At 45.2% G+C, this 70,663-nt stretch overlaps 4 protein-coding genes across 4 annotated transcripts in view; all 4 read right to left on the bottom strand.

Annotated features, from left to right (window-relative positions):
* LOC121461480 (lymphocyte antigen 6E-like) overlaps positions 1–6,552 on the bottom strand; it is a 6,663-nt gene extending 111 nt beyond the window's left edge. Inside the window, exons 1-3 of the mRNA XM_041672566.1 lie at positions 6,501–6,552; positions 3,172–3,270; positions 1–101 (exon numbers count right to left, since the gene is read on the bottom strand). The exon at positions 1–101 is cut by the window's left edge and continues 111 nt beyond it. Coding sequence (XP_041528500.1) covers positions 1–101; positions 3,172–3,270; positions 6,501–6,552 — 252 coding nt within the window. The remainder of the gene's footprint in view (positions 102–3,171; positions 3,271–6,500) is intronic.
* An 11,393-nt stretch (positions 6,553–17,945) lies between these two features.
* LOC121461478 (glycosyl-phosphatidylinositol-anchored molecule-like protein) lies at positions 17,946–22,370 on the bottom strand. The gene is made up of 3 exons (XM_041672565.1): positions 22,226–22,370; positions 20,994–21,098; positions 17,946–18,235 (listed from the first exon to the last, which is right to left on the bottom strand). The coding sequence occupies exons 1-3, from the start codon at positions 22,368–22,370 to the stop codon at positions 17,946–17,948; spliced, it is 540 nt and encodes a 179-aa protein (XP_041528499.1).
* A 17,487-nt stretch (positions 22,371–39,857) lies between these two features.
* On the bottom strand, positions 39,858–42,801 carry Ly6k (lymphocyte antigen 6 family member K). Its single transcript, XM_041672564.1, has 3 exons — positions 42,578–42,801; positions 42,193–42,275; positions 39,858–40,183 (listed from the first exon to the last, which is right to left on the bottom strand). Exons 1-3 carry the CDS (start codon positions 42,799–42,801, stop codon positions 39,876–39,878), a joined length of 615 nt encoding a protein of 204 aa, XP_041528498.1. The 3' UTR covers positions 39,858–39,875.
* A 23,473-nt stretch (positions 42,802–66,274) lies between these two features.
* On the bottom strand, positions 66,275–70,459 carry LOC121461475 (glycosyl-phosphatidylinositol-anchored molecule-like protein). The gene is made up of 2 exons (XM_041672561.1): positions 70,336–70,459; positions 66,275–66,564 (listed from the first exon to the last, which is right to left on the bottom strand). The coding sequence occupies exons 1-2, from the start codon at positions 70,457–70,459 to the stop codon at positions 66,275–66,277; spliced, it is 414 nt and encodes a 137-aa protein (XP_041528495.1).
* Between the last annotated feature and the right edge of the window lie 204 nt (positions 70,460–70,663).

The raw sequence follows: 70,663 nt of genomic DNA, 5'->3' as shown, positions 1-70,663 counted from the left end.
CTCACAACAGAAGACAGACAAGGCACGGCCGTCGGAAGACACGGTGCTGTTGGGGCAGGTTGGTGCGCAGGACTTCATGACCAGGATGCCACCAGGGTTGGCTGTGGAAACAGGAGGAATGGTCATGGGTATTGTGGCCACAGACCCCACAGCTGTCACTACCCAGCCAGTTCTCAGGGGACAGGCAGCCTGGGGCCACGTGCTTTGAGGTAATTCCTGGGACTCTGAGTGTTTGAGGTGGCAGCTTGGGGGTGTCCCAGAGAATCTTGTGAATGGATGGCCTTTCTCAGTGACTGTGGGGAACGAGTCTTCTTTATGATGGACTGGATTTTGTGACATCTGAGGTCAGGGACTGATTTGAAGACTCCTCCCTCCCTCAGTCTCTGGGTTCCTCAGCTCCCTCTATTTTCCCTTTCCTGAGAGATGTCTGGTTTACAATCCTCTCCTCTCTTTTCTCCACTCCTTTCTTCTCATTTCCTTCAGGACTTCAGATACCAGAAGACAGGCTTGGGCCCCACTTATCTCTCACACCTCTTGGGACTGGGATAGACTAGACAAGGCTGAGTGACCATGGCTCCCTGGCCTGCACAGCATCCCCTAGGTTTCACAATCCTTGGGAGAATTAGAGGCAGGGCTTGCAATGGCCCCTGGGAGAGGAGAAGTTGACCTGAGTTGGGGGCGTCTCAGGAAGTACCACTGGGTAAGACTCGTTCTCTGTCTGCATGCCCATAAGGGGGATGGATTGCTTTGTGTTTACACACACATAGTGGGGACTGCAGGACTCTTGAGAACCCAAGGCCCTACGAAAAGTAAGTAGCTTCCCTCAGTTTGCTCTGTTCAGAGGTTCTGTGGGCAGGGGCCACTAGCCTGCAGTTAGCCCAGACACTGAGGTGGCATAATTATCTCAAGATGCTTGATTTTTTTTTTCTATGCTTCAGTTTCCCCTCCTAGACAACACAGACCAAAGGTGGGATTAGCCTTTGCCTCAGCCCTTCTTTAGGACAATGAGGCATTGGTGGATCATTTGAGAGCTGTGCTGGTGTGTGGAGAATATGGGTACACGTTAGTCGTTAGTTGGCAGTAGTCGGTGGTCAAGCTGGTACCACATCTGCCACATCTGAATAGTCTTTTCCTGGGAATGGAGGCTCAGAGTTGACTGTAGCTGCTCCTGCACAAAAGAGAACCCCAGCCCCTGGCAGGTGCTGCTAGTGGCTGCTACTTGTCCAGCCCAGGAAGTGTTGTGCAGACACAGCCTCCTGCTGGGGTAAAAGGGACACTAGACTTCATCAGTTGTTGTCCCTGATGAAGCAGAGAGAAGCAGTCTCAGTGACTGTGCATGAACACTATGTGGGAGATATGGACACGGTGCCACCCTCATCTGCCCAGCGCTTAGAGAGAAATGGTTCTGGCACTAGGAATCAGTCTGTTCTCTCTCCCCAGAAATGCAGCGGCTCGGGGAAGAGCCACAAGGGGCTGGCGCACAGGGCCAGCAGCAGGCACCCCTTTACCTCCTCACCTTGGGGCCGGGAAGATCCTTGGCCTGCCCGCGTCACTTCACTGGACAGGGGCAGGAACAGATGCCTCTTTACACTCACAGTGGACTCTCCTACCCAGAGCTCTTGTCCCCAACCCAGGTTGCTTTCTCCAGGGAACTTCCTGCTGCCTTCTGAAGGCTACCTTTCAACTATGCTTGACTGTGACTTTTGAGGTCTTGGAATACAGGGATGGTTCCACATGTCTCAAGTGTCCCTACATTCGGCATGTACATGGGGAGATGGATGGACAGACGACAGGCCAGATAGACACATGCTAATGCCAGCAAGGGCAAGAACAGGGCGGGATCCCAGGAGTGCCTAAGAGAAGCTCTTGTGCAGGGATGAGCTTCGGGGAGCTCCGATTCCTGGGTACCCCCAGGCACTCACTGCTTTCCGTCTTTGCTTCAGCAGGGCCCCTCTGCTTAGGTATTTATTGGCTTTGGTACTTGATGCATCACTCACCTGTTGCTGGGCAACGATCTCATCCTCACTGTTCTTTCTTGCCTTGTGCCCTAGGCAATGGCTGGACCTGCATTCCACTAGCTGTTTGCCTCTTGCAGCACCACTGTGGTTTAACCAAGGGCAGCTGCCTCTGGACAGGATGCCCCTCTGCAGAGGAGGCAGTGGAGGAGTATACGTGTTTCCTCCTAGAGCCCCTGAGTCAGTCAACACAAGAACCAGCCAGGGTACAAACAGGAGTATCACACAGGGTTTGTGCTGGGTGAGTGCATTACTGCCAGACAGGACACTGCCTCTTCCTTCATCAAAATAGGGACAGTTCCAAGTATGTACTAGAAGTGCCTGTGTCACCTGGGATTAGTGGGTAACTGTTCTGATGAGCAGACCAGGGCCACTGTGAAGCCACCTGGTTTCCTTCTCCTCCTCCTCCTCCCTGCATAGGATCTTGGAAGAAGCTGCCTAGTGACCATAGCAACTTCCCTTCACCAGGGCCAGTGGCCTCATGACCCAATTCCAATGGCAGCAGCCAAGAGAGTACCCCCAAGCCCTTCTAGACCTAGAGGTGACACTGTCCACCCAGGCCCTCAGCGTCTGAAAGGTTTGTCAGCCTGTCTGATATGTCCATGCATTCTTCTGGGACCACTTCAGATAAGTGACTCCCTGTCTCCAGCTATGCCAGCACCAAGCCTGAACCCCATCACAGCCACCATCACAGCCCAATACACAAGCTCTAGGTCCAAGCTCAGCCCCACTGCTCAGAGGAGAACCAGACAGATGTACAGTGGGATGTAAAAAAGAGGGCCTGGCCTGGGAAAGGAGAGTCAGCAGCAGGATAGAATTCTGGAGTCATGGCAGAGCACCCAGGGGCAGAGAATATAGCCAGCGGATTAGAGACAGGGATCTGGGTGAGCAGGAAAGGACCAGAGGGCCTGGAATAGCAGGGTGTGATGTCAGTATCTTCAACATGTCAGCCTCTCTCCAACCCTCCTCTCACCTCATCTTTAGCCTAGTTTAAACTGTGAACTAGAGAATGACAGTGTCCCTAGGGTCTGTGGGGGGGGGGGGGGGATACCAAGGGCTCCTGATGGAGAGGACGGAAAGAGGTCAAAGGGGGCCAGAAAGTGCTTGTGCAGTGCTGGTGGGGCGGGATGGGGCCTGCGTGGCCCAGGGTACTCACTGGCCCGAGTGATCACACAGAACTTGTCCGTCAAGGCGCACTCCACGAGAGACTCGCAGTTCTCGTGCCCACAGCACACATGGCAGTGCAGGGCCCGGGCTGGGGGGAAGCACAGGCCATCAGTCTGGGCTGGGGCTGGGGCTACGTGCCCAGATGCCTGTCTAGTGGCCCACACAAGGTCATCCTCTCAGATCCTTCCCTCCCTCCAGGAGTTCCCCCAGTACCCGCTCTGGGAGGGTCTGAGAAGCTAGGAACTTCATAGTAGTGATTCTGACACACTCCTCCCTCTGTCCCTGTGTGTGTCTGGATTAGAGTGACAGCCGGAGTAGCAGGCAGGTGTCGGGTATGGTGGCATGCTACCCTCAGGCTAGACTCAAAGGTCTTCTGCCTAAAGCTTCCCTGGCACTACTAACTCCAAACTTATCTGCTTCTCTGCTCTGTATTTATCACTCTGTTAAGGAGACAGGGGATATTAGTGAAGGGCCTTGGCAGCTAAACCGGAGAGAGATCAGATGGGGAGGTAGATGGGTGTATGTATGTATATAGAGGTATATGAGGGGGTGGGTGGATGGATGGATATATGCGAGGACAGATGGCTGTACCATTGGATGAGTAGGTAGATGGGTAGAAGGATGAGTGGGTTGAAGCATGGATGCTTAGATGGGCAAATGGATGGATGGAAGGGTTGTGGTTATATGGCTGGATAAAGAGAGGAGTGAGTGGTTCCATGTGTGAGTGGATGAGCAGAGAAATGGGTGGAGAGGTGGATGGGCAGATGGATGAGCAGTTGGTGGTGAAAGGGTGCATGGATGGATGGGTAGATGGGTTCATGGGAATATGGATTTAAATCGATATGTAGGTGGATTGATGGGTAGAGGTGCATGAACGGAGAAGCAAAGATGGATGGCGTAGGGGATGGAGCAGTAGGAAACAATATAAAGAGGGCAAATTTAGAATTTCTAATTCTCACTATCTCTTCTGCGATCCATGGTGTCCTCACCTATAACATGAGAATAATAGTGTTCTTAGCTTTCTCAGATGATAAAATCGCAGAATCCATAATGCACATGGCCCCTAACCCTTCCTTCCCAGGAGATGACTGCAGGGAGCTTCAAGGGCTAATGACAGCTGGCTTCCCCTCCAGGGCAGGCTGGCTCTAACGACTTTGTGTCTCTAAGCATCGGTAGATACTTAGATGCTGTTCCTCTGGAGGGAAGGAACGTCCTGGTCCTGCCTCATTCTGCCTAAGGCCTGCTGGTAGTCCGTCCACACCTCCAGGAGGCTGAAGGCAGAGGCTTCAGGAAAAGGCTTCCAGGCCTAGGGAGTGGGCAGGCTCTCAGATGCAGTGTTACTGGCCACAGCTTCCAAACACAAAACTGTCAGACCCTTGAGAGGACACAGGCTACCTAGCTATGACTGACTCAGTGAGCAGCAAGCCTCCTATAAGGGCAACTGGGTCAGAAGGCACAATAATTACTCTGTGGTCACTCCTGAGAGGCGCCATGGTTTGTAAGGTGGTAGGACAGAACCCCACATCCAAGCCCACATAGGTGGATTTTTAGATGTGGTTGGGGACAGTTGCTTTGGTCAAAGGTGTGTGACTGCAGAGACAAGGCCAGCTTGAAGGGTTGCAAGGACCCTTTAGCTACAAGACATGCTAGGGGTTCTGATGCAGAGGTGAGGCTACTGGAGGTGTCTTTGTGGTCAGACCTTGGGAGCACTGTCCTGCAAGAAGTGTCCTTAGGAGTTTCACTTAAGAGTATGAAATAGCAGATGTGTTCGGTAGAAGTGTCTTACAGTGGAGCGGCCTGAGGGGGTTTCCCTGTAAGGGTGTCGAACACCAGGTGTCCTTGGCAACGCACACCTGCTTAGAGGGAGTTAGATGATCGCAGCTCCCACATAAGAACCATCAGTGTTGAAGCTGTGGTGGCCCTGTGCTGAGGGTTGGGAGGTGTCTGCAACACTCCTTTCTGGGATGAGAGATACACGTTTCTCAGGTTAGGGACTCTGGAACCCTCAAGAAAAAAATGGCTTCCTCATTGGTAACGTCTCCGGGTTATCCTCTCCCACCCCAGACAGTACATCTGCATACTAGTCCCCAGTCCTGTTTGGCTGGGGACACTCTCCTAAGTTATTCTAGATAAGGACCTCATAGTACCTCCATTTCCTCATTGTGATCCCCAGAGACCCTGTGCTGAGGAGAGTTCCCAGGTTGTTCTCCTTAAGCCTTCAGAGCCCCAATAAGTTTCCAGCATGCTAGATCCTGCAAGAATTTGTACTAGACCATAGAAGGAGGAGGAGGAGGAGGAGGAGGAGGAGGAGAAGGAGGAGAGAGGAGGAGGAGGAGGAGAGAGGAGGAGGAGGAGGAGAGAGGAGGAGGAGGAGGAGGAGGAAAAGATCCTGCAAGAATACTATAAGGTCAACCTCCCAGGAAAGCTGAGCCTTGAGGACAAAAGTGACCCAGCCAGTCAGTGTCCCCACCTTCTGACTCAGTCCTCCCACCCTCTTCCTGCCTCCAGGGCTGTAGATCCTGATTGGTGTCTCTGATCTTGGGTCTCTCTACATCTTTGTCTCTGTGTATTCTAAGCGGTCCCCCCAACCTGACCCTGACCACCTTCCTGTTCTCAGGCCATCCTCCAGCTCTTGCCCACTGCCCTCCATCTGCCTTCCCACCTTCCTACGTGGGTACCTGATGTAGGTTAGTCTGCTGTGCAAGGCCCTTTTCCTTTTCTCTCCACCCCTTCCCCACGCTCAGGGGAAGCTGATGGGGTTAATTATCCTGGAGATGATAATTATTCCACTGATAATCACAGGCTGAAGTACATTCCTCCCACCCCCGGCTTCATTTCTGCCCCTAAACCAGGTCATCAGGGTCAGGGCAGAGTGTGTTGGAGGGGTTGACCCATGGCCATGCAATCTATCTTGCCCATGTCCTTCCTTCCTTTCTTAGCACCAAGAATCCCACATCCCTGAGCACCTCTTCTTGGAAAGAGGGAGGATAGTTGGCCATTCTCGCTAAATCCCAGGTTTCAGTACTCACAAGTGGTACCCAGGGTACCTCCCCTTCATGCATCTCTGGCTTCTCTCCATAATTTTTATGCCCCTCCCCGCCACACACAAAAAGCCAGAAAGGTACCACATAATATCTAAAGGTAAGAGGTTTCTGAGTCTGACTGGGCAGGGAGCCACCATAGAAGCCTCTTCCACATTCCCTGCAGCCTCCTCACCAGTCCAGTGCCCCAGCTCAGAAGGCTCCCCCACCCCATGCTCCTGAATGCTTCCCAGAGGCCGCCTGTCTCCCTTCAAACTGGGTGCAGCCGGTGTCTTACCCAGAGAAGCACACACAACAGCCAGCAGCAGCAGCACCAGGAAGGTCCTCATCTTGGTCACCAGCAACTGGCAGTCACCAGGGAGAGGGCGCCTTTATAAGTCCGGTGGGTGTCTGGGGGAACCCGGTAATTTGGCTGGAGGATGAGCTTGGGGTGGCAGGACTGGCCTGACTCATGGCCCCCAGGCTCCCGCAACCCCACCTTCAAGGTGCCCCTTGACCTGCCACTTTGGTCCTCTTCCGGCAATTACCAGGAGACCCCAGTCACACCAGGGAAAAGGGGGTCTGCAGTGGCAGCCATGCCTTGTAGTCTGAGAAGAATGTGGTTTCTCTGAGTATCCTAGCCCCTCCCTTCTGCCTTCTCCCTCACACCAGGCAGTCAGAGAGACGCCAAACCCAATATAATGGAAGAAACTGGGGTATCCTGGGCTGAATCCGGCCCCTTCACAATCTCAATGTGTGCACAGTTCCTGAGGACCAGCTCAAAAGGTTGATTCTAACTTGGAGGTCAGGGGTGAGGCTCTGCCACTTAGAGGCTGATCTAGGTCAGGGAACCCCATCAGGGCGAAGACTAGGTGTGCTGAGAGCCTGGTGCAGATCCCATCCCTGAATCTGGCTTCCACCTTGGGAGCTATGCAATGCCCAGGTTCCCAGAAGAGACAGGAAATGACTTGTACTTATATTATGGGGTCCTGCTGGAGTCTGAGAGATGGGAGCGCACATTTCCTACTAGTTCTCCTGTCCCATCCATCCTGTGGCTGCCCTGCCCAGGCCTCCCCTTGCCCAGACGTCTTGGTGCCCCTGACTTTATGTACCTGTCCAAGTGGATTCTAATTCCCTTAGCCCGTAGTATGTGCCATGCCTCTACCTTCAGACCCTCAACCAGGCCTAGCCTTGTGCCCAGAACACACACCCCATCAGGCAAATCACCTTTCAAAACATTATTCTTAGCCCCTCCCTGACCTGTGTCCAGGAGGCCCAAATAGCCCCTGAACCCTTTCTAGAGGTCTAGAAGCCCAAGGGCCTCTTTTCTGTCTTCCTTGAGTTTGGATAAAGATCCTGGGGGCCTCACTGGACTGTGAGTGAGAAAGGGTGGTGGTCAAGCAGAGGGAGGAGGCAAGGCTGCATACCCAGGAAAGGGAGACTGCTCCTGGGAGCAGGGAAGGGACTCTCTTCCCAGCACCAGGGTGATAGAGTCAGAATCTGACCTTATACCGTGTACTATGGGCATCTTTGCAGTCTTATCTGGATGGTTTCTCAGATTCTTTCAAACTTTCGTGGTTTAGGGCATGCTCGTTTCCACTCTCCTCAGCCTCTAAATGGCAAAAAGGAACTGACCTCTGTCAGGAGCCTACAAAGTGCCCTGTGAGGGCTGTGGAGGGGTGGGTCTCATCTCTGACCAGCTCACTGTCGCAAAGTCCTTGATGGGCCACACATCAAAGGTGGTGTTGACTGTGACCCTGGTGTCCCCCAGCCACGGTTCTGCCTACTGACACCATCAACTCACGTAGCCTTTGAGCTTGGGACTTCCCAGGTGTGGAAAGGACAGTGAGTGAACTTTCAGGGCCCAGTTGTACATAGCAGCCTCAGCCTTCTCTGGTCCGGAGCTGGGACCCAACCTCCTGGGATGCCATCAAGCTATCCGCCATGTCTTGGGGTCTCCTTGCTCTGCTAACCAGGCAATTAGGAGTGGTGTGATGGACCAAACCTGATGCTAGCCAGCAGGGCATGGACCCCAGTCCTCGCCCTAGAGAAAAAGAGGTAGGCCCAAGGCTGTACCCACAGGCTTAACAGTTCCTATGGGTGGACCTCAGATGGGCACCTCCGTGCAGGAGACAAATTACCTTCAGAAATATGTAAGTTGCCATGGATACCTCAAGTGATTTGATAGGACAACCCTGTTCTCTCTCCTCCCAACCTTGACAGACCTGCTTCTTAGCCTCTCTCCATCCCTGTACCCATGAGGCTATGGGGCTCTGTGTGAAAGAGGGGGGAAAAAGGAGCTTGAGCAGCAGAGGCCATCAGAAGTGGGCAAAACTGACACCCCTTCTCTAGACAGTGAGTCAGCTTCTCAGTACCAGGCTGGGAACCCTTAATGCAGAATGCAGGTACAGGGGCTTGGGATGGTGTCTATGTGCACATGTGTGGCGGGACCCACATTAACAGAAGTGATCATGGTCAGATGTCAGCTAAGCCAGGGGTCAGTGGCCCTTCCAGGAGAAGCTGCAAGGCATATGCCCTCCAGAGTGTGAATGGAATCTTGAAAGCAGAAAACTAGCCAGTGTGACCTAGAAAGCGGACCAGGATCCCATGGCTTCCAAGAGCTTCATGCTGGCAATTGAACGGGCTGGCTCTTAAATCAGGGTCGCCGATTTGGAGATCTGCGGGTACAGGGTGTCCTCTAAGAGGGAACTGATGAATGCTGACCCCAAAGGGCTTTTAAAGGGTAAAGGTTCTGTAGCCTCCATGGGGTGAGGTGGGAAGAGGAGAGCCATAGGGTAGGAGCTGCTGGGGTTGAGCTGGAGTAGCAGAGGCTGCGGCTGTCTGCGATGGCCTCTTGTTAAGCTAATGAGCCTCCTGAATCCCACTCCCATGCAGCTGGGTGGGTACTAGTTATAGCCTAGGCTCTCCTAGCTGGGCCGTAATTAGCACTTATCTTTCTAGCCTGGCATTAGCCTCCACTCCCAGATGCCAACAGGGGACAGGGCTTCCACTCCTGGGAAGTACAGGGCAGATGAAAGAACCCAGTCCCGAGGAGTTTAAGCCCCCTTCAGAAGAATTCTGGGTCCCTGTCAAGAGCCCAAGATCTTCCTGTGAATCAAGGAACTAGGTCTGTTTTTGTATCCTCTGGGGACCCTGGCTTCCTTCTACTCTTCCACATTGCTTTTCCTACCTGTGCTGAGGGCTTGGTAGAGTAGCCGGCTCACAGTGTCTGAACTCACTCCATGAGAACCAGGCTGGAGACCTGGCACAGCCACACAGAGCTTCATTCCACGTGCTAGCTTCAAAGGTTTAAAGCCCTTATGTAAGATAACATGGTGTTTGCATATGGCCCGTGTCTGTCCACTGATTTACAATAAATCATCCCCCAGTTGCTTAGAATGTCCCACCCAGTGTAAATGCTGTGAAAATTGTTTTACCTTGGTAAGAGAACAGCAACAATGAAGGAGGACTGGTTGTTCAGACAGATACCCCTCCCCCAACACACTTCCCACCCAAGACTTTTGGTCCAGGTGAGTTGGATGCCTCGGCACCGATAGTGAGGGCCGCACACACTTTATGAACCACAATGCAGGCTCTCATGTGCCCACAGGCCTTCTGCCTGCTACCTGCTGAGCCCCAAACACACCCCCAGACCTCTCTGTACCCTTTGGACCTGCTGGGGCCCTTCTCAGGTGTAGTTGGCAGGAGAAAGTGGGCACCTGAGCAGAGGGACCTCACCTAGCTAGTCAAAGATCTGGAAACCAGTCAGTACAAAATTCTTGCTCCTCCCGGAGGTATAAACTGAGCCTGAGGGAGTTGGGGCCTTCAGCTAGCAGGTAGGTCCAGGGATAGAGACTTGAGGAGGTGGGCTTAGTGGGGAGGTTCCTGTCTTAAGGTACACCAGGGGGACCCTTGTTCTCAGGAAAGTAGGACAGCATGGGAGGGCAAGGCCTATCCTGGGATCAGTCAGAGGGAGTTCAGGAGCTCTAGGCTTTTCCTCAGGGGAGAGACAGGGTCTCGGGAGATACCTACTGTCAGACACCTGAGCTCATATGTACCCGCACTGTGGGGTGTTAGGTCTGTCACCATTTTTCCCAAATCTTCTTTGTATTCTGAAAGATTAAGATCAATCATAATACTGATGGCAAACAGAGGGTGCGCAGGCTTAACAGCGAGACTGACCCCTGGGCAAACGGGCAGCAGGCCCTCCCGGTGCTCTTGACTCCCAATACTGCTCTGAGATGAGAGAAGTGAGATTTCTGGGAGGAATGGCTGATCTAGATGTCAGACAGGGCAGACTGTGATACGCACAAGGCACTTTGATTCGGACATCTGTTTTCAGATGTAATTCACCTGCCCATGTTTTACCCCTTCAGTCTCTTGGGTGGCCACAGCTTTCTCTTAACATCTGTGTCTGCTCTGGAAACACATCCTGTCCCATCAACAGCCCCCCACCTCAACCCCTGGAAGCAAACCCATGGCCTTCTTTGCATCCCTCAGAATATGCCTCTTCTGGATGTTGGAACATACAACACATGAATCTTGGCTCAGCCATGTTGCAACATGTGTTAACACACCAGTCCTTTGTGGAACAGAGTAATCTTCCCTCGGTGGACTGGGCCACACTGTGCACACCATGGGCTGGCTGGTGAACATAAAGTTATGCAGCACCATGAGGGGTTGGTAGTTAAGAAAATGGTTATTTAAAAAAGCTTGGTGTGGTGGCGTCTTCCAACACTCTCAGCACGGGAGACTCCTGTTTCTAATCCTAGGATATAGCTCAGTGGCAGATCATTTGCCTAGCATGTACAAGGCCCAAGAGCCAATTCCCCGTGCTGTACAAAATGACAAACAACAAACAGAGGGGGAGATAGACATCTATACATGAGAATCCCACATGAGTCACCTGGTTTCGTGGCCCTGGAAAGAGTAGAGCTCACGTGGCATCTCAGCGGCAGCTGCATTGAGTGGCTGCACACTAAAGAACACTCCGCTCTGCGGAAACACCGAAGGACAGCACTGGGGGCTGCTGGTACCTGGGGACCTAGATCAACCCCACTGTGAAGGACAGCACTGGGGGCTGCTGGTACCTGGGGACCTAGATCAACCCCACTGTGAAGGACAGCACTGGGGGCTGCTGGTATCTGGGGACCTAGATCAACCCCACTGTGAAGGACAGCACTGGGGGCTGCTGGTATCTGGGGACCTAGATCAACCCCACTGTGAAGGACAGCACTGGGGGCTCCTGGTACCTGGGGACCTAGGTCAACCCCACTGTGAAAAGCCTTGCAAATAAGGAGCCATCAGAACAAACACATTTCTTCTGCTCCTTCCTATCTCCTCAGCCCAACCATCCCTCCACACTGAGGGACATTCCACTGTTTGTCAGTTCTGGCAGTGGACCATATCCTAGGAAGCCAAGCAACATTTCCGGACAACTCTGTCCTGATGACTGTTAGGGGCCCTCAGTAGTATTCTGGAGCAGGAAAGGGACATTTAGCAAAAACCAAAGAAAACTGCATAAAAACATAGGCCAGTACTAATCCATTAACCTTGATGAAGAACCTAAGACATGGGGGAAGGGAAAGCTGAGGGTGGGAGAACGTGGGAACCATGTAGTTACACTGTCTTTGTGAATCGACAACCATTACCAAAGGGAAAGTTGACATTAAAATATCACAATGCATATGGAAGGCCAGGGACTCAAGGTGTGCTGTGTCCTCAAGTGAGCTATGGGGCAACCGCCACCCTTCCCTGTAGTCAAACAGGTCAGAATGGGAGCAGCTGCGGCCCTGGCCGCCAGAAGACGCCTGGGGAGTGGTTTTGTTTTGCAGGCAGTGACAGGATCTCTCCAGCAAGCTGAAGAAGGCAAAGAAATTGTTTGTTTTAGCAGATAAGATGCGGAGATAATGAAGCAAAGGCCACAATTCAGGTCACCACTCATAAATCCATAATGAATATCCTGACTTCCAGGGATGCTTGAACCTGGGACTTGGGCGCACTGGCCCTGACCTTGGTCACACCCTAAACTGCTAACCTGGTTACAACTGAGCTCTGACCTTGGTCAGACGCTGAGTTCTTTTCCTGGTCACATACTGGCCCTGCTCCTTGTCCCACAGAGCCCTGGCCTAGGTCACGGAGATTAAGAGATGTCATCTCAGATCTCAGAACAGAGCTCGGGAGAAACAAAAGTGTATAAAGTACCCCACAAAAGGCTAAAAAAAGCAGCCGTGATTTAGATTATGAGTTTGGTTGAAAGTTAGGCAGTCAAGGGTATCCTGGGCAACCCTGTTCCATCCCTTCCTCTCATTCATCGTATCTTGGTTGCCTTCTGTCTTTCTGTAAGGGTGCACGCCAGGTTCCCCCGGCCCATCTTGGGGGATCCTGCCTTGGTTCCAGGTTTACTCAATGCTACAGTTGCTGCACTGGCTCCTGCCTGCACAGACATGTTTGGCTGCCCACTTCCTCAGTATCACTGGCTCCTGGTGGGGAGCCAGGGGCGGGGAGGCAAGAACACAGCTAATTCGTTTCGGGTGCCTGGGGCAACTGGCTGTACCAGTCTTGCTCCTGACTGGGAAGTAGCTGGTATTTTTTTGCAGGAGACAGCTATGTAAACAAGGGCATTCTGCCTGCCCTCCCAGTTCCCAGTACTTTCGGGGGTGACCTGACAGTTGCCTGATACACAGGCTGTTCCTTCAGGGTAGTGAATTTGGTGAGTGAGGTTGTGTCTTAGGGGACATTTGCCTGAGTTCCTTTCTCAGGTCATGGTATCCATCATGGTTCTTTCCCCACTGCCAGATAAAAATGTTGGCACCTTCTGGACAGGGCGCCAGGTTTTCCTGCTTAGGGCAAGACTGAGGGGCAGGTGGTGCCACCAGAGTACAGGCTCCCTCTAGCACCCCCTGCTGGCCGAGCAGAAGCACGGCTTGTAGAGATGTTGCCTGAAACAAGCCCAAAGGAAGGGCTGAAGAGCTTGGCCACCAGAACCCTAACTGGGCAACTACGACTCCTTCAAGCTTCTGGAGTGAAGTGGACAAACGTCCCAGTTACTGCCCCTTTGGTTCCGCCAAGGGCTGTGTTCACTGACTTTCCATCACTGTGGCAAAACCTCCGAAACGAACCACTCAAGAGAGCAAAGGGTTGTTTTGGCTTACCGTTTCAGTTATTGGTCACTTGGCCAGAGAGCAGCACAGGGGATAGGCCTGTGGCAAGGTAAAATCATGGCAGAAAGGTATGGTGGATGAAGACCACCCACCTCTTGGAGACAAGGAAAATAGGGGGACATATGAGAAAAGGGTGTGGGGACCCCTCGAAAGCATACCCTCAGTGACCTCCTAACAGCTCATTCAACTGTGAACATATCAAATTTAATCAGAAGGGTCCATCAGGGTCCAGGTTCAATACCCAACACCACATGGTGGCTAACAACGACCTGTAACTTCAGTTCCAAATGACATGACAACCTTCTGACCTCCACTGTCACTGTGCACACATGGTGTATAACACACAAATGTGCAAAGCACCCACACACATAAACAAAACAGAACAAATAAGAATATTCAAATAAATTTAGAGAAAGTTGCAGCGATGTGGTGCGGCTGGGATGCTGCAGCTCCGGAGGCTGCCTGCCTCACCTCCGGCTGTTTCATGCTCCAGGATGGACCATCCTTGTCTGTCGGTGTGAGAGCGAACATGCTCTGATGAACAGACAGGAGACCTGGGATCTATTAGCTTAGCCGGCCACTAGCTTCCACCAACCCAAGGGTCCAAAATGTCATCAGATGACATCCTGGTCCACAGTGTGCTGCCTCTCCACTGCATCCACCAATGTATTTTAACCTTGCCTTCATTTATGACTATCTTTAAAAATGTTCATGAAAATGTTTCCACACTGAAACATGGCATTTGTGGTAATCTAAATCTGTGTTTCCAGACCGTGTTCACTTAACATGGCCCCCGAATAAACTATCTCTTATTCCCTTTAAGACGTGAGCCACAATTTATGTGTGTGTGTATGAATAATAGCAATGTTTGAAAAATGTCATGATTATGAGTTATTACAATGCATATTCTGGGGCCTGTGAGGAGTCCCTTCTTTTTGTGTGGACACAGCTTTATTTTTTTCCTGTAAAATCCAGACTGGTAACATAAAAATGTGAAGCTAGAGTTTGCTGCTGCTGAGGCCACAAGTTCATGCCCAGAGGAGTTCTTCCCCTCTCACAGGGATGACAGGAAGCCTACAGAGACACAGTCTGTGGTCCCTCACTAACAGACTTCAGGTGCCAGTATTTATCACCTGTGGAAGTGAGTTTACATGAAAGCAGATATCAATGGCTGCACCTTGAAGAGGTGAACCTTGAAAACCTTATACCACTTCAAAGAAATTACATGTACATACATATATAAAACACAAAAGTTATATAGCTCTATTAAAATGTATACATACAGAGACTCTACACACACACACACACACACACACACACACACACACACACATTTGTTAAGTTACCAAAGACTAAGCTTCATGCAAGTCCAATCTTAGGTAATGTCCAGAACACAAACATCCATACAGACAGGAAGTACGTTAGTACAGGCTGATTACTGGCTAAAACAGCTTGGATGGTAGAAGACAGGGGTCGTGAATGGCCCTGAAGTTTATTTTGAGGAAAAGGCATTTGAAAATTGACTGTGTTGATGATGAACAAATCCATGTACACAATATACAAAACAGATGAATTTTACATATTAAATGTATGAGTTGATTTATTATATTATTTTTATATTTGATTATATTATTTATTATATTGATTTGTAGTTTATACCCCATCAAACATAGATTATAGTCACACAAAACAGGCGTAGAGCCCTCATCTGTGTTAAGACATGGATGGCACCACTCAAAATGAAAAACCCCAACTTAGAGGACCACTGACACTCCGTATGAAAGGCAAAAGTGCTTGTGCATGTCCGCGCAGGTGCAGTGCTAAGTATGTGAGGCACCTTGGTTGAAATACCCTTGCAGGGGTAACTTGCAAATGTTTACCTCGGTAGACTTCTCGAAGGTGGGTAGCAGTCTGGGGAAGGCCTTGTGAGCAAAGACTGAGGGACCTTGAAATGGAATTTTCCTCTGCACACTGCGACCTAGACACTCTGTGCTTCTTGCTTGTGGGTCAAAGAGTTTGGACTCACAACTGCCTTGTGAGACCAGACCTATATCCAAGCCTGATGCCCTGGCCTACAAACTTAGAATGAGCCAGACCTATCAGAGCCAATACTGCTTTCTTTCTTTCTTTCTTTCTTTCTTTCTTTCTTTCCTTCTTCCTTTCTTCCTTCTTTTTTCTTTGATTTCGAGACAAGGTGTTTTTGTGTAGCTCTGTCTGTCCTGGAACTCGCTTTGTAGACCAGGCTGGCCTCTTACTCACAGAGATCCACCTGCCTCTGTCTCCTAAGTAGTGGGATTCAAGGTGTGCACCACCACCACCTTCAGAGGCAATTCTTTCAGGCAAATCTCTCAATCTATCTCACTGCTTCTCTGCCACACTCTATAGCTGTGCTGGTGTACATACACATGCACAGTTCCTGAGCATTTCAGACGTGAAGAGAGCCCACACCCAAATAGGGCCACATGCATGCACACATATACATAAAATAGAATTGTAATAAAATTTGAAAATGAGCAGAGACTATCACCTCCGTGAAAGCAGGTGGGGTTGGCTACAAGCTGCAACATTATACAGTAATTCTCAGCCATCTTTTGAAGAGTGATATATCAGAGCCAGGGCCCCTGGAAAATGTTATACCATAAATCAAGTAAAATTTGGTGTTATTGCTTTGGGAATAAAGTGCCTGTCTTTGGCTGTAGATTTTCACTGTAATTAACTCCCCTTCTGTTAATGTTTGGGAATTAATTCCCACAGTTCAGAATTGTCTCCTGTTCTTTTGGGGCTGACTAATAATATCCCCCAGCTACGTGTGAGGACACTTTCTCATTGCTAGGCCTTTGTTTCTCTCTCCTAGGTAGATGCAGAGATCTGCCCTCCTACAACTATCTCTATCGCAGGCATTTGGTCAGTGTGTAGGGTTCAGGCAAGAGCATTCCACTTAAGGTATTCACAGATATCCAAGGACATAGAATTACCTGTTGTTCAAGCTCCTGCCCTGGTTTTACCTCACTTATAGGTAAGGAATATAATGGCCCAAAACTAAACTTCACTAACAGATTCCTAACTCCTTATGCTCACTTGGACCTCAGTTTACTGATGATTTTAGATCAGAAAATTTACTGCTGTGTTTTACTCTCAAGGACAGCAGCAGAGATAATTAACTGCAATTCAGAGAACAACTCACTTCCTGCTGGAGCCACAGACCCACTTTGCCCGCAATCAGAACGGATGGTAACAGCAAATCCCAGAAGTGATAATTCAGAGGCCAGGACCTCCTCTTTGTTTCTACCGCTTAGAGCTGTAAGTGTAAACTCCAGACCTAGGCACTTAGAAATTGTAGCATCTGGTGAGTGTGCAAAGCAGATCAGGAGCCATTAGCTTCCCCCTGACTGTTTATGTCAGCTGTGTCCTTACCCACTATCCTCTGTGCATGCTGGGAGAAAAAAAGTGGTGCGCCAATTTAAAAAACAATCTATGCCCTATTCCTAATTTTATGGAAAGTAAACCCTTTAACTCTTGTAGCTACCATCTAAAAATGCAGTGTAGTGCACTAACGATCCCCTCTAGAATTCCCTGATGGTTTAATTCCTTTGCTAACTTTTTCTATTAAGGAGTTCATCGGACATGCAATAGCCTCACCCACCTTCGAGCTGACAATGACAGATCTCTCTCTCTCCCCCTGCGTGTGTGTGTGTGTGTGTGTGTGTGTGTGTGTGTGTGTGTGTAAACTCTTATTTGATTTTTATGGGAAAGGAATTTGGTCATGGAACCTGCTAGGGCTGAGGAATTGCTAGTTGTAAGAATATATAATGGTGGGAACGTTTGTAACAAGAGATTAAGAAAAAAGAAGAATAAGAAACATGGATAGAAAGAACGTGTTGTGAGTAGATTTCTTAGCCCTCACATTTCCAGCTCCCTTTGCTTGTTGTGGTGTCTTTAATTGAACCGTAAGAGGGGTTTCTTAGAAGCTGTACTTTCAAGGACTCCATTAGGTGTGGGAGAGACAGGCCAGTTGCCTAGAAACATGTCCCACAGTATAGGGAAAATGTAGATTTGATTGGCAAGCCCAGCAGTCAAGGAACCATTCCTTGCCAGGCACTGTTCCTATTCCCTTCTCCCATGACATGAGGACTGATAAGACAGGTCCCAGCTAGGCTCAGACCAAGGAAGTCCCTGTCTTATCAGCCTAGATACTAACTGACATCCGAACACTTAAGTCTTTTGTTCAAAACACTCAAATACCAAGGCTGTCCGGTGCCTTGGACCTACCTAGTGAGATGAGTATTTAGACTACAGTGTTTAAAGGGTGCCAAGCTCTCAAACTGTGGTCCCATGAAGGAACTCTTAAGGATATAGAAGAGGAAAGAGCTGCTCTGAGTAGAGATCACAGGCTGAGTAGTCCTGTATAGCAAGAAACAATGGCCAGGGGTATTTTCAACACAAAAATCTTTATTTCTTTCTTACAAGAAGCCATGAATGTGCTCAACAGAGCCCTGAACACTATCTCTGCTTAACAAGGACAACAAAGAGCAAAGTTGCTTACAGCTGTGGGAAGGTAAGTACAGACCAAGGAGGCTTTCTCAGGTCAGTATGCTGCTGGAGAGGATTAAGACAAGGCTGAGGAGAAAGTTGAACTGCCCCAGACGCACAGCTCTTGCAATTACATCTTCCTCAACCACACGAGGGGGTAGCAAGTCCCTCTCTAGATTAGTAGGTCCTCCATCATTGCAAAAAATACCTGAGCAGCAATAGGAAAAGTAGAAGCTATTGGAGCTTGTAGGCCTTCTAAAGGTTGGTGGAGGCTGAACAAGCATAAACGTGCAGTTACCCATGCAGTATTTGTAGACTAAGAGCTGCCGAGAGTTCATACCTAGAAAGAAAGCCATCAGGAGAATCACCACCTTAGGATCTTCACTGTAACCCCAGCACCGCAGTCAAACATAACGAACTCCATCACCCTAATTAGAGACATTGTAGGCAGATGATTCTGTCGCACGAGTCAGTTCTCCAATAATTCACACAAAGAATTTTTATTCATTATGTAAGTTCAGCAGATAGTTTAGACTTGTTTCTAACTAGTTCTTAAAACTTAAATACCTGCATTTCTATTCATTTGCATTTTGCCACAGAGTGCATGGCTTATTACCTCATATCCTACAAGTCATGCTTCCTCCTCTTCTGGCTGCCAATCCACCCTTCCTGTTCCCAGCATCCTCTTTGCCCTGAATATCCTGCCCAGCTATTGGCCATTCAGCTTTTTATTAAACCATCCGGTGAGACACTTCTTCACAGTGAACATAAAGATTGTTCCACTACAATACAGTTTCAAGAATGCTTGACAGAAAACATTCAAGTACACAGAGGGCCTGTTATTTCCTGTGATAATATTCACAATTACCTGTCTATGTGTTGCTACCATCTTTGCATCTGTCACGGTCCCTCCCCAGGTGACAATTTACTCTCAGGACACATAGCTATGCAAATGAAATGTCCTGTTCAGTTCTGGTTCAAATACTACCCTAAGAGTTAGCAAAGGCTAAAATGAAACAGGGACCAGAAGCTATGTTCCTTGAACTCCAGGGAGGAATAAGGACACAAAAAGAGTGCCCACATTCACGACTCCAGAATGAACTCCTTCCCAACCCTTGACCTGGCTTTCCAAACTTGGGAATCCATGTAAAAATTCAGGAGCCTTTGATGACATGTTCTCCAGCATGGATCAGATGGTCCATTCAAGCAAGGCTCCATAGAGAACAAGACCGCCATCACCATGGACTCAACCACATAGAGTTATGTGAAGTGAGCCCCACTGGCAACACCCTGATGGAAGTCCTGGGCTGAAGGCTGGCGGCCTTGCTGCTGCTTGTTCCCTGGCAGTCTGCAGCCATGATGTAGGTCCTCCGCTGTAGAACTCACCCTGACTGCTTTAGCATCCACAGCCCTGAGACTTGTCTGCTGCCCGACATCAGAAGGACCTCGTGATCACAGGCCAAGTAGCCCCCTCCCCACAGAAACTCTGGGTCAATCCATAGTTAAACTTCAGCTCTCTGTCAGGGATCTCTACTCATTTTTGATGAGTCCTCTCTTCATGAGTCATCCAACACACAATATTTCCTCATTGCAGGGTGGGCTGCCTGTCTACTGGGTGCGTGGAAATTCCTTCCTGTCAAGGACATGGCAGTCCCTTCCCTCACTGTAGTTCACAGGTTAATTGCACTGTGATGGAGAAAGAACTCCACAGAGCTTCATTTATGAGGACCTTGTCAATGTTCAACATCACACACTCCATTAATTTAATGAACCCGTCCATGTAGGAACCATAGAAAATGTGTGCATTTGGCCATTTCTGTGTTATTCTCATATGGTGATTTGTACCTGTTAAAGATATTACCAGGTTGTCTGTTGTTGATATTGGCAAAGTAAACACTAGTGGGCAAGTCCAAGTCTTCCCAAGTCTCAGGAGACAAACCACTGCGGGAACACATCAGCAATGTATCATCAAGACCACTGCTGTCTGCTTTTTCCCAGGTAAAGTTCTTCCATCCTCCCTGTAGACCCATAATGACTTTAGCCTTTGTGCTGTTCAGTCTAGACACCATGGCAGGGATGCTTGAAGTGGGAACTTCAGAGCTGCCTGACTGCCTACATTTCAGAAATGCTTCCCCTTTCCGTGCACATTCCCCAGTCCAGTGGGTGATTTCATCTTGTGTTGTGGGATGTACAGACCTGAAGACTGCTACATCTTCTTTGCAATCTATCCTTTCTCCTCCACAAAAGATCACTGATTCCTTAAGTAATATTTATTTTGCCTGCTGTGTACCCTGATCCAGTTCAAGCATTTCCATATTCGATGGCAGACATCACTCTGAAGAAGTGGGCACCTCCTGCTTGAATCTGGCTAGCTAGGGTGTGTGGTAGTGTGAATGAGAATGGCCTCCCTAGACTCCTATGTTTGAATCCTTACTTGGTAGCCAGTTTGTGGTATCGTTTGGAAAGGACTAGAACATGTGGACATATTGGAGGTGTGTCACTGGGGCATGGCAGGCTTTGGGATTTCCTAACACTAGCACCTTCGACTATTAGCTCTTTCTGTCTCCTGCTTGCAGATCCAGCTGTGAGCTCTCAGCTGTCCCTGCCACCATGCCTTTCCTCCACCATTAGACTCCCACCCTCTGAAGTCATAAACCCAATCAAATGCCTTATTTTGGAAGCTGTTTTGCTCAGGCTGATTTACCAGAGCAATAGAAAAGTAACCACTACTGGATGTGAATGCAGAGGGTCAGAAACCAAATAAACCAGCAAAGATTCACAAAAGTTGAACCAGGGTGTCTGCCCCTATGAATAGAGAGCCTGGGGACAAAGGCCTGGAGCGGCCACAGCACTCTCATTCCCTAGATACTCTGGGTGTGTAGACTGTCAGCCTACTGTCCACCATATGCTCGTGGCTCCTGAAAAGCACACGCACATTACCCTATGAGTGGGCCGAACCCAGTGCCTGTGAACAGGCTCTCAGTTCAAGGAGCTGCCTAAAGAGCGCTGGATCTGGCTGCAGAGACAACAGACTGACCCTGTCCCCTAGTTTGTGTAGGGAGGATTATTTACCCTGTGACCAGCATACAGATACTTACGCATGGCAATTGTCCCACAGCGTCTAAAATTATCGGGACAGACAGTTTCTGCAGGGCAGTTGAAGGTGTTTTCCACAGAGCAATGATAGCACATCATAACCAATTCTGAAGGAGGAAAAAACTACAGTTGAGTTTTTCCCCAAGAAGTCTTTCCACCATCATACTCCCATCCTCCCTCCTCCCACAGCTGCTTCCCAGTACAGTTCTCCACACAAGCCACCCCAAGGCCTGCAGAACTCAGAACCTGGCCTAGTCTAAGGAAGAGACAGAGCAGGTCCAGGATAGTAGTGGTCCCTTCAAGAATCTTTTCTTCTTCCTAAAAGGCTGCTCACATGTCAAACAGCTGAGTTCTTCAAAGCTGTCCACCCCTCTATGGAACAGTGGCCGCCCAGGACACCAGAATCCTCCAGGACTTCTCTGGACTCAGTACCTGCTCTCCCTGCTGGGACGTGCTATGGACACTTGCTCCCTTGGCTTTCCTGGTCAGCAGCTCTCTGTGGGATCCTTCAGTCTACTCAACCCTATTGAATCTCAAGAGTACCACTCTAATCATGCTTACATATTAAAACCAGGTCAGTATATGATGAAATAAACTTTATTATGAGGCAAAAAAAGATCTAACTAATTTCCCTCCTTGTGTTTGCTGTGAGAAATGGAAAAGGGTCACTGTGACCTCATGATCCATGTCTAGTAAACAGAGCTGCCTGGTGTAGACACTAATGCCCTTTTGTTTTAATTTTTGTTTTGTTCTTCTGAGACAGGGCTTCTCTGTGTAGTCATGACTATCCTGAATCTCTCTCTGTGGATCATGCTGGCTTTGAACTTGCTTCTGCCTCCTGAGTGCTGGGATGAAAGGTGTCTACCACCAGTGCCCAGCAACACTAATATTGGCAGAAATCGAATTTACCCAGTGCATAAGAAGGAATGTTCAGACTCTCACGTTCTTTCTTAGTAATTTGACTGTGGTCCTTGTTAAAAAAGCAGCAGCGACAGCAGCTCAATGTCCTGGGTCACACAGTCTCAGGATTTTGAGACTGAGGAAGGGACATCTCTGGGAGTTTAAACTAGAGAAAGAAACCTTGTCTCAAACCCACAAGGCAGCCAATAAGATGCTCAGTGAGTAAAGGTGCCTGCCACCTGCTTCTGCTGAGTCCAATTCCAAACACCTCCTTTGAACCCTCATCAGCGTCTTCTTCCATCCAACACACTGTGAGTCTTAAGTTCAAACTTACCTTGCCTAGGTTGGATGACACTGTTCAACCCGCTGGTACTGTTGTCCAAACCGATGGTACTGTCGCCCAACCCAAGAGAACTGTTGACAGCAGTGTCCACACATGGGAGCCCCAGTAGAATTAGCAAGAAGAAGGTGAGCATCATCTCCAACAGACAGGCGAACCTGAAAATGAAGAGGTCCATGGCCATCAGAGAGGGCAAGAATCCTTGACCCAGATCCATATCCCCAGCATCAATGCACAGAGGAGGCATCCATGGCCTTGGCCTCAGCAGCCTACCCTAGTGCTCCTTCCCCAGGAACTTCGGGTCCTTGCCTATTCCAACCTGCTCTGCTGCATATGTGGATCTTGCTTCCTACTTCTGAAACTGTCCTGATGGTTCTGCCATCTTCCCCCTCTAGACAATCTTTCTCCCACGGGCATAGTCCACATCCTCCTCTCCCAACCTGTCCTTTATGCTAACAGTGGATTCAAGGTTTCCCTACCCTTGTTAGAAACCTTTCCTCATCTTCCTGCTCCCCCATTCTAGATTCATCCTTCTGAATCTCTTGTGGTTTCCTTATGGAACTGTCCCACTGGGCTTGATCTCGTCATCTCATAGCTGTAGTTTGATTGCTTAATTGTTATCTAATGTGCCCTTCTGGAATGTTCCAGGTTAGTCACTCAAGCTCTCTTAGCACCTCTCAAGCTGCTGGCCCCACTGACATGTCTGTACTCAGGGGAACATTCTAGAAGGCCCTTCCTGAGGAAGATGAGTGACATCTTCATTCTGGAGACCATCCTAAAGATTGTCCCACACTGGGTCTCTGTACCTCCACTCCTTCCTTCAGGCTCCAATCTCTGAAGTGCCATTCCTCAATCACAACTCTGAACATTACTCTGAGTGGTTCAACCAAGATTGAAACCCCTCACTTGGCATTCCTCCTGCAGGGCTCTGAACCTCTATGGTTGCCATTTCTCAGAATGTGGCGCTCTCTATGCACTCCTCCCCCAGTCCCTCTGTGTGCCTCTGCTCCAGACTTTCCTACTGGAGCTCTGCTCTGAGGCTCTGATCTTTTCTGAACATCCCTTAGTGCCCTTTCCTCAATCCTCAAACAAAATGGGTCCTTCTTTCAATCCTCTAAGCAACTCTAAGTACTACTACCTCGTCGCCCCAACCCTCTCTTGGTGTCCTCCCTCAAGGATCCTTCTCTCTCTCTCTCTCTCTCTCTCTCTCTCTCTATATATATATATATATATATATATATATGTGTGTGTGTGTGTGTGTGTGTGTGTGTGTGTCTGTCTGTCTGTCTGTCTGTCTATCTATCTATCTATCCATCCCTCTACCTCTCTCTCTCTCATTTTCCCTCCCTGCCTAGGATCTTTACCTTTGATTCTAACGCTTACTTGGGGCCCCTCTTTCAGCAATCCAGCCCTCTTTGGCTCCCTTCTTCCTGGGCTTGGAGCCTCTCTTGGAGCCCATTTTAAGGGCTCTAAGCAGCTCCTGGTGCCTTCCTCCTGGCCTCCTACTCTTCATTACCTTCCCTCTGGCTTCGGAACTTCTGTTGGCCTGCTTCCCTCTAAGTGTCCATCCTATTACCATCCTCAGGGCTCTGAGCCTTTCTTGGCCCTCTTCATCCTCATCTTTCTTTGTGACCCTCCTCCAGGTTCTGAATCTCAAAGGGCACCTTCCCAAGAAGTCTCCCCAAATCTCCTGACACCAGTTTCTCGAAGATTTCACACACACACTATAGGTCCTTTCCTCAGAGCTCCTATCCTGTCTCAATGCTCTGAATCTCTCCTGGGGCCCAGGTTCTTCTGTCCTCAGAGCTCTAACTATCTTGGACCCCTCATTCAGCGATCAATACTTCTCTTGGAACTCTCCTCTCAGACTCTGAAGCTCTCTTGGGGCTCTTGGTATCCTTCTGTCAGAGCTCAGAAACTTTCTAGGATCAATTCAGTGAGGGATCTGACTTTCTCTTTGCCCCTTTCTCTCAGAGTTCTGATCCCCTAGAGGCCCTCCTTCCAATCAGCACTGCAGCTCCTGTTTTGGGGCCCTACTTCTGAACTCCAGCCTTAGGCACCCTACCCTCTGTACTCTGGATTTCTTTTGGCACTTCTCATTCATGCCTCCCTCACTCTGACCTTTTCATGGTGCTGACCCTTGGTACCATTTCCTCGGGGCTCCCACCTCCCTTATCATTTCTTTCTTGGGGCTCCAAGCATTTCTTGGTGTATCTCTGTCAGCCGCTCTGGGTGCCCTTTTAGAGGAGCCTGAACCTTTCTCAGGGTTCCAAGCCTTTCTCAGGCCTTTCTTCAGTTTTCAAATTTTCTGGGACCTCTACCTCCAAGGCCCCAACTTTCTCTTGGCACCTCTCCCTCAGAGCTTCCAACATTTCTTTTACCTTTCTCAAGGCTCTAAACTACTCTTGGTGTCCCTTCTTTTTGCTATGATTGGCTTGTTGACCTTCACTGAAGATTCTGACCCCCACAAATCTCATTTTCAATTAACCTTTTTTTTTAAAGGGTTCCAACCATCTCTTGGTGTATTTAAGGTTCCCACCTCCCCATTCTCTCTCTCTCCTTCCATTTTTGTTTTTATCATCTCTCAGTACCACCTTCTGGTCTCTATCCTGTCTTTGCCCCTCTCCCTATGGCTGTGAAGCTCCCTTGACTATCCTATCTCAAGGCTCTAGTCCTCTCTTTCAGTTACTCCCTCAGGAATATGACTCTCTTAGAGCCACACCTTCAGGACTCCCCCTTTCTTGGCATAGCAACTGCTCCCTCATGGTGCCACGCATCTCTAGGTACCCCTCTCTCAAGGCTTTGACACAGTCTCGGGGTTTCAGCAGTCTTTGGTGTCCTTCTTTAAGACTGAACTCTCTAGATACATTTCCCTCAGGGTCCTGATCCTCTCTTCTATTGCCTCAGAACTCTGTTACTTGGTACCCTCTATCAAGCCTCAGACCCTCTTCCCCTCTCTCTTTATCCCTCAGGACTCAAAGCATGTCTTGGTGCACTTACTTAAAAGCTACAACTCTCTCTCAACCTCTCTTTATGCCCTTCCTCAGGCCTCTGAAGAAACCTCTTTGGAGCCCTTCTTTTAGGGCTCCAAATCTTTTTGGTACCTCTGCGAGTACCTAAAACCTCTCCTGGAGCCCTTCCCTCGGGGATCCAAGTTTGTGTTGGCACCTCTTCTTCACGACTGCCCAATCTCCCTTGGCAAACCCTCTACCTAGGCTCTAACCCACTCCTGATGTCCCTACTTCGGGGTACCTGGCTCCCTTCCTTCAGATTTCATGTCGTTCTTTGTCAACCTTGCCTCTGGGTTCCAACCATCTCTTTCTGCACTTCCTTCAAGTCTCTCTTTTAAGCTCTCTTGGCGCTCCTACCTCAGGGCTATTACGTAGTTTTTGGGACCTGCCTTTGTGTCCTACTTTCTTTGTTGGCACCTCTCCTTCAGATTTCCAACTGTCTTGAAGCCCTTGCCTCACAGTTCTGAGTGCCTCTTCTAACTCCTTAGCTCTCCAACGGTCCTTTGATTAACTTCCGTAGCCCTCTGACCCTGAATTGGTGCCCTATCCTCACGGTTCCGACTCTCTCTTTGTGTTCTTCCCTCAAGGTTCCAATCTTTTGAGGGGGAGGATGCCCAGAGAGGCTCTGAGAACTAAGGGATGTGTGTTAAGAGAGGCTTATCCCTAAAATATGGTATCAAAGGAAGAGTCCCAGCCATAAGTGAGGGCCCCTGAATTCAGTGGGTCAGAACCCTGAATGAAGTACAACAAGAGAGGGCCAGAGCCCAGAGAAAAACGCACCAAGATTCATGAGAGGGTCTAACCCTGAGGGGAAGTTCACCAAGAGATATTGAACTCTGATAGAAGGGCAGCAAAAGACATTTGGAAACAGGCACACCACGAGAGGGATGGAGTGCTGTGGGGCAAAGTGGACCAAAGAGAGGAGCAGTACTGAGGTGTCAGAACCGGAAAGGAAGAGCACCAAGACAGTCAGAACCCCGAGGGAACTGCACCAAGACAGGGTCAGAGTTCTACATACGTGCACCAAGAGACGCTAGAATAGGAAGATTTAGAAGAGGGGCTCAGAACCCTGAGGGAAGGGCACTAAGAGGTTTGGCGCTGACAAATTCCTCGGCAACTGGGATGGGCAGCTTTGAAGAGCTTAGCTGTTTAACATGACCGACCTTTAAGGAAAAGAAAAGGTTCTTGGTCCTTCTGCCTCCCTTCTCTCTTCGGGGCGCTGGGGCCGAATCCTGTGGGCAACCAAGTGCTGGGAGCTCCTTTGTTTCAATAGCCTGCCTACAGCAAGCAAGGTAGGCGCTTTGTTTATGAGCCTCCCAACCAGCAAGGAGATCTGATCTCGGCACCAGGAGAGACATCACTGGAGCACCAGGAGAGCCATCACTGGGGAGTGCCATCACTGGGAAGGTACATCAGTAGGCAAGGAGACCTGATCCTGTAAAAGAAGATCCATAGGGGAGCATTTGGAGGAAGAGATGGGCAGGCAGCAATGCAAGAATTCACCCAACAATCTGAAAAACAACATGAAACCACCAGAACCCAGCAACCTCACAACAGGAGGACATGAACACCTTAATCAAGAAGAAGTAGAAAAAATTGACTTTATGAAAGTGATTGACGGCCTTAAACAGCATGTAAAAATGCCCTTATAGAAATGAATGAGAAGTATAACAGAAAGTTTGAAGAATTGAATATATCAGTGAATGATACCCTAGGAAACCAAGGAAAAACAATCAAACAGATAATGGAAACAGTTCAAGACTTGAAAACTGAAATGGAGGCAAAGAAGAAAACACAAACAGAGGGCCGGCTAGACATGGAAAATCTAGGTAAACAAATAGAGACTACAGAAACAAGCATAGCCAGCAGAATACAAGAGATAGAAGAAAGAATCTCAGATTCTGAAGATACCATAGAGAAAATAAACACACTGATCAAAGAAAACAGCAAGTCCAACAAACCCTCATCACAAAACATTCAGGAAATATGGGACACAATAAAAAGACCAAAACTAAGAATAATAGGAGTAGAAGAAGGAGAAAAAGTGCAGCTCAATGGTCCAGAAAATATATTTAATAAAATTATAGAAGAAAACTTTCCCAACCTAAAGAAAGATGTACCTATGAAGGTTCAAGAAGCATACAGAACACCGAATAGGCTGGATCAAAAAGAAAAAAAATCCCCTCGCCATATAATAATCAAAACACAAAGCATACAGAATAAAGAAAGAATATTAAGAGCTGCAAAGGAAAAATGCTAAGTTGCTTATAAAGGTAAACCTATCAGACTTACACCTGACTTCTCTATGGAAACCATGAAAGCCAGAAGGTCCTGGATAGATGTACTGCAGAAGCTAAGAGACCATGGATGCAAGCCCAGACTACTATACCCAGCCAAGCTTTCGTTCACTATAAATGGAGAAAACAAAATTTTCCAGGCTAAAAACAAATTTAAACAATACGTAGCCACAAATCCAGCCTTACAGAAAGTAATAGAAGGAAAATCACTAACCAAGGAGTCCAACAATGATCACAATAACTCAGACATCTAGAGACCCTTCACCAGCGCAACTCAAAGAAGGGAAACACACAAACTCTACTACTAAAAAAGTGACCGGAGTTAACAACCACTGGTCATTAATATCACTTAATGTCAATGGACTCAACTCACCTATAAAAAGGCACAGGCTAAGAGATTGGATACGAAAACAGGATCCAACATTCTGCTGTTTACAAGAAATACACCTCAACCACAAAGACAGGCACCTACTCAGAATAAAGGGCTGGGAAAAGGCTTATCAAGCAAATGGACCTAAGAAACAAGCAGATGTGGCCATACTAATTTCTAACAAAGTTGAATTCAAACTTAAATCAATCAGAAGAGATAGAGAGGGACATTTTATACTCATAACAGGAACAATTCATCAGGATGAAGTCTCAATCCTGAATACCTATGCCCCTAATATAAAAGCACCCACATACGTAAAAGAAACATTACTAAAACTCAAAGCAGCCATCAAACCGCACACACTAATAGTAGGAGACTTCAACACTCCTCTCTCACCAATGGACAGGTCAATCAGACAGAAACCTAACAGAGAAATTAGAGAATTATTGGAGGTAATGAATCAAATGGACTTAACAGACATCTATAGAATATTCCACCCAAATAGGAAAGAATATACCTTCTTCTCTGCAGCTCATGGAACCTTCTCGAAAATTGACCACATATTCAGTAACAAAGCAAACTTTCACAGTTACAAAAAAATATTAGTAACCACCCGTGTCTTATCAGATCACCATGGATTAAAGTTAGAATTAAACAACAATGCTACCCCCAGAAAGCCTAAAAACTCATGGAAACTGAACAGTCAACTACTGAACCATACCTGGATTAAGGAAGAAATAAAGAAAGAAATTAAAGTCTTCCTTGAATTCAATGAAAATAACGAAACAACATACTCAAACTTATGGGACACTATGAAAGCAGTCCTAAGAGGAAAGTTCATAGCACTAAGTGCCCACTTAAAGAAAACAGAGAAAACACACATTGGAGACTTAACAGCCCACCTGAAAGCTCTAGAAAAAAAAGAAGCAGACTCACCTTGGAGGAGTAGAAGACTGGAAATAACCAAACTGAGGGCTGAAATCAACAAACTAGAAACACAGAAAACAATCCAAAGAATCAATGAAACAAAAAGCTGGTTCCTGGAGAAAATCAACAAAATTGATAAACCCCTATCCAAACTAATCAAATGGCAGAGAGAGAATATGCAAATTAATAAGATCAGAAATGAAAAGGGGGACATAACCACAGACACGGAGGAAATTCAGAGAATCATTAGATCTTACTACAAAAGCCTGTATGCCATAAAACTGGAAAATGTAAAAGAAATGGACACTTTTTTAGATGAATACCATATACCAAAGTTAAACTAGGACCAGGTGAACAATCTAAATAGACCTGTTAGTCGCGAAGAATTAGAAGCTGTTATCAAAAACCTCCCTACCAAAAAAAGCCCAGGATCAGATGGTTTCAATGTGGATTTCTACCAGAGCTTCCAAGAAGACCTAATACCTATACTCCTTAATGTATTTCACAATATAGAAACAGAAGAGTCATTGCCAAATTCCTTTTATGAAGCTACAGTTACTCTGATACCAAAACCACACAAAGACTCAACCAAGAAAGAGAATTACAGGCCAATCTCACTCATGAACATCGACACAAAAATCCACAACAAAATACTGGCAAACCGAATCCAAGAACACATTAGAAAAATTATCCATTATGATCAAGTAGGCTTCATCCCAGAGATGCAGAGCTGGTTCAACATACGAAAATCTGTCAATGTAATCCATCATATAAATAAACTGAAAGAAAAAAAACATATGATCGTTTCATTAGATGCTGAAAAAGCATTTGACAGAATTCAACATCCCATTATGATAAAGGTCTTGGAGAGATTAGGGATACAAGGGTCATACCTAAATATAATAAAAGCTATTTACAGCAAGCCAACAGCTAACATCAAATTAAACGGAGAGAAACTCAAAGCCATCCCACTAAAATCAGGGACACGACAAGGCGGTCCACTCTCTCCATACCTCTTCAATATAGTGCTTGAAGTTTTAGCAATAGCAATAAGACAACATAAGGGGATCAAGGGGATTCGAATTGGAAAGGAAGAAGTTAAACTTTCGTTATTTGCAGATGATATGATAGTGTACATAAGCGACCCCAAAAAACTCCACCAAAGAACTTTTCCAGCTGATAAACACCTTTAGTAATGTGGCAGGATACAAGATCAACTCCAAAAAATCAGTCGCCTTCCTATACACAGAGGATATGGAAGCAGAGAGGGAAATCAGAGAAGCATCACCTTTCACGATAGCCACAAACAGCATAAAATATCTTGGGGTAACTCTAACCAAGGAAGTGAAAGATCTATTTAACAAGAACTTTAAGGCATTGAAGAAAGAAATTGAAGAGGATACCAGAAAATGGAAGGATCTCCCTTGCTTTTGGATTGGGAAGATCAACATAGTAAAAGTGGCAATTCTACCAAAGGCAATTTATAGATTCAATGCAATCCCCATCAAGGTCCCATCAAAATTCTTCACAGATCTTGAGAGGATAATAATCAACTTTATATGGAAAAACAAAAAACCCTGGATAGCCAAAGCAATCTTATACAATAAAGGATCTTCTGGAGGCATTACCATCCCTGACTTCAAACTCTATTACAGAGCTACAGTAACGAAAACAGTGTGGTACTGGCATAAAAACAGAGAAGTCGACCAATGGAATTGGATAGAAGACCCGGATTTTAACCCACAAACCTATGAACACCTCATTTTGGATAAAGGAGCTAAAAGTATACAATGGAAGAAAGAAAGCATCTTCAACAAATGGTGCTGGCACAACTGGATGTCAACCTGTAGAAGAATGAAAATAGATCCATATCTTTCGCCATGCACAAAACTCAAGTCCAAATGGATCAAAGACCTCAATATCAGTCTGAACACACTGAACCTGATAGAAGAGAAAGTGGGAAGTACCCTACAACAGATGGGCACAGGAGATCGCTTCCTGTGTATAACCCCAGCAGCACAAACATTAAGGACAACATTGAATAAATGGGACCTACTGAAACTGAGAAGCTTCTGTAAAGCAAAGGACACTGTCGCTAGGACACAAAGGCAACCTACTAACTGGGAGAAGATCTTCACCAACCCCGCAACTGACAAAGGTCTGATCTCCAAAATATATAGAGAACTCAAGAAACTAGACTTTAAAATGTTAATTAACCCAATTAAAAAATGGGGCACTGAACTGAACAGAGAATTCTCAAGAGAAGAAGTTCAAATGGCCAATAGACACTTAAGGTCATGCTCAACCTCCTTAGTGATCAGGGAAATGCAAATCAAAACAACTTTGAGATATCATCTTACACTTGTCAGAATGGCTAAAATCAAAAACACCAATGATAGCCTTTGCTGGAGAGGTTGTGGAGGAAGAGGTACCCTCATCCATTGCTGGTGGGAATGCAAACTTGTGCAACCACTTTGGAAAGCAGTGTGACGGTTTCTCAGGAAATTCGGGATCAACCTACACCTGGACCCAGCAATACCACTCTTGGGATTATACCCAAGAGATGCCCTATCATACGACAAAAGCATTTGTTCAACTATGTTCATAGCAGCATTATTTGTAATAGCCAGAACCTGGATACAATCTAGATGTCCTTCAATGGAAGAATGGATGAAGAAAGTGTGGAATATATACACATTAGAGTACTACGCTGTGGTAAAAAACAATGACTTCTTGAATTTTGCTGGCAAATGGATGGAAATAGAAAACACTATTCTGAGTGAGGTAACCCAGACCCAAAAAGATGAACATGGGATGTGCTCACTCATAATTGGTTTCTAGCCATAAATAAAGGTCACTGAGTCTATAATTTGTGATCCTAAAGAAGCTAAATAAGAAGGTGAACCCAAAGAAAAACATATAGTTATCCTCCTGGCTATGGGAAGTAGACAAAATTGCCGGGCAAAAAATTGGGATCTTGGGGGTGGGGTGGGAGGGGGGTAAGGGGAGATGGGGAGAAAAAAGTGAGAAGGGGAGGATGGGGGGAACTTGGGGAAACAGGATGATTGGGATAAAGGAAGGTTGGATGGGGAGCAGGGAAGCACAGATCTTAGTTAAAGGAGCCACCTAGGGTTGGCAAGAGACTTGAACCTAGAGTGGCTCCCAGGTGCCCAAGGCGATGTCCCCAGTTCGTTCCTTGGGCAGCTGAGGATAGGGAACCTGAAATGACCCTATCCTATAGCCATACTGACGAATATCTTGCATATCACCATAGAACCTTCATCTGGCGATGGATGGAGATAGAGACAGAGACCCACACTGGAGCACCAGACTGAGCTCCCAAGGTCCCAATGAGGAGCAGAAGGAGGGAGAACATGAGCAAAGAAGTCAGGACCACGAGGGGTGCACCCACCCACTGAGACAGTGGGGCTGATCTATTGGGAGCTCACCAAGGCCAGCTGGACTGTGACTGAAAAAGCATGGGATAAAACCGGACTCTCTGAACTTGGCGAACAATGAGGGCTGATGAGACGCAAAGGACAATGGCACGGGGTTTTGATCCTACTTCATGTTCTGGCTTTGTGGGAGCCTAGCCAGTTTGGATGTTCACCTTCCTAGACATGGACGGAGGGGGGCGGACCTCTGACTTTCCACAGGGCAGGGAACCCTGACTGCTCTTTGGACTGGAGAGGGAGGGGGAGAGGAGTTGGGGGGAGGGGGAGAAGGGTGGGAGGAGGGGAGGGAAATGGGAGGCTGGGAGGAGGCAGAAACTTTTTTTTCTCAATAAATTTTTTTTTTAACAAAAGAAAAGGTTCTTGAAGGGACCACTGCTATCCTGGCAGCTGGTTGAGCTCCGCCTTAGACTAGGCCAGGTTCTGAGCTCTGCAGGTTGCTTGGGTAGAGAACTGCACTGGGACGCAGCTGTGAGAGAAGGGAGGATAGAAGTAGGATGGTGGAAACGTTTCTTGGGGAAAAACCCAACTGTTGTTTTTTTTCTTTTTACAGGTCTATGCATTGTTACCATCTTTACATCTGTCACGGTCCCTCCCCAGGTGACAATTTAGTCTCAGGACACACAGCTATGCAAATGAAATGTCCTGTTCACTTCTGGTTCTAATATTACACCAAGTGTTGCCAAGGTCTAAATCAAACAGTGACCAGAAGCTATGTTCCTTGAACTCCAGGGAGGAATAAGGGCACAAAAAGAGTGCCCACATTCACGACTCCAGAATGAACTCCTTCCCAACCCTTGACCTGGCTTTCCAAATTTGGGACTCCATGTAAAAATTCAGGAGCCCTTGATGACATGTTCTCCAGCATGGATCAGATGGTCCATTCAAGCAAGGCTCCATAGAGAACAAGACCGCCATCACCATGGACTCAACCACACAGAGTTGTGTGAAGTGAGCCCCACTGGCAACACCCTGATGGAAGTCCTGAGCTGAAGGCTGGTGGCCTTGCTGCTGCTTGTTCCCTGGCAGTCTGCAGCCATGATGTAGGTCCTCCACTGTAGAACTCACCCTGACTGCTTTAGCATCCACAGCCCTGAGACTTGTCTGCTGCCCGACATCAGAAGGACCTCGTGATCACAGGCCAAGTAGCCCCCTCCCCACAGAAACTCTGGGTCAATCCATAGTTAAACTTCAGCTCTTTGTCAGGGATCTCTACTCATTTTTGATGAGTCCTCTCTTCATGAGTCATCCAACACACAATATTTCCTCATTGCAGGGTGGGCTGCCTGTCTACTGGGTGCGTGGAAATTCCTTCCTGTCAAGGACATGGCAGTCCCTTCCCTCACTATAGTTCATAGGTTAATTGCACTGTGCTGGAGAAAGAACTCCACAGAGCTTCATTTATGAGGACCTTGTCAATGTTCAACATCACACACTCCATTAATTTAATGAACCCGTCTGTGCAGGAACCGTGGAAAATGTATGCATTTGGCCATTTCTGTGTTATTCTCATATGGTGATTTGTACCTGTTAAAGATATTACCAGGTTGTCTGTTGTTGATATTGGCAAAGTAAACCCTAGTGGGCAAGTCCAAGTCTTCTCAAGTCTCAGGAGACAAACCACTGTTGGAACACATCAGCAATGTGTTATCAGGACCATTGCTGTCTGCTCCTTCCCAGACAAAGGTCAACCAAGAGAGGTTGACAACAATAGGAGGATCCTTGGAGTACACCAAGAAATGATTGGGACCCTAAGGGAGAGAAAACGAAAGTGGGAGCCCCGAGGAAATAGTAGCAAGGGTCAGCACCATGAAAAAGTCAGAGTGAGGGAGGCATGAGTGAGAAATACCAAAAGAAATCCAGAACACGGAGGGTAGGGTGCCTAAGCCTGGAGTTCAGAAGTAGGGCCACAAAACAGGAGCTGCAGCCCTGATTGGAGGTAGGGATCTTGGAAGGGGATCAGAATCTTAGAGAAAAGTGCAAAGAGAAGGTCAGCACCCTCTCTCAGCCTCTCTTAATGCCCTTCCTCAGGCCTCTGTAACCCCTTTGGAGCCCTTCTTTTAGGGCTCCAACTCTCTTGGGTGCCTCTGCGAGTACCTAAAACCTCCTGGAGCCCTTCCCTCGGGGATCCAAGTTTGTCTTGGCACCTCTTCTTCATGACTGCCCAATCTCCCTTGGCACACCTTCTATCTAGGCTCTAACCCTCCCCTGATATCCCTACTTCGGGGTACCTGGCTCCCTTCCCTCAGAATGTTCTTTGTCAACCTTGCCTCTGGGTTCCAACCATCTCATTCTGTGCTTCCTTTAAGTCTCTCTTTTAAAACCTCTCTTGGCGCTCCTGCCTCTCTCTTAATTTAGGATTGAAGAACTGCAGTACATCTGCTACGTGACTGACTCCATGTCTCCAAAAATGGGAAGGAGGGAAATCTTTTATTTTTGTTTTATTTCACTTTTTAAAAAATATGTATATCTCTTCTCATTTTACACACCAATCCCAGTTCCCACTCCCTCCCCTTCTCCTATTTCCTCCACCTTCTTTTCCCAACCCCCATCCAATCCTCAGAGTAAGGTTTCCCATGGGGAATCAATAAGATCTAGCATATTGGTTTGAGGAAGGACCAAGTCCCTCCCTGCTATATCTAGGCTGAGCAAGGTATCCCTCCAAACAGAATGGGTTTCATAAAGCCAATCCAAGCAGTAGGGATAAATCCTGGCCCCACTGCATGTGGTCCCACAGTCTGCTCCAGCCATACAATTGTCACCCACATTCAGAGGTCCTGGTTTGGTCCTATACTGGTTCCTTCCCTATCCGATTTGATTTGGTGTGCTCTCATTAGCTCAGGTAAGCCGTCTCAGTGGGTGTACCCATCATGGTCTTGACCTTTTTGCTCATATTCTGTCTCCTCCCATTCTTTGACTGGACTTTGAGAGCTCAGTCCAGTGCTTCGCTGTGGGTCTCTGCCTCTGCTTCCAGCAGTTGCTGGATGAAGGTTCTATGGTGACATTTAAGATAGTCATCAATCTGACTACAGGGCAAGGCCAATTTGGACACCCTCTCCACTATTGCTTAGGGTCTTCACTGGGGTCATCCTTGTGGATTCCTGGGAATTTCTGTAGTGCCAGGTTTCTTGCTAGCCCCATAATTGCTCCCTCAGTCAAGACATCTCTTTCCTTGCTCTCTTTCTCTGTACTTCCCCCATTTCAGCTATCCAGTTTCCTCAAGTCCTCCTCCCCATGCCCACTCTCCCTTCCTTGTCCTCTTCTTCTCTCCTTTCTCCCCCAATCCCCATGCAATGAGGGGAATCTAGAACCCAGGAAGACAGAGACTTTGGGTAGGAGGCTGTGCGAATTCAGTGTGGGAAGACTGTAATTCTCTGGAGTGCCAGGTTACTTAACCCCAGCTGGAGAGGGTTAGCCCTCCTCCACAGAGGTCCAGTTTCTTAGACAACACCAAGTTTCAAGTTTGATGAATTAGTCTACACATCCTTGCTATTTTCCCTGGACAGATATGAATAAGGAAATTGTAGCCTGAAGACTGACTCCAGATGTTGTTTCTCAAAGGCATTTTATTTATTTAAGTGCAGCAGAGTGTAACCATTCTTTCAAACGTGTGAAATCCAAGTTTAATGTCCATAAATAAGCTTTGTTGGAACAAATTATGGCTATTGCCTTTCATGACTGTGGCCACTTGGTACAATACTTGTCCATGAGCAAACACAAAACATTTCTTTTTAATAACAAAAATTTGGAGAGTTCCATGGTGAATTAGATGGTGAAATGCGCCCATTATCCAGTTGTTCCTGCACTAACTGCTGGGCAGCTTGTAATTTTTCTTGTATTAGAGGCCACTGATTTACCCATACAGGTTCATCACTTTTCCATACTTTTGGGTCTGCATGGAGTGCAGGTTTTTCAGTGACCTCTCCTAAAAATACCCTAATCCTGTCCTAGGAGGTCTACTGTCTGGTACAACAGGATCAACCTTTCCCTTATTGTTCTTGTCTAGACCTTGATTAGGTAATAATCCTTGTTGAAACATCTGATTAGTAACAGCTGTGCTGGGGGAATCTAAATATATTCCCATTCTGGACATAATATCTTGGCCCATAAATTCATGGGTAAATAAGGAATAATATATGGCTTAAAAGTTCCTTCATGGCCTTCCTCATCTTTCCAATGCAGTTCATTACTACTCTGTTCAGGATTTCTAGTCTGACCAATTCTTTGTAGCTGTGTAATAGTCTCCGTTTTTGGCCACTTAGAAGGCCACTGGCTGGTGGTTATAACGGAAATATATGCACCAGTATCTAGAAGGCCAGAGAATCCTTTTCCATTTATAACCAAAGTGAGTTCTGATCTCTGAGGACCTATGGCTTTTACCCAATGTGCATCAGACAAACCAAATCCATCCTTTCCTCTCTTTTCTTTCTTACTCTGATTATTGGTTTGCACAGCTGGAAGTAAAACTAATTGTGCAAGCCTCTGACCTGCTTCTACTACAGAAACTCCACTTAGTGAGTGAGTCATCACCTTGATCTCTCCCTCAAAATCAGAATCAATTACTCCAGGAGCCACAGTGATCCCTTGTATAGTTGAGCTACTTCTTCCTAACAATAATTCTACAGTGCCTTTTGGTAAAGGCCCATAGACCCCTGTGGAGAGAGCTTGTATCCCCATTTCAGGTGTCAGAACCATATATATGGAAGAACTGAGGTCGAGCCCTGAGCTTCCTGGTGTGGCTCTGAAAAGGTCCTGTCTAGATTTCCTTGTGGGGGTACAGATTGCTGGATTGCCCCTTAATTTTGTCTGTGGGCCTGAGGCTGGCCCCTGCGTCCGTTTCATGAAAGGGATTTCCTAGATAATGTCTTTTTGATCTGCACTCACTAGTTCAATACTTTCCTCTCCTGCATCTCCTACGCAATTCTGGTTCTCTTCTAGTCCTTGGGCTTACTCTCCTATAAGGACATCATCTGACCTGATGCCCCATAAGACAGTATCCAAAACAACCTCCAGGTGTAGCTTGTGTTCTCCCTGGGGCTAGGTCTCCCTGCTGGGATAAGACATTATTAATTGTCTTCCCCTTTAAGGCAGCAGCTAAGGCCATTCCTTGTGTATAGGATTGATCAATATTCGAGCAAATTCGGGTATAATCTGTAATGTTATCCTGTTTCTTAAAGGTCTTATAGCCGCCTTGCTTACAGAATTGGCCTTCTCAAATGCTGTTTAATTATTATCTGTCCTGTTTCCGAGTCTCCAATCAATCTGTTAGATGCCTGTGTTTGTCTGGAAAAAAAAGTCTTGAAATAACTCATCTGGTCCCTGTTTTATACTAGACAACTCCTCAGTTTGTTCTTTTGACATTGGAAGCTTACTCCAGGCCTTCTTGGCTGCTGCACTAATTTGAACATATGCTGCTATATCATATTCTAACCATTGATTTGTTCCCGTATAAGGTCCCTCACCTGCAAGCATCTCATACGAAATAGGAATTTGCTGGGCTCTGTTTCTCTCAGCTGTGTCCCGACACTGTTCTGTAAATTCGGTTTTCCACCATGGATAATCTCCTCCTGACAGGCAAGCCTTGGCTATCTGCTTCCAATTCGCTGGTGGCGGAGCTTCTATGGCTATATTTTCTAACAGTGTCTGGGTGAAGGATGCCGTGGCACTGTATTGAGCACAAGTGGTTTTTAATTTTTTGAGTAACTTAAATGATGTAGGAGTATGTAATCTAAGCAGATGTCATTGTGCATCTCTCTGTTCCATTACTGGGAACAATTGAAATCCTTGCATCTCTTCTCCTCTGCTAGCAAGTTCTCTGATACAAGCTTGGAGAGGAGAATTGCTGCTATTGTTATGTTTCTGTTTTACTTTCCGCGTACTCTGAACTTTTGGGTGGATCTAAACCTGCTATTTCTATAGGAAGAGTATTGCTCTTCTGACAAGAGTCCTGTATCTGCATAGTTCCTAATCTGTGAGATAGCGAGGTTACCATCCTTCTCAAGCCTTTTATTTCTTTCTCTCCCTGTCTCTCAGAGCTGCTGTTTGCTAGTGAGAGAGATGAAGACTCCCTTTCATAGTCTAAATCTTTAGTCTCTGACCCTACTGTAACTGCTCTTTCATGAGAGTATCTTGCAACTCCTCAGGTGGCACGGATGTAAGTATCTCCTGCTGGTCAGGATTTCAGTCCAACCTTTCCTGTATTAGCATCCAGCAATAAGGCGGTATCTTCAGGGATGCTTTCTGGTCCATAATTACAATAATGTTGTTGAATCCTCATTCCCAGTACTTTCCATATGCAACCTCTAAGGTCCTGCGCTCAGAAAACCGAGGGCATATCTCCTCTATGAATTCTAAAAATTCTTATATCTGATGCTGCTGCACTCTCTCTCCTCTGACTTTTAATATATCTTCAATCAACTGTATAGCCATTTGATTGCTATTTCCTTGTCTCATATTTCTATATTTACAAATTTTACTCCCGATATTACTGTCCTGCTTTATTATCTGAGCGCTCACTACTCACTTATTCACATGGGGTGAGGCTTTCACTCGCTTGTTCCTCACGGTCTCCTTCGTACTTCTGGTCCTTTCTCTGGCATTTCTCGGGGTTCAGCTGTCAGTCCGATATTAATTCTCATGTATGTTCACCCTCCCCCACCTGTTTCTTCAGGGTCTCAACTTTTCTCTGCCCCCACAAAAGTAGCACTCCTAAACTTTACCCCAGGGGTATAGAAATACCCTGGCTATTGTTACCAGCTGGTCAAGGGCGGGGTGTGAACTCAGAGCCTGTGATAGACAGATGATGTTAGAGGACAACTCCAGTCCTGAAGATACTGTCCATCCCTCAAGGACCCTTCCTGACATCTGTCCCCCAATAGACCTTGACTCCTCTGACAGAGATGCCTCAGAATCAGTATAGAGATTTTCTAAAAGGTTCTCCAGTGCTCTCCCTCAAGAAAGAAGATGGAGTGTATAGGAACCCCTGCCCTGACAGGAGCTAAAATGCTGGGTGGGAAGTCCTTGTTTGGTAGAGGTCAGCTCCTATGGATGGCTGCAGCTCACTAGAAACACAGAGGACCTATTCCTGCTGCCATCTATGTGGCCCAAGCAAGCTTCTGATGCCAGATCGATCCATGGGTGGAAATTTACAAATGGATGCACAGTGTCAGATAGTTGCATAGATGGCGGAGAGTAGTTTTATCTTGAGGATGTTTGCTCCTGTTATTCCATCTTTCCCTTTGATCCTGGGTCCCAGTGCATGTTGTGTTTGTGGAGGAGGTGAGGGTTCCCCCTGCACCAGCTCAGAGGCACTCAAAGGCACTCAGAGGTAGTGGAATGAAAAAGGAGGGGCAAGGGTTAATTTCAGAGGCACTGACCAGTAACACTGGCAAGACCAGCTACTGGCTCTTATGGAAGGCAAGGAGCTGCTGGGCTGACAGCTATGGAGCCTGGCTTCCCACCTGCCCATCCAGAGATCACAGGACTCAAGTCTGGAGGTTAACAAAGGAAAACAAATTTAATCAGAAGGGTCCATCAGGGTCCAGGGAATTCGTGGCCCACAAGGCATGCTCCAGGTCCATCTGCAGCTTACAGTAGGCTGAGGTCTGTGAGCCCAGGAGCATCCAGGACCATGAAGCCAGGCAGGAACAGCTCAGTGTATCTGTATCTTCTCTCACTGGCTTTCCCGGGCTGCTCCTTGAACTGCGGGATTGGAGGCCCATAGTTGTTACACAAGTCCCATTTGCAGCACCTTGCATATAAGAAGGGCAAGGGCTTTTGGGCTACAAAGGGCTTCGGCTGCGGTGCTCCATCAGAAGAGATAATAGTTTCATCTGGGCGCACTGGACAGAATCTGCTGCACTGCTTTGAAGACATGTAGAAACGTCCATAGAATTCTAATAGGAAAGAAAGGAAAAGATGTGATGAGCTCAAGGTCCTGATACCAGAGTCTCTAGGGGTTATCTGCATCCTTGAGACCCTGTCAGAGATCCTCACTTAAGGAGAGCATCAGTCAGAGGGTTGGAGCACCGCTCGGGAGGAAGAAGTCCAGGCTGTTCCAGGGTGGACTGTGTGGGGCTCCACGTGCTATGGGATTTGTGCTTCTATTTGGAAACACAGGATCCTTGAGCCTCAACTTTTTAAAAACACAGAATTGACTCAAGCGACTGAAACAGAAAAGCATATCAGAAGGAGCTCTGGCCATCCTGACTGAGATCCAGCTGAGAGGCTAGTCTTTGAACGTCATCTTGAATTGCACAAGAGAGTTTTCTTCATATTAAGGAATAAAGTTCCAATTAGCTGAATCCAGTCCTGCCTACTGCTCCCCCATCCTACAAACTTCCAAGACACAGAGAGACACACAGGGATGTGTGTGTGGTAGTGGTGATGGGGACAGAATTTGAATGCTCATGCTCTGAAAACCCTTATGTAGGTAGAATGGGATGGGTTCCCTGGATCCACTTTGGGAAGGAAAGCCTTCTAGTATCCAGAATTTTTGTAGTGAATCATGGGGTTGGGGGTAGGGGACTGAGTCAGTCTGCAAACACAAAAGCAATGGCCACTTCTCCAAGGGGATGAAGGTGTAACTGACCCTCATCAAACCTACCTAGATGCTGGTCTCAGTAAGGCATTTGTCATCATTAGAGTTCCATTTCTTTAAAGAGAAATAGCTACAGACAAATCTCTGCTCTTCTTCCGGCTCTCTAGTGCCCATGGCTGACTCCGTTGTTCCTGCCTGGCTCGTGCTTCCCCACACTTAGGCCGGCACCTGCTGCTCGTGACTTTCTCTTCTCAGCATTTTGTCTGCTTGGTTTTGTGTGTGTGTGTGTGTTATCGTTGTTACTGTTGTTTTTGTTTTTTAAAGGTACTTTAGATTGACAGGTTCTACTTCTAACAGCATTTGTGTCCTGCTCACAGGGTTCCAGGACGAACCCAGAATGAAGCAACACTTACAGATGGCAGCCACCACACAGAACTGTTCTTGAGGTTCACATTGCTTTGGATTTGTGCAGTTAAAGCTGTTCTCTGCCTCACAGGAGTGACAGGTGATTCTGTCTGAAGTGAGGGATTGGAGAAGAGAAAATGGGACATTGTTCCTCCTGCAGTACCAAACCCGTCATCCTATTCCAAGTGGCGGCCAAGTCCAGTGAGCTCCCACTCTCCCCATGCCCACAGTCTGTGCATGCCACCCAAGTTCTCAGCCTCCCTGTGGAGGCTCCCCCACCTGTCCACTGGGTATTTCACTTGGTCCTTCACATCCGGGCACACTGCATGAACCCACGTTCTCAAGCAGACACTCTTGAGTGTCCAGAACCCACGTTCTCAAACAGACACTCTTGAGTATCCAGAAATACCAAAGGGCATCCATTTCCATAGCCACCCTTTCTCCTGTCCCACCTCCTTTTTCCAGGTCCCTTCCTAGGTGGGCAATATAAACTCTCCTGCGTCAGGATTGGCGCAGGTCCAGCTAGGGGAAGACAATGGAGTCACCCTCTCCACTAATTCCCCATTCCTCAGGCAGTGCTGAAGCTCCAAGGTTAGGGTGGCCTTGGTTTTCTAAATTACCTTCCAAGAGGGAGGAGTGATGGGAGAGACAGACCAGGAGCCCCAGGGAATGAGTGCACAACTCTTGCCCCTAGGGGAAGTTCCTAATCAGAAGCACAGCCTTGCTGGCCTTCACCAGCATACCCCAACCCCTCCATCTCCAGGAGGCCCACTCCCGCCGGCCCTACCCCCTGACCCTCACCCCTTATCCCACCACCTCACCCCCCACCACACTGTAGCCTTCATGACATTGGGTCTCTCATTCCTGGACTTCAGTGTGATCTATCACAGTGGGCTCCCTCTGGCGTCACTAAGCTTCATCATCTTGGCTCTTCTAGGGGCACAGGGATGTGGCACTTACCTGCTCCTGCAGTCGGCACCCATGACAAGCCTATGGCTATGAGCAAGGCCAGTAGGACCACCATCTCCAGAGGGCGCCTGGTCCTGTAGAGGAGAGGAGTGAGTGGCTAGCTCTGGTCCCTGATGTCCTCGGTCTGCCTGTCCCAGAAGCCTCCAGTCTCCAGGTCTGGAATCTGCTCCCACCTCCCCACCCTCCGGATCCCTGCTGCCCTCTCCCCAGTGTTCTGCCGCCCCACCCCCACCGCCCCATGTGCTCACACCTCGGAGAAACTTCCTCACACTGTTTGCCCCACAGAGTCTCTGCTCTGGACCACTTGCTGACCTGAGAGATGAGCCGTTAATTCGCCAACAGCCCCAACCACACTCCCTTCCTCAGCAGTCCGTACCTCAGTGTGTCCATGAGTCTTGGCTTCTGACTGGAGAAGTCTGAGAAGCAGCTGGTCTGGGGCCCCGCTCTCCTCACACTGCCCCCTACAGGTGCCGCTGGTGTTCCTTCTGGAACATTCCAGCTCCTGCCCTTCCTGCCAGTGAGGTTCAACCAGAGGGGGCGACTCAGGGTCTGCGTGACACCCGGCAAATGGCGCCCTCTGCCTGACCCCACTGCAATCATTCTTCATGCAGTAGGACCCTGCTCCCCTGAGAGCTGGGCCCCAGACAGCCCCACCCTGACCTTCCTATGCCACCTGGGGCAGATGTGGTGCCAGAGTCTGTGTTCAGATTCGTTCCATGAGTGAATACAAGCGCATACACTGCAGGAGGGACTGGGTTAAGGAACACAGCACCTTCCCCTGGCACAAGAAGCGCTACTGCCGATTTGACAGCCAGATGTCCCTTAGAGAATTCCAGCCAAACTCATTCCCGTTTCTCTTGCTCCCTTTTCACTTTGCTTTCTCCCCACAAGCCTGTGATAATATTTCTTTTTTTTTTTCACAGCTGCATGTATCCTGTATCGGAAATTTAACACGGCGTGTCCTTTAAAATAACAGTAATGTTGGGGACAGTATTCTAAATGTTATATGCAGTACTGAAGTATCTCGAACGCCACTCTCAGTGTATGAAAAATATGCACAAGGGCAGCATTGCTAGCAATGAGGTACCAAGTCAGAGGGTTAGTTGCATTTGCAGCTGAGACCAGTTTTCTCCAGTTGTCGCATTGAACAGTGGGTGACTTTGTCAGTCTATTATCATAAACGACTACCCGAGTCAATGATCTCTATTTTTTTTAAGCAAATAGCATTCTTACCCATCCCTTAGATTCACTCTCTCACGATTTGAATAGAGCCTGGTGTAATTTTTATTCTCCATTTTGAATGAGCTATGCTGAACAAGTATCTTTTTTTTCTAGTGGATATTAGCAATATCTATTTTCAATCTATCTATATTTTTCTATATCCATCCATCCATCCGTGTGTGTATGTGGTTTATTTTCCTATTGATTTCTTTATGAAGAGATTATTTTGTTGTGGTTAATAATAGAAATTCACTTCTTCTTTTACCATTGACTCCAATATTTTAAACCTGGATATGTGTTTATTTGAATGCATGTGTCCCAGGCTTCTTGGACAACTCTAGCAAATGGTGGAAAATGAGGGTATGAACAAGAGAGAGTTATGTCTCACAGCTGTGGAGGCTGACACGTCCCAAGATCAAGGTGCCAAGAGTCTCTATGTCTGCTGAGTGCTTGTTGCTTTTAGCTGGCTCTGCCTATGGTTGCATGGTAAAAGGGAGGAAGGGTTGAACTCACATCCAACAGCCCTTTTATAAGGACAGCTATCTAATCATGGTCTACCCATGCAGTTGGTGCAGCGTCAATGGTGCTGCAGTATGCAGCTGCAGCCTTGGTTATGCTTTGGGAATTGCCCTGCCTTTCCCCAAGGTTCTTAAGGATTCTGGGACAGCCTGCACATGCCGGATGCTCTGCTGTAGTAGTTGTGTACACAGTGGACTACATTACAGTAACGACTTCATACGACATCCTGGTCCAGGGCCTAGAAGCAAGCCAGGAAGTAGCTCCCACATGTGTGGTGTTCTGTGAGGGCTGTGTGGATGTGTTTGTGTTGCTGCCCCTCTGGGCTACAGCTCTTCATCTCCTCTTTTGGCGGCAGTGATCCTAAGAGCATGAGGACCTTCACTCTTCTACGATTGACAACTTGAGCCTAACAGTGACTTTTCCATGAGGCATGTTTGAGCGTGCCTGAACTGAATTTATGTATGTGCACCAAGTGCATGGCTGGAGCCCAAGAAGGCTAGAAAAGGATGTCAGATCCCATGTCACTGTGGTTACAAACTGCTTTGATCTGTCACGTGGGAGCTGGGAACAGAAGCTGCATCCTCCTGAAGAGGAGCCAGTGTTCTTCCCTGCTAAGCCCTCTCTTCAGTGAAGCATGTATACTTTGCAGCACAATGTCTGCTTTCTGCTGAGACCCACATGACAGCAGGGCTCCCAGCAGCAGCTCTGAGGCTGCTCATCCTTGTGCTTGGAAGCTCTGCAAGCCCTTAGAACCTAGTCATGGCTGTCACACAGGCTTGAGCGTGTTTGATTTATGGTGTATTGTCTAAGGGTATACAATTATCACAGATTCTGAGGCAGCCTGTGGCTTCTTGCTGGTGAGAAGTTCCATGCATGTGTAGGCATGTATGCACATGTGTGTATACATGTCAACGCCAGAGGACAACCTTGAGTGTTCTTCCTTAGGGATCATCATCTTGTTTTTGATTTCTTGATACAGTCACGCTTTGCCCTATGGTTCACCTCTTGAGCTATTCCGGCTGGCTACTGAGCCCAAGGAATCCTCCTGTCCCTGCCTCGCCATGTTTGCTACCACACATGGCGTTTTCGTGTGACTTCTGTGGATAGAACTGAGGTCCTTGTGCTTTCAGGGCAAGCAGTTTGTCAACACAGCCATCTCTAGCCCCATGAGAACCTTCTATACAAAACACCTACAGGATCCCTGGTACCATTCACATGGAGAAGTATCCCTGTCAGCTCTGCATCTACAGCGTTATAGAAGGTTCCTAGGATGATCTTGGCTCAATGTTTCCAACATTCTATGTGGCTCTTTTTCTGGATCAAATCACAGAATAGTCTGGTGCCAGCAAAATGAAGAGCACATCTCCTCTAATATGACGCTGATCCCCAGGACAACATCCCTGGTGTTGGTTAATAAAGTAGGACTTTTTCTTATTATGACAGTATTTTACCTCCAGGAGATTTTCCCTCCAAGCAAGCTTGGTCACTCAGATATTTAACTTCTTCTATCCCTAGTAATAATTCATCAACACCCAAACCATTGGAGATAGTCTCCCTGGACTTCAAGGCTTGCTCTGAAGGTGCCCTTTCCAGATATAGCTTAGTAATCTAAGCAAGACATGGCATGTGCCTTAAATTCTCCCTGAAGCAGGCTCCAGGTACAGGTAACTACATGATGACTTGACTTGACCAAGAACTACATACTTGCTAGAAGGATTCTTTAGTCTAGGAAGGGCTTAGACACCCTAGACTCTAGGACCTAGAGCATTCGGGCGGGGCCCGAAAACCCGGTCCAGTCCATTGTATTGTGAAACATTTCTGCGCCATATGAATACTCAGGCACACATCTAATTCTGATGGCCATGCACAGCAATAAGTGACTCAACCCACAGACAGCAAATACAAGGGCTGGTAGGGAGAAGGAGAGGGACTCAGTGGGGAAAGATCCTGCAGTTGAGCATGAGTGCCTGAGTTCATATCCCTAGAAGTCACATAAAGCTGGATGTGGTAGTTCATATCTACAATCCCAGAATTCCATGGCTCAGCAGCAGACACTGCCTCAAACAAGGTGGAAGGTGAGGAGCTACTGCATCCTAGGATATTGCTTGAGAAACTCGGGCCTCAGATAGAATCGATTTCCACTCTGATGTGTATCTTCCTGGGAGTAACATGAGCGAGTGAGTCAGTTGTGCCCACATCTTATCTGTAGACTCTGGCTAAGCCAGCTCGAGTCTCTTCTGGTACTGGATCTGTGTGGCTGCACGTGCACTGTGGCTGGGTTCTGTCTCCAGGGAAGTAGTCAGAGTGGCACAGTGAAGGCTGGGACGCATGTGACCCACTGTGCCCTTCTAGCCAAACACACATTTCTGTATTCTATCCACAGATGTCAAAGCCACACCTTCTCATAACCTGCCTCTTACCAACCTGTCTGTGATGAAGCAAGACAAGGCTCTGTATGTGTGCGTATCTGTGTGTCTGTGTGTGTATGTGTATCATTGAGGGTGATGCCACCCTGGGCTGGTGATTCTGGGTTCTATGAAAAAGTAAACTGAGCATGGTATAAGGAGAAAAGCAGTAAGCAGCACCCTTCTGGGTTTTTTGTTTGTTTGTTTTTTTGTTTTGTTTTGTTTTTTTGAGACAGGGTTTCGCTGTAGCTTTGGAGCCTGTCCCGGAACTAGCTCTGTAGACCAGGCTGGTCTCGAACTCCCAGAGATCCGCCTGCCTCTGCCTCCCAAGTGCTGGGATTAAAGGCATGCGCCACCATCGCCCGGCAAGCAGCAACCTTCTATGTCTCTGCATTAGCTCCTGCCCTCAGGTTCCTGCCCTGCTTTAATTCCTGTTCTGATTTTCTTCAGTGATGAACTACAGGGTGGAAGTCAAAGAAATCCTTTCCTGCCATAGTTACTGTGGTCATGGTATTCCATCACAGCAATAGCAATCCTAACTAAGGCAGTACGCCATCAAAAACAAATGGTTTCTGGAGATGTGGCTCAGTGAATAGCACCTCTTGCAGCATAAGCATGAGGACCAGAGTTCTATCCCCAACTTCCTTGTAAGAAGCCAGGCGAGGCCGGGCGGTGGTGGTGCATGCCTTTAATCCCAGCACTCGGGAGGCAGAGGCAGGCAGATCTCTGGGAGTTCGAGGCCAGCCTGGTCTACAAAAGCTAGTTCTGGGATAGGCACCAAAAAAGCTACAGAGAAACCCTGTCTCGAAAAACCAAAAAAAAAAAAAAAGAAGAAGAAGAAGCCAGGCATAGGGGTGGAGGTGTGCATCTGTAACCCCAGCACCGGGGAGTGGAAATAGGAAAGTCCCTGGAGCTCACCAGTCAGCCAGTCTAGACAAATTAATGAAATCCAGGTTCAGTGAGAGACCCTGTCTCAAAAATAAGACGGCAAGGGATGGAGAACTAGGCCAGGCTGATCCCTGACCTCCCTGGTTTATCTCCTTTAGAATCACGTGCTAGGCCCGGCGGTGGTGGCGCACGTCTTTAATCCCAGCACTCGGGAGGCAGAGGCAGGCAGATCTCTGTGAGTTCGAGACCAGCCTGGTCTACAAGAGCTAGTTCCAGGACAGGCTCCAAAACCACAGAGAAACCCTGTCTCGAAAAACCAAAAAAAAAAAAGAATCACGTGCTAGACAAGCCTCTGGGTGTGTTTGTGAGGGAGTTCTCTATTGGGTTGATTGGCAGATAAAAACTCATTGTAATTGTCTGTGACGGCAGCCTATGGGCTGGAGACCTGAGCCGAATAGAAAGAAGAGATGATTGGAGAACCAGCACCCATGTCTCTGATTCTAACAACAGATGCAATATAACCAGCAGCAGCCTGAAGCTCTTTCCTGCTGTGGAATAGGCCTCTTGTACATTGTAAATATTTGTCACTTGAATTGCTTTAATAAAATGCTGATTGGACAGTAGCCAGGCAGGAAGTATAGGCAGGACAATCTAACTAAGGGTGCAGTCAGGAATCGCCAGCAAATGTAGAGAGCAGGAGATGAGTGTTTCATGGTAATAAATGTACTGACATATGGCAGAGCATAAATAAGGAATGTGGGCTAAGTTAATATGTAAGAGCTAGTTATTAATAAGCCTGAACTATTGGCCAAGCATTTAAAATTTATATTAAGCCTCCAAGTCAATTATTTGGGAAGTGCTTCCCGGTATTTGGGAACAGGCCTGCAGGAGAGAAATCTTCAGCTACACTTGGAGTTGTGCTTCCTCCCATGATGAACTGCAGCCTTGAACTGTGAACTGAAGCAAACCTCCTTCCTCAAGTTTCTCCCTCTGGCATTTTGTCACAGCAAGGAGAAAGGTAACAAGTGCTCCTGCCATGCGTGCAGGAGTGTGAGCACACACATACATACACATGCATGCACACACACACATGCAGGTGAACACACATACATACCTGCAGGCACACACACACATGCTTGCACGCACACACACTTTTCAAACACCATAGGAATAGTGTTGGAACATGAGAGTACAAAGACTTCCAAGGTACTTTCCCAAACTGGAGTGATGCAGAGGGTGGATCCTCTATGAAGAGGTGCAGCAGAAACACCCCTGCTGAGAAGAAGGGCTGCCTTTGACTTAGACTAAGTCATCCAGGACAGAAGAATGTGATTTCCTTTGAGTATAGATTTAGTTAAGATCCTCTCATTCTTGATAATAGAGACTCCCTCCCCCAGTCATCAGCCTGTTGCCTTCCAAGGCTGTGGTGAAGACTGCTGGAAAATACACCCGAGTCCCCTAGCCTTGCCCTCCCTCCTATTAAGTGGGAACTACTGGAGCTCTAAGCAATTGCCCAGAGCTATTTTACTCAAGTTTATTTCTGCCCACCTGTCTTCAGGTTTTGTGTTTAAGCATTGCTCTTCTGTCTCTCTCTGGTTTCTGTTGAGTCTAAAACTACAAAAGACAGAATAAGTATTTTGAGATACAAATTCCTGGGCACTCTTCATTAGAAAGCTGACTTGTGAATTCAGTTGTATAGTGACACATTTTAGAAATTAATACAAGCTGTACATCTATTGATAAGTGATTCTCATGACTCTAATTAAATGCTAGTTTTAGGGTTCGAGAGATGGCTCAGTGGTTAAAAGTACTCGCTGCTCTTCCAAAAGTCCTAAGTTCAATTCCTAGCACCCATATGGTAGCTCACAGCTGTTTAATACCCTCTTCTGTCATGCAGATATACATGCAGACAAAACATCCATATACATAAATTGCATAAGTAACTAAATCTTTAAAAAAAAAGAAATAAAAAACTGCTAGTGTTTTTTACAAATGCAGCTTTTTAACCTTGGATTAGTATGGATAGTTCTTGGCTCAACTCGTGCTGAGTCTTTCCAAGAAATGGATATTGTGGACTTATAAGAAGCAGAGAGTGTGTGTGCACGTATGAACGGATGAATATGTATTCTGAGTTCCAACCTAGGGTCCTCTGGAAGAGAAGCTAGTGCCCTTAACACCTGAGTCATCTCTCCAGACCCCTTGTGTACATGGACATGTATGTCCGCATTCATGTATATAGGTGGGGGTGTGGGTGTGTGGGTGCAGGTTCACATGTGCCGTGTGTGTATGTAAGCCAAAAGACAACCTCAGTTGGTGACCCTCTGGAGCCATCCAACATATGTGTTTGTGTGTGTGCTCACTCGAAAAGGGGAGGGGTGCATGTGTACCACAGTGCTCATAAGGTCAGAGGGCACCTTCAGACACTCACTTTCCACATTGTTTAAACCAGGGTCTCTGTGTTGTGTGCTTCTCTATGTTAGCTGACCCTCAAGTATCTGAAGAGTTTCCTGTCCCCACCTCCTCCTATCTCACAAGAGGAGCCCTGAAATTATAGGCACACCCTACTGTGTCCAGCTTTATATGAGTTCGAGTGATTTGAACTCAGGTCCTCCAATTGCTTGCAAGGCGATTGCTTTACCTACAGAGTTATCTACCAGTCTGGAAAAGGCTGTACTTGCCTTAACATAAAGGAATTTCTACCGTATGAACCGCACTGAGACTCCCTAGAATCTTGTGTGTGTGGACAGACTCTAAAGCCTATGGACCATGTACAAATACTGCGAATTTGGGGGCAAGAGAGATGGCTCAAAGTACCGGCTATAAGTGGGAGGACTTGGGTTCAGTTCCCAGGACCCACATATTAAATCACCAACTCCAGGGGATCCGATGCCCTGTTCTGACCTCTTTGGGCACTGCACACATGTGGTACACAGACATGAATAAATCATAAAATTTTTGCCCTGGCAGTGCTGAAGCATGCATGGTCAGCCCATAATAGGCGGTTCTGTTAAACTTGTCCATATTGAGTTTCATGGTCTAAGTTAATGCGGACAACCGACCAGGTCTCTTCCTCAAGAGGGCACCAGATCTCGTGAGCCACCATGTGGTTGCTGGGAATTGAGCTCAGGACCTTTGGAAGAGCAGGTAGTACTCTTAACCACTGAGCCGTCTCTCCAGACATTTATGCAGGAAAAAACACTCATAAACTAGAAGTAAAATAAACAAACCTTTAAAAGAAAAAATAATATGATCTTGTTTACAGTTTTGTCTAGGACTTTGCCTGTGCATTTAGAACAGTCACATGCACATAGACTGAAAATATTATCAAGGAAACAGTAATGAGAAACTTGGGTCCTTCCAAGAGGCAGTCTAGATATTCCTCAGTGAGCTCCCACACCACTTTTTTTTTTTAAAAAAAATCTTATCCTTATGATTTTGAGGGATTTTTGTTGTTGTTGTTGTTGTTTTCCAGATGCTTCAGATACAACTGACTCAGACTCGGTTAGGAAGCTTGGTGGCTTCAGAATTCACCATGCTGCCGCCTTGCTGTTCAGTTCAGGGCTCCTGGCACAGGCATAAGCATCATCTCCCTTTTCCTGTGTTTTGTGAGAGACTGGTGCCTGGGAGTTAAGCCTCAAGTTTTTACTGAGGTGGACAGATGAAGGGCCCTGACCCTGGACACTGAGCTGAGTCTGGCTTGTATAGAGATTGTTGCCGGTAGTCAACCTGCTGGGCAGAGTCCCAACCAAGGCCTCTAGGGGGTGGCATTAGGCTTCCATGGCTCCAGTTCTACCAGGCAATGAGGCAGAGCATATGTATGTCTCCCCCATGAGAAGGCTGAGTCCCTTCTGAGGGCTGAGAATGATTGACAGCTGGGTTCCTATAAAGGGACAGGCCTCTGAGGTATAGTAGGAAAAAGGATGCCTAGATTGCATTAGGATATCAAAGACACACCATGCTGTAAATTAGCTTGACTTCTGAGAAGAAATTGTCACAGTAATTTACCTGTTAGAGAATAGCTGGGCATCCTGGTCAACCATGACACTGCAAACAGTCGGTTTTAGGGGAATAAAAGTTCCCAAGGTCAGCCTTTCTGACCTCCCTGAGCATGTGTGTCCCCTCACAGAATGGGAAAAGATCTTCACTAACCTCACATCAGACAGAGGTCTGATCTCCAAAATATACAAAGAACTCAAGAAATTGGTCACCAAAAGAACACATAATCCAATAAAAAATGGAGTACAGACCTAAACAGAGAACTTTCAACAGAGGAATCTAAAATGGCTAAAAGACAAGGAAATGTTCAACATTCTTAGCCATCAGAGGAATGCAAATCAAAACAACTCTGAGACTCTATCTAACACCTGTAAGAATGGGTAAGTTCAAAAACACCTACGACAACTTATGCTGGAGAGGTTGTGGGGAAAAGGGAACACTTCTGCATTGCTGGTGGAAATGCAAGCTGGTACAGCCCCTTTGGATATCAGTGTAGCTCTCTGAGGATACCTTATTTTCAAACCTGCCTTTCAGCTTCTAGCACGGCAGCATGTAGAACACAGGCTCTCTAGGTCTGCCAGCCTGCCCTCCCAAGCTCTGGCAGGCTTAGCTGCACCAATTTCTAGCTATCTTTTTTTTTAATTTTAACTTGTAATCATAAAATTAAGAGAATTCATAAATCCTCTCCTTTGTTCTATTGACTGACTCTGCTGCGGACTGTGTGGTTCAATTTGTTCTCTAAACTTACTCTGCTTGCCTTTTACCCACAGGTGGGTTAGACTCAGGTGCTACTGTGCACGCATGGCACCTCGATTTCAGCAGTACCTAGGTGATTCCTTCACTTTTCCTACCTTTTTAGCAAGCGATTAAGTTGTATCTCTGAGACTATCATGCTTACAGACTCTAAATATCCCTGCCATTGTTTCTGCTCAACTCTCTCTTTAGCTACCAACATATATAACTGAATAATTTTTCCTTATCCCATATATATAACTTATTTACGAATTTTACTCCTCATTTAAATTTTGTCTCTCTTCTCTACATTTTTATAAATTCTGATCTCTATTTCTGAGTGCTCAATACTCACGTATCCACCAATTTTTTTTCTCACAGGTTCCTCACGTCTGGTAACTTCTTCCTTGTTTTTTAGGGTTTGCGGATCAGCGTCCCATCGGGGCACCATTATGTCGGGGTACAGTGCTAGCCCAGATGATCAATTATTTCTCTGGACCAGACCCCGACATAAAGTATCTCTCTGGTCTGGCGTGGAGGCATGGGAATAAAGACATAACTCACATGGCTTTATCAGGAGGGAGATTCTCAGTGGTCCCTCATGAAATCCTGAGTTCACATCCTGAAGAATTCCTCTATAGTTTTGTATTGGGTTTGGAACTGTCTTATTTAGACAAAAGGGAGAGGTGAAGGGGAACCTCTGTCAGCCAGAAACCTCTAAGAGGTTGCCCCAGGTTGGGAAGTAACCTTTTGGGTACCCAGAGAAAACAACAGACCCACCCATCTCTCTCTCTCTCTCTCTCTCTCTCTCTCTCTCTCTCTCTCTCTCTCTCTCATTCATGCACTACACAGCTGAGGTTGGACTTCTTGTTCCTGTTTCATAAGTTTAAGTTTGCCCCTTATAATAATAAAAATATAATTGGAATATTTTAAAGTTAGCCTGGGATTCTTTGATCCATGTCCTCAACCTCCAACATTAATCTTGCCTATTTTGAAATAATAATTATACCTTAAGAAAGGATTTAAAGAGTCAAAAAAAAAAGGATTTTGAGATTAGTGGCAATACGATAGTCCCTTAAATTTTGTTTTTCTTCTGTCCAAAATCAGGTGGCTTTTTTTACGTGAGGCAGAGATTTTGGATTTTACTGTGACAAACATGCTTGAGTTTAGAGAAGGGGAGAGTCACACCCCATAGACAGCTTTAATTTTTAATTGGACTGGGAAAACAAAAAGTCCCCTTGCATTATGTGTCTGTATAAAACAGCAGAAACAAACATTTGGTAAGATTTATGAAACCTGATCCTGTTGGGAATGTGACATTCTAGTAGGCCAATTGACTACTTTTCTTAGGTCATTTTTCTAGATAATTTGTCCTTTTTCTTCACATGTCTTATTTGTCCAATGATCTTCAGATTCCTTAGCTGGATGACTTTATGGTGTGGTATGTGGAGCAGAGATATGCTGATTCTGATGTTGCTGATGATAATCCAAAAAAGTCAGAAAGAGACCTATTGGGCTTATGTTCCTGATCCACTGATCTTACATCCTGCGGTTTGAGAAGGAAAAGAAATTGTGGTCATGTTCAATGATACATTACTTTTAGATCAACCTGCCACGCATGAGTTCCCCATTGCTCTAAATGTTTCTTATACTGGGTATGGTAAAGAAATTCCTATGTTTTGTAAAGAATATTTCTTTGGACGCATGTTCTGGAGTGTTTCCAAAGCTAATGGGGGACATGATAAACAATGTGCATACTATACCAAGTTATTGCTTGTTGAGGTAATTGGGTAAATGATACTTCACTCATTCCCTCAACGATTTCCTGCACACATGAAAGATCTGGGAGAGTCTCACAGAATCTTGTTATGGAGATGAGGTGCTGGCATTGTTCTGTGAAATTCCAACATCACAGGGACTTCACAGTACATTCTAGACTGGTCTAGAAATCAAGATGATTATAGTGACTCTTACTCTGTGTCTGCAACAAAATCTTAGACCCAAGGATTGTCAGCCGGAATTTCATACTCTAGTATGAGATTTTCACAGGCTTATGTTTAAAAATTTGCTGCAACTACGGAAATAATGGAAGGACAACACAGTTCCTCAAAATCTGTTTGCCCCCAAAAGAAACTTTTTAGCTTGTGTAAAAATATCTGACATTCTTTTTGAAGGAGAGGTAAAAATTTCCATAAATGGTTTTGTGTTTAATGAATCATGTCCTAATTACATTTGACTAATTGTATTTCTCAACTGGATGATCATACCCGTGTATTCTAAAACAACGTTATCCGTAATGTTGACATTGTATGTAGATGATCCATGGTTTGATCACAAAGGGTTACAAGTGATTAAAAATATCAAGAAAAAGCTTTACGTAGAAAAACCATGTTGATAAATTAGTTACAGCAGGAATTTCAGCTCCTGTTGTTAGGCTTACTACTACTGCAGTTGCCTCAATGACTTTATGTCAATTTATTCAGTCCACAAGGCATGTTAATCAATTCTCTAAAAAAATCTATCTAACTTTGGATATACAAGAAGTTATAGATGTAAAAATTGAACATAAATTAAATGCCCTATATAATGTGGTATGATTTTGGGGAAATGAGCTCCAGATCCTACAAACCAGAGTATAACTAAAAATGTCATGCTAATTATAAATGGGTTTGTATTACATCTTCTGTTTTTAGTTAAAGTTCTATTGGATAGAAAAGAGTTAAAACACATCTTAAAGGGATCTGGTATGATGTTAATGTCCTTAGATTTGACTAAATTACATCAAGAGATTATGGAAATGAAGAGGGCTAAATTAAATTGTAATGCTACAAAAGCAGCTAAAGATATTTTAAAACAATTTTAAAAGATTGTTCCATCATGGTCAGCATCTACGTTATTTCTTAATAGTATTGCAGTTATTTGAACATGTGTTCTATTGGGCATAATTTGTTTACCTGTAGTTTTCACGATGGTTTTAAACCTACTGTGGAAAGTGGGCTCGGCTCTTCACGGAGTAAATTCTGCACACTCCCCTTATGATACCAGAGGCTGGGAGCCAGAGCTGGGTAAGTTTTCTTTGCCTCCTTTCAATCAAAGACAGACCATGAATCATGGGCTTCATGCTCCCATGGCGGATAAGACTGTAAAACAAAACAACCTAAAACAGACACAGTCATCTGAGAGACTCTGCAGAGTCTTAAAATGGAGGGGGAGGGGCACAAGTGACTCAGTTTCCATCTGGAGTCTACTCTGATTTACAAGTTATTTGAGTTCGGGCTTGCTTGTTTCAGTCTCCTCAAGAGCTGTGAGAACGTTCTGATTAGCCCAAGGGAAAGAACACACTGAAGGCACATCCAGAAAAAGTATAAAACTGCTTGCTGCTAGCAGGACTCACCATGACAGATAGAGAGCCTGCATGCTTCTTTCTCCCAAGGACAGTGCAGTGAGGTGGTTAAGGGACTCTATTGCTCTTTGTTCTGCATTCTGCCTTTGAACGCTATGAAATCAGGTCTGAAATAAGCCCAGGGCTGTGTAGTATTGACCAACAGACCTTCCAAATCTATCCTGTATTTCTGTCTCTGTTCCTTTTATGTGACATTTCTCACTTCTAGCACCTCCCTCCAGGTACCGCCACTGACTCATTGGAGCAGGTTCTGACATTCATTCTCCTGAAAGACAAAACAAAGCCTTTCTCCAACCCTAATTTTGGGAAGATTTCCTTTTTGGTAAGTTATATCTGATCAAATAAAAAAGAATTTTTACCATGCTGTTTGATGAACTATCATCTCTTCTGTTGTGAGGAGGACACGTGCTAGTTTCCTGGCCATCTAGCAGCTCAGACCCAAAATAATCACACAGAAACTATATCATTTAAAACACTGCTTGGCCCATTAGCTCTAGCTTTTTATTGGCTAACACTTCTATATTAATTTAACCCATTTCTAGTAATCTGTGTATCGCCACATGACTGTGGTTTACTGGGTAAAGTTCTGGCATCTGTCTCTGGCAACAGCTCCATGGCTTCTCCTACACTCTGCCTTCTTCCTCCCACCATTTGGATTAGCTCTCCCTGCCCACCTAAGATCAGCAGGCCAAGGCAGTTTCTTTACTTACCAATAGTATTCATAGCATACAGAGGGGAATCCCACAACACATATCCTGGTTTCCATTCTGAGGTCAGCACATCTTTAAAGTTTACAGACTGATTTAACTTCATAGTTTTTCTATTATCCAATGTCCTCAGCAGCTGTTGTTCATTTACCATTAGCATTTTGAAAACTCAAAGTAGATAAGGATTATGCAATCTATTTCTGGGGATTTTTATTAACTTTTTCTCTTTATTTAGCATATCCTTTTAAGTTCAATTTGATCTTTCTATAATTGTTGCCCTATAGGATTGTGTGGTATAACTGTAATATGCCTTAATATTGCAATAAGCAAAAAAAAACCTGTTCCACTTTACTAGAGATATATGCTGGAGCATTGTCAGTCTTAACTTGTACAGGTATACACATGATGGTCATACCTTGTTGTAATAAGAGCGGCGGGGCTGTGTCCCCAGCACCCCGGCCTCCTGGCTATCTTATACCCCAAAATAATTACACGGACACTGTATTCTTTTAAAACACTGCTTGGCCCATTATATCTAGCCTCTTCTCGGCTAACTCTCGCACCTGGACTAGCCCATTTCCAATCATGTGTGTAGCACCCCAAGGTGCACTTACCGGGAAGATTCTAGCCTACGTCCATCCTGGGTCGGAGCTGAATCGTGTCTGCCCGGGAGAGGGGAGCATGGCGTCTCTGCTCCAGAGAGCAGAGCTGTTGAGTCTGAGCTCACTTCCTCTTCCTTCCAGCATTCTGTTCTGTTTACTTCTCTCACCTATCTTTTAACCTATGAGGCCAAGCAGTTTCTTTATTACTTAACCAATGACCTTCCTCCCTCATTTCCCCTTTTTCTGTTTAAACAAAAAGGAAAGGCTTTAACTTTAACATAGCAAAATTACATATAACAAAACAGTTATCAAGTAAAAATTACAATATTTACATCTATTTTATCTTTATCATAACTAAGGAAAACAACTATAACTATCTATCTATTCTTCAACACCATCAGAGACTCCAGGAGAATATAATATTACCTAAGTAAATAAGAAGTAAGCAACTTACAAACTCTAGAAATGACAGAGACATCTCGCTGCCTGGACAGTCACCCAAAGTTTCTCTGTACCGTTGGGGCATCCATCTTCGGCCTCCAGGCCCATAGTATCCAGAGACATTTCCATGAAGCAGGAAATTTCAAAGTCAGTTCAGTCACTATCTGTGGTGTCCTGCAGAATGTCTCGCAGACTCCTTCATGAATCAGGAACTCCGAAAGATCATCTCACCTTTAGGCAAGTTCAGTAGTCCTCTCCTTGCAGGTTCTCTGTGTCCAGTTTATGCAATAGTCCAGGCAAGAGCAGTTTCTTGCCCAAATGGCTATGAAACTCCATAAGGATTCTCTTCGATGTCCATCTTCCTCTTGAAGTAGATTGGTGCTGCCAGGAGCAGAGTGTCTCATTGTCATGAAAAGCCCTAAGTTATTAAAACATTTAATAGCATATTCCATAGTCTTTGAAAGATATGAAGAATGCCGATCTAACTGAAATATATATCTATATATCTAGAAAATCTAACTAACATGACTACAAACTTTACTATTATTAATGATTATCCATTAACAACCTATATACATTACATTTTTAAGTGAACTACACAATCACAATACCTTAATAAAGATCAGAAATACAGATACATATAACAAAATTGACCTTAAATCTCTATCAATAAAGCAAAATCTATACTAATGCAAATTATTCATACCTATATCATATCCCCCTTTAAATGTAAAAGAACATTTATAAACAATTTTTGGGAATATGGGCGCAGTTATTTCTCTCCAAACTGCTTCCTGCTGAATGGGGGCATCGTTAATTAGGTCTTTCATGGTATAACCTGTATGCTAGTTTCATCTCAGTTGGCAGTTGAGCAAAGCAATTTTCTGAAGGTGTTCACAGCAACCCTTCAGGAGGGCGTGGTCCATCATACCATATTGGAATAGAAGAAATCCACAGACTCTCACTCACAAAATAAGAAACTCCTTTCCAAAGCATCATGTCCTTAGATCCAAATTTCAAAGTCAAGGCATTTTCAAAATATCTATGTTGGATTAGTTCAGCAGCATTTATAAACAAATATCTTTTAGCAGCTGTTGCTCCTTCCTCAGCATTCAGACAATTCAAACAGAACATAATAGCATACAGTATCAAGATTCTCTGTGTATTTTCCATCTTTGTGCGCTTTATTTTAACCTCTTTTTTGTTTATTTTTATTTTTTGCTTTTTGAGACAGGTTCTCTGTATCTTTGACCTGGAATAACTCTGTAGACCAGGCTGTCCTTGAATTCTCAGAGATCCACCTGTCTCTGCCTCCCAGGCATTGGGATTAAAGGTGTACACTACTACACCTTGAACTCACAGAGATCTGTTTGTCCCTGCCTTCTAGGCACTGGGATTAAAGGCGTGTGCTACCACACCTTGAAGTCACAGAGGTCAATCTCCCTCTGCCTCCCAAGTGTTGGGATTAAAGGTGTGTACTACCACACATAACAACTCTCTTCCTTTTTTTTTTGTTTTTTACTTTAAGAACTTCAACTTTTAGTCTGCATATATTTTTAACACGCTGTAAATCATTAAAAAAATTTTTTTGAATCTCTCTTTACTGTATCTCTCTCTCTTTTTCTGACCACATGAGCCTTTAAATTACTGAGCAATATGGGTAGGATTAAAGCCGTGGCTTTGGTGGCTAGATCCAGCCCATTCCTTAGCTTTCTGCCATTCCAACCTTGTGGCTGAGGTACCGGCCAGAGCCGCATTCAGTGCCACAAGTCTACAGTGTTTCAAGGTCCTTGCCTTGTTTGTTGCATCAAACAAGCTGCAACAGACAACACTCAAGTCCTCTCTCAGTAGCTGGCCCTCCTGCCTCAAACAGTCAGAGTTTGCCCTGGCAGGATGGTCCAGAAAGCTGGCATTTTAAAACAACACAGGTTTTTTCCTGCTACTGCTGAAAACAAACAAGCATTCAGTCGGCTTTTATCAACACCATTTAAATGTTTCGTGGCAGGACCTCTTAAGAGCTGCAGGGTTTTGCAGCTGAAGCTGAGTCAGGAAGCCTCTCTTAGATGAGAGTGCTTGCTTGCTTCTAGCAAGCAGAGCAGACCTGAGAAATCGCTGCTACCAAGAAAACATGCTTTACTCTTTCCCAAGCTTTCTCAGGCTTTCAGTGGATTCAGTTGTCCACATGTCTGGACGTGCTGGATACTATGGGCCTGAAGGCTGAAGACTGATGCCCCAACGGTACAGAGGAACTTTGGGTGACTGTACAGGCAGCGAGATGTCTCTGTCATTTCTAGAGTTTTGAAAATTGCTTACTTTTTGTTTGTATTCTTCTGGAATCTTTGATGGAGTTGAAGAATAGATAGATAGTTATAGTTCTAGTTTTCCGTTGTTATGATAAAAGATAAAATAGATATAAATATTGTAACTAATTCTTGCTTGATAACTGTTTTGTTATATGTAATTTTGCTATGTTAAAGCCTTCCTTTTTTTGTTTAAACAAAAAAAGGGGAAGTGATGTGGGAGTGCCATATATCAATCTGTTGATTTCATTGGTTAAGCAATAAAGAAACTGCTTGGCCCTGATAGGTTAAAACATAGGTGGGAGGAGTAAACAGAACAGAATGCTGGGAGGAAGAGGAAGTAAACTCAGAGAGGCCAGGCTCCCCTCTCCCTGGCAGACGCATAGCTCTGCTCTCCGAGGCAAACACATGAAGCTCAGACCCAGGATGGACGTAGGCTAGAATCTTTCCCGGTAAGACTGATGCTACATAGATTATTAGAAATGGGTTGAGAGGCTGAAACTAATGGGCCAGGTAGTGTTTAAAAGAATACAGTTTGTGTGTTGTTATTTCGGAGCATAAGCTAGCCAGGCGGCCGGGGTGCCGAGGATGCAGCCCCGCCACTCCTATTACTACAATACTTTCTAGCAAATGTGTGATTACACACATTTTCAAACTCAACACAGTTGCCAATTGAAAACTTGAGTAAGTATCGATGGTGTGGTGTACATATTTTTATTTTCCAAATTCTACAAAATGAAACCTATCTATCTGCCAGAGTTCATTCCTTTGAGTGTTCTTCCTGCAGGTAATGGTGTTTAGTTGCATAAAGAACAAGTAGGACATTTCCTTATAATTTCTTTGACTTGTTGTCAAGAGATGGAAAAATCTTTTCTCAAACCTTTGCTATTGACAGATGTTTTGATGAAATTCTGAGGCCTCCATCATATTTATTATCAATAGTTGATCAATTTTTTCATTACTTTGTGCTAGAGGGTCTGGCCAATCTGTATGGGATCAGATGTATATTTTATATATATGGGATGATTCCTATTCTTGCTTATTTCTTGTAACTGAATAAATAATAGTTAATTCTGTATCATCTGATATAAATTCAGTAGTTTCAATATGCAAAACAACACTTTCTGCATATTGTAAATCAGTAACTATGTTAAGAGCTTCCATAAAACCCATTTGTGCCATGAGAATAGCATATAATTCTGGATTTTGGACAGAATCATAATGGTTTTGAGCCACTTTACTTAAGTTTTCTGATTTGCAACCTGCTTTCTTGATTCATATGCATCTGTCTAGAATGCAGGGCCTCCAGATATTGTGTTTCACATATAATATGAGAAGGATCCTGTTAGTTCTCTTTATAACCTGAATTTTCTTGCTTTTGTGATATTTGTTGTTAATCCATCCAAAAAAAATTACTGCAAACTTTTTGCCAAGGTTCACTTTCTGCACATAATTTGTCAATTTCATCATTAGTAAAAGATACTATAATTTCTGCTTGGCCTATTCCTACTAATTAATGAAGTCTCAATTTTCCTTTTAGAATCAACTCAGAGACATTTTCACATAAGTTTTAATCTTTTTTACTCTGTTTATGTGGTAAAACGATCCATTCTAAGATAATATCTTCCCTCTGCACTAATATTCCTGTAGGATAATGCATAGATGGTATAATAACCAGTGTATAATCCACCTCTGGATCCAGATTTCTCTTCCTGTAGTTTGTCTTCCAGCAAAGCCAATTCTTTTTCAGCTTCAGCTGAAAATTCTCATAGGCTATTCAAGTCCTTGTCCCCATTCAAGGTTTTGAACAAATGACTCAGTTCATCATTTTTTACCCCAATAATGAACCATAGATTGTAAATGTTTCCTAGCAATTTTTGAAATTCATTACAATCAGTCTCTCCTAATTTACACCTTTAAGGATTTAATATTTTGAACCTACTTTATATCCTAAGTAATTAACAGAATTTCCTCTCTCTACATTTTTTTTCAGGAGCAATTTGTAATCTCCAACAAGGCAAACTTTTCTTCAAACATTCTTTCTACAGTAACCATTGCAGTCTGAAGACCTGTAGAGACAAACAGAATATGATATGGTTGGGCAGAGAGAGGCATCCAAGATGTGAGGAAACAAGAGCTCGGTCTCTTTCAAGTCTGAGGATTTTGCAGAGATAAGATCTCTAGTAGCTGATTGCTTTGCTTCTCTGATCTTTCAGTTATCACCCCTATTTATCTGACTCTGGGTTTTTATTATGAATGCCAATTAGAACTCATGCTGTAGTGAGGAACTCAAGTTATTATTTTTACAATTTCATAAACTTCTCATAAAATGATGTTAAAATGGGTAATATTACTGGAAAAAGAATTGGAAAGAATTATCAAGGAAAGTACAGGCTATACAGGTTGTCCAGCAGCAGGACAAGGCAGAAATTGGCTATACAAATTTGGAGTAGGGGTCACTGCCACTGCTCTGCTTTTTTTTTAAAAAAATATTTATTTATTTAAAACGTATACAATGTTCTGTCTGTGTGTATGCCTTCAGGCCAGAAGAGGGCACCAGACCTCATTACAGATGGTTGTGAGCCACCATGTGGTTGCTGGGAATTGAACTCAAGATCCTTGGAAGAACAGGCAATGCTCTTAACCTCTGAGCCCTCTCTCCAGCCCCACTGCTCTGCTTTTTAATGGTTAGCTAATAAGTCTGTATGGGTGAAGCAGTGCCCCTTAACTAAAGAAAAATTACATGCAGTTAAGCAGCTAGTTAAAGAGCAGTTAGATACTAAATATAGTGAGGAAACTGCTAGTTCTTGGAAATATCCTGTATTTGTAATAAAAAAAATTCTGGAAAATGGAGAACGTTAACTGATTTGAGAGGTGTAAATAAGTATTTCAAACTACAGAATATTTACATCCTGGAATACGTTTACCTTCTTTATTACCTAAGACTGGCCCATTACAGTATTGATATACAAGCTTGTTTCTTCACCATCCCTTTGCAAGAATAAGATAGATAGAAATCTGTTTTCATAGTGGCTGCTTATAATAATGCCCAGCCTGTAAAGAGATACATACATATATATATACATACATATATATGAGAGAGAGAGAGAGAGAGAGAGAGAGAGAAAGTCCATCCTCAAAGAATGTTAGTCTGTATCAATATTTTGTACATCAACCAATGAAAATGATTTATCAACAATTTCCTAAATCTATTATTTACCATTATATGGATAATATCATATTGGCTTCCTCTAATATAGATACCTTAGAATGAATGTTTAATGTAGTATAAAGGATTTTGCCTTGTTGGGGATTAAAGATTGCTCCTGATATTCTCTTAATTCTGTAAGACTTAAATGAAGGAAACAGAAAATCCAGTCACAAAAAGTACGTATCAGAAAAGACCAACTGCACACTCTTAATGTCTTTCAGAAGTTATTAGGTGATAGTAACTGGTTGTGGCCTACCACTGGACTAACTACTCAAAAATTAACTAATTTGTTTCAAATTTTATAAGGTGACTTGGATTTAAACACTCCAAAGCAATTAACAGGTAAAGTAGAAAGGGAATTGGCTCAAGTAGAAGAGAAATCAGAAAATGCCTATGAAGAAAGATTAGATCTCCCAATAGTATTCTAGTTACTCTATTTTCTACTCATTCCCTATTGGACTCATTAAGCAAAGGGAGGATAATAATTTAGAATAGTTTTTTTAATCAAATAAAAAGAGTGAAACATTAAAAACCTATATAAAAAGTATCTAAATTAATTATAAAGGGGAAGAATAAGACTTCATTAATTGTCTGGAATGGATTCAGCTGCGATGTTATTGTTCTTACTAATGCTGTAATTACACAATTGTGAATGAAGGTAATTAGCCTTGATTGACAAAGAGATTGTAGCAATTTCTTAGGGGAAATTAACAACAAATAGCTCATAAGTAAGTGACATCAATATATAAAAAGAATGTAATGGTGGATTCTTCCCCCATATAGTTAGAACAAAAAAAAGCATCTTTATCTGGGCTCTTACATTTTAAACTGACACAAATTAGGAATGGCTGGTTATAAAGCAGGAAACATAAGTAAGGTCATTCAAAGTCTGTATGCTTCAGTTCAAAGATCACAGTTATATGTTATTTCAATGGCCTTTATTCAATTTTAATGTACCTCTTAATATAATTATTGGTTCTCAATATACAAGGGTTACATTACATGTAGAACCTGTAAAACTTCTTTGTGATAATTCAGAATTAACATTTCTATTCATGTAACTGCAACCAGCAATCTAAGACAGAAATTATTCATCATACATAACACATATCCATTCTCATACTGGATTATCTGGGCCATGAGCAAACGGAAATGAAGAAAATGATCAATTATTGAAAGACAAATTTTAATACATCATAAACATCATGTTAATTTAATAGTAAAGGTTTATGTTATGCAGAGGTGGCACTTGCTTTTAATCCAAGCGATTGGGAGGCAGAAGCAGGTAGATCTGTGTGAGTTCAAGATCAGCCTGGTCTACAGAACAACTTCTAGTACAGTTAAGGCTACACAAAGAAGCCATGTCTCAAAACAAAACAAAGCAAAACAAACAAAAAATTCAACAAAAAGAAATAGTAATGGCTTAAATTCTTTTTTTTTTCATTACCTGGCAACAAGCTAAAGAAGTTAAAATTCACCCTCCTTGTTCTTTGTAAAAGCATGTTCCTTTACCTGCAGAAAGTAATCCTAAAGGTACACAAAAAATTAAAACTGGTAAATGGATGTATTTCATTTAACAAAATTTAAGAAATTAAAATTTATCCATCCTACCAGTGATACATACTCTGGATTTCAATGGACATCTGCTTTTGAGTTCTGTAAAGGTTGATTATATAATTACACAGTTACTAAAAGCAATGGCTATAGTAGGACTAGCAATACAAATTAAAACCGAAATGCTCTTATGTTTTCAAAAATAAAACAATATTTCTGCGTGTTATAACATAAAACACATTACAGAAATACTGTATCATTCTACAGGACAGCAATTGTTGAAAGATCTATTGTACTGTAAAGAGATCGTTTTTAAATAGAAGGGAGATATGTGGACCCCCAGCAGAGGTTGTATAATGCTTTACTAATTTAAGAAAAATTAAATGCTACTTAAACAGGGACAACAGGTGCTGAAAGGCATTGGATTGTGGACTTAACTGCAGAATTGATTCGGCCTGTGTATTACAAGGATGTTTTAACATCATAATGGAAACCAGGGAAGGTGTTTGTTGCGGTATGCTTGTTTCTGCAGGAGACAAAAAGGATATCATAAAAACTGACAAAATCTGACATGAGCAAGAGAAATCTCTGATATGGGTGACATGACTCTGGGAAAAAAAAGAGATGCAAAAGCCTTTAAAATGAATGGCTGATTCTCCCACCTGGGGACAACTTATGCATTTGTGTGACAAGGGGACACAATAGTTCAACTTGCATTGCCAAGGAATTTTTAATGGGACTTTGTTCCTTGCTATGGTGTCTGTGGAAACAGCACAGGTTATGGGTACTAACCATAATATTGGGCCTAGAACCCTAATCCTCCAATTAACATAGGAGTAAGTTGGAGAAATATGGATATCCTTGTGGTGCTTAATGAATTTTCTTGGTTACCTGGTCCTTAGGACAAACAAGAACCTACCTGTTAAGCCTATGGAGGAGGGTAAGAAAATCATAAATTATTCTGTGGGAGTACAAGGAATTCCTATTTCTATGGGTATAGGAAGTCAAAGTCTAAACATAACTTTTGGCGTGTTTTACCTGCAGTTGAGTCTACCCAGGATTAGCATAATAAGTTTTATATGCTTTGTACATCTGCTTTTAGAGGACAGGAGATTGATGCTACTAGTTCTACAAATCTGCCATTTTGCAAGTGTCAGTTACCAACAAGGAATCTGACTGGGCACACTGGCAACAATGTAAGAGTTAAACCCCCAGAGCACTTACTAAGATCTCTCATGAAGACATCTTTGATTGCAGCCTGTAAGGCTTCCCTCAAGGAAAATATTCTCACTCAGAATTGAGATGGCACAGATATACTTCGAATGGAGTTGCTAAAACCGGTTTTCCTGTTAATGAATCTATTCAGTGACATGGAGCTGCATGTCAGGTCCTGTCCTGCAATTTGGCAATTCAGTTCAGAGTAACTTGTGTAAATAAGCAAGTGTCTTAAACGCTTAGAGCCTGGGAATGAAAGGTAAGCACCAATGATGATAAGTCCAATTTGTCTGAAATCAGGTGGCATCTTTGTAGCATGTGTGCTTTATTTGTTACTGAAAAGGTCTGTACTATGGTGGTCTGATAAACATAGCATCATTCATGAGCACTGTACTCTTCATACCTGTGTTAATTCTAGTAAACTTTAAATGTAAACTCTGAAAGTTTATAGAACAGCTACTTAGCTGGGACCGGACTTAACAGCCTACATACTGACTGACATCAGAACACTTCTGTCTTTTGTTCCAAACACTCAAATACCAAGGCTGTCCGGTGCCTTGGACCTACCTAGTGAGATGAGTATTTAGACTACAGTGTTTAAAGGGTGCCAAGCTCTCAAACTGTGATCCCATGAAGGAACTCTTAAGGATATAGAAGAGGAAGGAGCTGCTCTGAGTAGAGATCACAGGCTGAGTAGTCCTGTATAGCAAGAAAACAATAGCCAGGGGTATTTTCAACACACAAATCTTTATTTCTTTCTTACAACAAGCTATGAATGGGCCCAACAGAGCCCCGAACACTATCTCTGCTTAACAAGGACAACAAAAAGCAAAGTTGCTTACAGCTGTGGGAAGGTAAGTACAGACCAAGGAGGCTTTCTCAGGTCGGTATGCTGCTGGAGAGGATTAAGACAAGGCTGAGGAGAAGGTTGAACTGCCTCAGACGCACAGCTCTTGCAATTACATCTTCCTCAATCACATGAGGGGGTAGCAAGTCTCTCTCTATATTAGAAGGTCCCCCATCATTGCAAAACAAGCCTGTGCAGCAATTAGTATAGTAGAAACTATTGGTGGTTGCAAGCCTTCTAAGAATCATTGGAGCTGGACTTTGTAGAAATGGGCAGTCACGAATGCAAGCTTTGTGGACTAAGAGTTCCCGTGAGCTCATACCTAGAAAGGATACCAAGTGGAGAATTACCACCTTCAGATCTTCATTGTAAACCCAAATTAACAGTCAGACACAACCAGCCACAGGGCATGTAATTTGTTACCGCATATCCTACAAGTCATGCGTCCTCCTCGTCTAACTGGTGAATCCATCCATCTTCTTTCCAGCATCCTCTAAGTCCTGAAAATTCTGCCAAGCTATTGGCCATTAGCTTTTTATTAAATCATTCAGTTAGACAGTACTTCACATTGTACAGAAAGATTATTTCACAAGAAATTGTCATGAATTTTTGGCAGAAAACACAAGAGGGCCTGATTGTTCCAGTAATAATATCCACACTACCTGTCCATATGATGCTACCATCTTTACATCTGTCACTGTCCTTTCCCAGTTCACAATTTAGTCTCAGGACACACAGCTATGCAAATGAAATGTCCTCCTCAGTTCTGGTTCAAATATTACCCTAAGAGTTACCAGGTCTAAATCAAACAGTGATCAGAAGCTATGTTCCTTGAGACTCCAGGGAGGACTAAGCGTACAAAAGAGCGCCCACATTCATGACTCCAGGATGAACTCCTTCCTAACCCTCGATCTGGCTTTCCAAACTTGGGAATCCATGTAAAAATTCAGGAGCCCTTGATGACATGTTCTCCAACATGGATCAGATGGTCCATTCAAGCAAGGCTCCATAGAGAACAAGACCGCCATCACCATGGACTCAACCACATAGAGTTATGTGAAGTGAGCTCCACTGGCAACACCCTGATGGAAGTCCTGGGCTGAAGGCTGGCGGCCTTGCTTCTGCTTGTTCCCTGGCAGTCTGCAGCCATGATGTAGGTCCTCCGCTGTAGAACTCACCCTGACTGCTTTAGCATCCACAGCCCTGAGACTTGTCTGCTGCCCGACATCAGAAGGACCTCGTGATCACAGGCCAAGTAGCCCCCTCCCCACAGAAACTCTGTGTCCATCTATAAACTTCAGCTCTCTGTCAGAGATCTCTACTCATTTTTGATGAGTCCTCTCTTCATGAGTCATCCAACACACAATATTTCCTCATTTCAGGGTGGGCTGCCTGTCTACTAGGTGCGTGGAAATTCCTTCCTGTCAAGGACATGGCAGTCCCTTCCCTCACTATAGTTCACAGGTTAATTGCACTGTGATGGAGAAAGAACTCCACAGGGCTTCATTTATGAGGGCCTTGTCAATGCTCAACATCACACACTGCATTAATTTAATGAATCCGTCCGTGCAGGAACCGTGGAAAATGTGTGCATTTGGCCATTTCTGTGTTATTCTCATATGGTGATTTCAATCTATTAGTAGTATTATTAGGTTGCCTGGTGCTGATGTTGGCAAAGTAAAGCCTAGAGCACAAGTCCAGTCTCTCCTCTGCTCTGGAAAAAAAGTACTGTTGGAACAAAACAGCAATGTGTTATCAGGACCGTTGCTGTCTGTTCCTTCCCAGGTCAAGTTCTACCATCCTCCCTGTAGACCCGTAATGACTTTAGCCTTTGTGCTGTTCAGTCTAGACACCATGGCAGGGATGCTTGAAGTGGGAACTTCAGAGCTGCCTGACTGCCTACATTTCAGAAATGCTTCCCCTTTTCGTGCACATTCCCCAGTCCAGTGGGTGATTTCATCTTGTGTTGTGGGATGTGAAGATGGCTACATCTTTTTTGCAATCTATCCATTCTCCTCCACAAAAGATCACTGATTCCTTAAGTAATATTTATTTTGCCTGCTGTGTACCCTGATCCAGTTCAAGCATTTCCATATTCGATGGCAGGCATCACCCTGAAGAAGTGGGCACCTACTGCTTGAATTTGGCTAGCTGGGGTGTGTGGTAGTGTGAATGAGAATGGCCTCCCTAGACTCCTATGTTTGAATCCTTACTTGGTAGCCAGTTTGTGGTATCGTTTGGAAAGGACTAGAACATGTGGACATATTGGAGGTGTGTCACTGGGGCATGGCAGGCTTTGGGATTTCCTAACACTAGCACCTTCGACTATTAGCTCTTTCTGTCTCCTGCTTGCAGATCCAGCTGTGAGCTCTCAGCTGTCCCTGCCACCATGCCTTTCCTCCACCATTAGACTCCCACCCTCTGAAGTCATAAACCCAATCAAATGCCTTATTTTGGAAGCTGTTTTGCTCAGGCTGTTTTACCAGAGCAATAGAAAAGTAACCACTACTGGATGTGAATGCAGAGGGTCAGAAACCAAATAAACCAGCAAAGATTCACAAAAGTTGAACCAGGGTGTCTGCCCCTATGAATAGAGAGCCTGGGGACAAAGGCCTGGAACGGCCACAGCACTCTCATTCCCTAGATACTCTGGGTGTGTAGACTGTCAGCCTACTGTCCACCATATGCTCGTGGCTCCTGAAAAGCATACGCACATTACCCTATGAGTGGGCCGAACCCAGTGCCTGTGAACAGGCTCTCAGTTCAAGGAGCTGCCTGAAGAGCACTGGATCTGGCTGCAGAGACAACAGACTGACCCTGACCCCCAAGTTTGTGTAGGGAGGATTATTTATCCTGTGTTCAGAGTGTGAATACTTACGTGTGGCAATTATCAGACAGAATCTTTTATCCATTGAACAAATCTCTTCCTTGAGGCATTTGAAAGAGTTTGTTTGGGCACATGTATAGCAACGCATATCTGAAGAACGAAAAAACTACAGTTGGGTAGGTGTTTCCCCAAGAAGTCTTTCCACCATCCTACTCCCATCCTCTCTCCTCCCACAGCTGCTTCCCAGTACAGTTCTCCACACAAGCCACCCCAAGGCCTGCAGAACTCAGAACCTGGCCTAGTCTAAGGAAGAGACAGACCAGATCCAGGATAGGAGTGGTCCCTTCAAGAATCTTTTCTTTTTCTAAAAGGCTGCTCACATGTCAAACAGCTGAGTTCTTCAAAGCTGTCCACCCCTCTATGGAACAGTGGCCGCCCAGGACACCAGAATCCTCCAGGACTTCTCTGGACTCAGTACCTGCTCTCCCTTCTGGGACGTGCTATGGACACTTGCTCCCTTGGCTTTCCTGGTCAGCAGCTCTCTGTGGGATCCTTCAGTCTATTCAACCCTATTGAATCTCAAGAGTACCACTTACATATTATGCTTACATATTAAAACCAGGTCAGTATATGATGAAATAAACTTTATTATGAGGCAAAAAAAGATCTAACTAATTTCCCTCCTTGTGTTTGCTGTGAGAAATGGAAAAGGGTCACTGTGACCTCATGATCCATGTCTAGTAAACAGAGCTGCATGGTGTAGACACTAATGCACTTTTGTTTTGTTCTTCTGAGACAGGGCTTCTCTGTGTAGTCATGACTATCCTGAATCTCTCTCTGTGGCTGGCTTTGAACTTGCTTCTGCCTCCTGAGTGCTGGGATGAAAGGTGTCTACCACCAGTGCCCAGCAACAGTAATGTTGGCAGAAATCAAATTTGCCCAGTGTATAAGAAGGAATGTTCAGGCACTCAAGTTCTTTCTTAGTAATTTGACTGTGGCCCTTTGTTAAATTAGCAACAGCGGCAGCAGCTCAGTGTCCTGGATCACACATAGTATCAGGATTTTGAGACTGAGGAAAGGACATCTCTGCAAGTTTGAACTAGAGAAAGAAACCTTGTCTCAAACCCACAAGGCAGCCAAGTGAGTAAAGGTGCCTGCCACCTGCTTCTGCTGAGTCCAATTCCAAACACCTCCTTCGAACCCTCATCAGCTCTAAATCAGCTCTCCTTCCATCCAACACACTGTGAGTCTTGAGTTCAAACTTACTTTCCTCAGGGGATATGGTAGCTTCCAACATACGGATACTGATGTCCAATCCATGGGAACTGTTGACTGTGGTGTCCACACATGGGAGCCCCAGGAAAATTAGCAAGAAGAAGGTGAGCATCATCTCCAACAGACAGGCGAACCTGAAAATGAAGAGGTCCATGGCCATCAGAGAGGGCAAGAATCCTTGACCCAGATCCATGTTCCCAGCATCAATGCACAGAGGAGGCATCCACGGCCTCGGCCTCAGCAGCCTACTCTAGTGCTCCTTCCCCAGGAACTTCGGGTCCTTGCCTACTCCACCTTGCCCTGCTGCATATGTGGATCT

The sequence above is a fragment of the Microtus oregoni genome, unplaced genomic scaffold, assembly GCF_018167655.1.
Source record: "Microtus oregoni isolate MIOR12 unplaced genomic scaffold, Mior012 000022F_ref0000154, whole genome shotgun sequence".
Classification (NCBI taxonomy): Eukaryota; Metazoa; Chordata; class Mammalia; order Rodentia; family Cricetidae; genus Microtus; species Microtus oregoni.
This window is presented reverse-complemented; position numbering and strand designations above follow the sequence as displayed.

Bases quoted from the DNA above. Each gene is read 5' to 3' on its own strand.
- LOC121461478 (XM_041672565.1), bottom strand. From the start codon at position 22,370: ATGATGCTCACCTTCTTCTTGCTAATTCTACTGGGGCTCCCATGTGTG. The intron at 21,099-22,225 runs GTAAGTTTGAAC...TTCCTCCTTCAG, and splicing joins TGTCATCCAACCTAGGCAAG to AATTGGTTATGATGTGCTAT. The intron at 18,236-20,993 runs GTAAGTATCTGT...CTTTCTTTCTAG, and splicing joins CTGTGGGACAATTGCCATGC to GTATGAACTCTCGGCAGCTC.
- Ly6k (XM_041672564.1), bottom strand. From the start codon at position 42,801: ATGATTGCAGTGGGGTCAGGCAGAGGGCGCCATTTGCCGGGTGTCACG. The intron at 42,276-42,577 runs GTACGGACTGCT...TCTCCTCTACAG, and splicing joins AGACTCATGGACACACTGAG to GACCAGGCGCCCTCTGGAGA. The intron at 40,184-42,192 runs GTAAGTGCCACA...CTTTCCTATTAG, and splicing joins GGTGCCGACTGCAGGAGCAG to AATTCTATGGACGTTTCTAC.
- LOC121461475 (XM_041672561.1), bottom strand. From the start codon at position 70,459: ATGATGCTCACCTTCTTCTTGCTAATTTTCCTGGGGCTCCCATGTGTG. The intron at 66,565-70,335 runs GTAAGTTTGAAC...TATCCTTTCTAG, and splicing joins TACCATATCCCCTGAGGAAA to GTATGAGCTCACGGGAACTC.